The sequence below is a fragment of the Pygocentrus nattereri genome, chromosome 1, assembly GCF_015220715.1.
Source record: "Pygocentrus nattereri isolate fPygNat1 chromosome 1, fPygNat1.pri, whole genome shotgun sequence".
Classification (NCBI taxonomy): Eukaryota; Metazoa; Chordata; class Actinopteri; order Characiformes; family Serrasalmidae; genus Pygocentrus; species Pygocentrus nattereri.
The window spans coordinates 43,914,634-43,986,722 of record NC_051211.1 but is presented as its reverse complement, the minus strand read 5'-3'; the positions used below and the strand labels follow the sequence as shown (position 1 = coordinate 43,986,722).

General features: G+C 39.5%; 1 protein-coding gene across 1 annotated transcript; it reads right to left on the bottom strand.

Annotated features, from left to right (window-relative positions):
- Positions 1 to 11,907: 11,907 nt before the first annotated feature.
- Positions 11,908 to 63,934, bottom strand: arhgef39 (Rho guanine nucleotide exchange factor (GEF) 39). Its single transcript, XM_017695773.1, has 12 exons — positions 63,895 to 63,934; positions 58,534 to 58,726; positions 55,825 to 55,919; positions 51,765 to 51,885; positions 46,024 to 46,142; positions 32,651 to 32,721; positions 26,811 to 26,939; positions 22,508 to 22,737; positions 16,828 to 16,916; positions 14,280 to 14,409; positions 14,039 to 14,160; positions 11,908 to 13,435 (listed from the first exon to the last, which is right to left on the bottom strand). The coding sequence occupies exons 2-12, from the start codon at positions 58,681 to 58,683 to the stop codon at positions 13,396 to 13,398; spliced, it is 1,296 nt and encodes a 431-aa protein (XP_017551262.1). The 5' UTR covers positions 58,684 to 58,726; positions 63,895 to 63,934; the 3' UTR covers positions 11,908 to 13,395.
- Between the last annotated feature and the right edge of the window lie 8,155 nt (positions 63,935 to 72,089).

Here is a 72,089-nt window from a genome sequence, read left to right as displayed (position 1 = left end):
ATTGTAGGCACACGCTGTAATACGAAAACCTGGTGGTGACCTCCCCTTGAGTTCAATGCTTCGTGCTGATGTTTAAATCACTTCTCACAGTAGAATCATGGCCTCCCTTGTGTCTTTGCAGCGATGTCACAGTTTTGTATTTATCCACTTGTTTCATTGTTTGGAGTTTTCCCTAACACCCTTTAACCATGCAAAAATCACTGTAATACAGACTCTCAAGGTTTATTGCTTTAATATACTGAATGATCCTGCCTTAAATACAATCATGCCATCAAGAAACAGAGCAGCTTTTTAATATGTCACTGACCGGTATGCTGAGCAATCTGTCTTGTATAAATTCCAGTAGAAGAAATATAGCTCAGGTACACAGGACTTGTATATAACTGAAGTACAAATAGTCCATGTGCAGAATGTAGGTCAGTTAAAAGCATCTTCTTCATGTAAATATTGTGAAAGGTTTTTGACTCTTGTTCTCATTAGAAGCGAGGGATGCTACTCCTAACATATATAAAAGCTGTGCCAGCCAGTTTGCCAGTTTTTCTGTGTTGAAAAAAGAAAACCACCACAGACAGAAAAAAACATTGCAAAGCAATATGTCTCCATAGGCGACCACAAGCCATGCTTAAGTTGGCAGGGTTTTTTTGAATTAGGTCACACAAATGTCATGGAGGCTTAAAGCTGTGCTGTTACGAATTGAGTGCAGTCAGGCCTGCACGAGAGGGCAGATGAGTGCAGTACTCCTCTGGCACACTGCATTGTTAATGTGAACCTGAGTCCAGACTCCCCTGTTTGATCTGTTCCCTCATGCCTGGAGGCAGCAGGGGGTTGTGGCATCGGTCTTCTACTGACCCACGTCATCACAAGCTCTAGATAAAGGTCACTGTGTATGAGAGTCCACAGGGGGGGCAGCCACTGTTTTCAGGGGACACAAGGAAAAGGTAACCGAATGCAAGGTTCATACAGCAGATGCTACAACTCAACATGTTATCTTTGTGAAAATATAAAAGTGGTTTCAAAGTGTTTAAGTGAAATTGAGGAATGATTTGGCAGTGGCAAGTAACTCTTTATCTAGTGCTTTTGAAACCTACTTTGAGAGCTTAACAAAACGTTTCAGGATAAAAGGATGCAAAAGAAAGAGATTGCTAAGAATATCAACTGATAAATGCACTGCTGGAGTTGTGCCGTCCATGAAGCATTCAAACATCACATTTTCATTATGCTGATATACAGTGAGGGGAAAGAAGTGTTCAGATTCTTTTGTTTTTGTTATTTAATATATAATTAGTGCATATACCAACTTAACACCCTTAAAATACATGTCAAGGGTGCATAACTCTGGTCCTGGGGGTCTGGTGTCCAGCACAGTCTGATTCTACCATTTGGGCATGGAAACCAAGCTTCTACATGTTTATGATGCAAAAATAATAATAAAAATGTGCTCATGCAAATTGCACCTGGGTCATTATAAAAAATGCTGCCACTGGTTGGGAAGTTGGTTTCAGGTAATGAGTAGCAATCATGGTGGTCAAGGTGAGGGAGCTCCTAACGTATTCGGGGACAACACTAACAAATAACACTCAAACAAAAACTACAGAGCCACAGAAAAGACCAAAAACATCCAAGTCAGTGTAACTGGTTTTGGTAATATGCAAGTGGAAAGTTCGTGGAACCACAACTAATCATCCCCAGACAGGTGCTCCACACGTGATTCCTCTTAGACTAAGGATAAGGAAGGTAAGAGAGAAGCCAGCAGGCACTTGGAGGAACAACAGTTACCCAAGCTACAAATTGCAATCATCTCCGTTTTTATACCAGAAGGAAATCTCTTCTGCTAAAAAAGAAGCACAGAAGCATTCAGACAAATCAGAACCCCTTTGCAACTGTACTCTGGTCAGACAAAACAAAAATGGAACTCCTCTGCAATAGAGTGATTTTTGGACAAAGAAGGATTTCACATATGAGATCAAGAACACCATATCCACAGTGAAGCATGGAGGTGGGAGCATCATGATATAGGGCTGCTTCTCTGCAAACAGTACCAGAGCATTACATATGATTGAAGGAAACATGAACAGAGCAAGAGATATTAGAGGAGAATTTCATCTCATCAGCCAAGAAAGGGGAGAAGATGGACACTTCAGCAAGACAATGACCCCAAGCAGACAGCCAAAATAACTCGACATGTCTGATGGTAAAACTATTTGCATGGCCTAGCAAGTTCTCCTGACTTCAATCCCATTGAAAATTTATGGTGATTTTGGAATAGAGATTTGGCTTAAATTTGGGAAACTAAGATTGTTTGCCATGAGGAATGGACCAAAACTGAACCAAAATGTTGTCAAAATCTAAGTACACCTTACTATAGATATCTTTATAGATAAAGCAGCAATTTCCAACAATGACTTTGCAACAAACTTCTCATTTTATTCATTTGTTTGAAAACTTTTCCCCTATCAATTTATTTTTTTTTATACCTGTCTTTGTTTATGGTTGTGAATTCATGTTCATGTTTACAAGTACAAAGTCAAACGACATTGTGTGTACATTTGAAGTGGACACACAGCGGAATTATATTAAATAACAAAAACAAAGCGTCTGAAAACTTCCCCTCACTGCACTGTTTCTTCTGCAGGCTGTCTTACACTGGACCACAGTGAAGCTGAAGACCCTTGAGAGCAACAAAACATTTACTTAATGATATTTGAACAGCAGAGCTTTCATCCTAGCACAAAATCACAATCGCTTATGTAAGGTGCTCATAACTCCTACATGTCACAAAATGGAAAACGTTTATATTTCAGAAAAGCATTAATATGCTAGGGTACCTTCTCATGTGAGGAAGTGGGGCATAGCTTAGCCTGCAGAAGATGAGCACAGGTGCCAGGGGACACAGTTGCAGATCATCTCTGAGTGGCTGTTATTAGAGGACATGTTCTCATGTTCCTCACTATTGTAGGAACAAAATGTTCCTCCAACATGAGCAAATGTTACTGAGCAGAAAGAGCTAAAAAAAAAAAGACCTCTTCTGAAGATATTATGTAACTAACACGATTTACCCCAATGATATAGAGCCGAAAATATCCACCAGGAACAGCCACACATCTGGACAAACAGTGTTGGGGCTATAATTAACCACGAAACATGTTAGAGTGGCAGTAGCTCAGTAGGTAAAAACTCCAGGATCTAAATCCCGGGCAGCATGCCAAAGGATGCAAACTGTTGAATCTAATGGCCCTTGAGCGAGATACTTAACCCAAAGTCACACCAAAAATGCTACTACATGTCACCACACTTCCACCGTCCCTTAGGGAGTTCTTCTGAATGAGGATACAGTCTCAATGCACCTCTCATGAACAAATAAAAGAAAAAGGGGAGCAAACAAGAGTAAAAAACTGTGATAAACACATGATGAGTCAGGCACAGCACCTCAAAAAGACAGACATCCTCAAGCATGTCTTCAGGGTGTGGGAACAGAAACATGTAAACAAAATGCAATTAAATCTATTTCTATGAAGAAAACTGGACCAAAGTACCTAAAAGACCATTACTGATCATTGGCTTTTGCCTATTTGTAGCTGATCCAAAGCACGAAGCATCAGATCAGTGTACGCCAAAACCTTCACGCCTTAAAAAAGATTGCTGTGAAATTGTCAACAATCTCTTCAGCTGTGATTCAAAGGGAAAAAGAATTGCAAGTATGTTACCAGTTAATTCAAAAGTCCTTGTGCTTCATATGCTGCAAATGCAGATGGATTCTCTGAATCAACACACCATGTTGTCCTACCTGAGCCCCGTGTTTACACGCTGAAATACTTGGATTGAGTGAAGGTGGATCCATTTCAAAGGCATGACATGCAGGATGTGGACAAAGTTTTACTTTGAGCTCTGCCTTAGGGGTCTTTCGATTCATATATCCAATCTCTTGAGGTGAAGCGGAACACAGCAAGGTTGGAGGTGAGGATTTAGGAGCTTAACCTAAGGGGTGTGAGGTTCCAACCAAACAGCATCATGTACAGTCTATGGGGCACCACCTGCGCCACTGGACTGAGTATTTGGAAAGGAATTAATTGGAATGCAGAGCTAGAGGCTAAAGACTTCAAGATGTTTTGGAGAAGATTCCTGCTCAAGAAACTGTTTGACAGTTGCCTTTAGACCCTGCATTGACAATTTCCTCAAAAAGGGTCCGGGTAACAGTTGCGACATGAAGACTATGCGCTACACTCCCAGGATGTAAATATTTATTTCTTTAGCTGGCTAACTAGCCTAGTTATCTCTCCAGTGTTAGTCATCAGCAGTTCCTATCCACTGTCTGAATCAAACCTTTTGTGTGATGCCAACTAAATCTGGGCAAGTGAAGGCAAGCATGTGATTCCTCAAAGAAAACATACAGTCAATCAGAGCATCTTTTCAAGCTATCAGTACTGTGGTGAATGGACAGGAGAAAGGAACTAGGCCATTCTTTCACCCAGACAACAGAGGTAATTGTGGGTTCATGGACTTCCAACCATGGAGATAGCATGACTGGATGACTGGATGCAAGAGAGCCAGTTGCACCAATTCGGAGTTGCAAGTTTTAAAAAAACAAACATGATGTGCTATGACTTTTGCATTTGGAAATGATTAAAAAATGATTAACTCAATAATTAAACATCTAAGAATCAAACATTTTCACACTATAACCAATATAAATATTAATACAGAGACTTACAAAATAAAAACCTCACAGTACTGGGGTAATTAAACGTCATCAGTCTGAGTTAGTCGTGGGTTTGCGATGCAGACAGCGAGTCAGAGATGCAGAAGTTTGTCAGGGTGCTTTGCTTGGTGAGGACGTATCACACCTTTTTCTTTAGTTCTCTCCATTTTGATACGTGTGAACACTCCACCCGTATTTTGGTGGGCAGCAAACAGCTGAACCGGTCCGGCAGAAACCTGCAGGTCTTGGGCCGCTTCAAACCGAACTCATGTTCAGTTCATTACTATGGAAATGTGCTCTGTGATCAAATGAGGGAATTCATCAACAGAGCTGGCTTTCCTTTCTCTCAGAGGCACATGAGAGCTGTACAGTCAGAATAACGACTGACTCTTAACAGACTCTAAGCACAAGCTGCTGTTAAAAACAATGGATGAGTCATAAAACAACAGAAGAGATGCATTTGATTTCAACTCATGAATCACAAAGTGAATATTTGGTCGAGCATCAGTGACCGGAGTGGCGAAACTCAAACTGATAAACCAATGACAAAGAAGCAGATAGCAAGTAAGAATTATCATTATTGTTGATTGTGACAATGTGACGCATTATTGTCACAATGCTAATCCAAAAGCCCCATGAGTGGAGTGAGGTTTATTTCAAATGAATCACAAAAACCCTCAAAACTACAGAGAAATCACCCAGGTGGGCCTTGTGGTGGAAAAGGTTGAGAACTTCTGAGCTAGGCAATGGACAAAACGCTTCTTTAAACATCTTCTACATCTGATTTAGCTCCTAGTGTCAAGTTTTTACTAGCATACATTGGCTCGTTCACTTCTTGGAAACACTGAGAACTCTTGGGTGGGTTGAAAAATTAAACAAATCACACTTTGTACACGAATTGTACGGAACTGAAAGTACTGTAGGTCCAGACCAAGAGCCAAAAGAAGGCCTCCTTTAAAGAGATGTCCATTGCATTCATTTCACAATTTATATTTAAGTCACAATAAAGACTGAAATGTTCAAACCACTCAGTTTATGTTCCCAGTTTCACGGAGGCGAGAGCTCATGCCACTGCTGAAGGCAGGATCTGAAAAGAGCTCTGTTGCACTTGGCTTGATTCCAACTCAGCGCCCCCCTCACCTAACTGCTTCCATTTGGAAAATCTGTACAATAGTTATTTCTGCTAATTCCAGATAACGCATTTAACAACTGATATCTAGCTCTCCAGAAGTAAGTCTTTGGGGGAGAAAATGACATTAGCATTATACACTGACTCTAAAATAGAATGTTGTTTATCTATGTACTATCAATTTTCCAAGTTGAAGGGAGTAGGGGAAATGAATAAGATGTTAATTTCCTTTGGATCAAAATTGGGCCCTGGAGAAACAAAGCCGCAGCAGAGGTCAGGAAGTAAGAGCAAGGCAGCATTTAGCCCCACAGTCTTCAATACTCAATGACACAAGGTTGAATTATCAGGCAGCACCTGCTTATGCGTACGAACTACGTAGAAAGGACACAACTAGTGAGGTAAATCATGTTTTTCTGTAAAAATAGGCATTTTTCAAGCCCTTTTTTTGAGGAAAACACCGATCGGCACACTGATCTCTCGACACTCTGCTGAAAGCATCTCTTTTAAGTGCTAGCTATGTTTTGTATCTTGAAGTATGGTTGTTTTGGAGAGCAATGAGCCATGACGCCAGCTAATATTCGTGCAATAGTACAATCACTCATGGATTGCGGATATGTTAAATATGCTCCATGTGGTGGTGATTTTTGCATCGCATAAGAACAAGGGGCCAGCCCATACAGTAACAAGTTATTTGTCTCCATAATCACTCTCACTGAACTGTGACCGTTATGCAACTGACATATTTTTGACTCTTACATATTTAGAGATCAGCCTGAAGAATCTACAAAGGAGACACTACTTTTGATCACTGCACTGATAGATTACAGCTTTGCATCAACATGCTCCAATGCCAGGACCCAAGTACTGAGTCATCTGGCCAGTTTTTTTCCTCCCCAAGTTGAAGGGCTATTCCAAGACTATTCAGAGACTCAGTGCCATAGTTTCAGATAAGATGTGATTTACAGTGCAGGAGTAGGGGAGACGAAGGCTATAGGGTATGGAAAAATCAGCAACATCTGCTGTCGCTCTTGTTTTTCTACTGTGTCCTTGTTTTAAAAGCAGGCACTATTCATAACTGCTTGTGAAAGGACAGTCAATCAATCATCAAACATAGTCTGATCACTAGAGCACACAGCAGAACCTTAAACCCAAAAACATCAAGCTCAATTTCACATAAAGGTTATATGTATATGTCTGTGTTCATACTGTACTGGGCAATGATCAGAGACCACCCTTTTATTGATTGAACATTGTTGTCCACCCAGAAGCCATATTTTCAAACAGTACATACAAGATACTAAACAGGCGCTTCCTGGCCAAAATAACACTTTTTCTTTGCTAAATAGTCAAATCCATACAAAACACTAAACACTGAACACATGGCACAACTTTAGAATGTCCCAAAAAGCAAGCAGGGCTCTGGCCTTTTGGGGCCCCATTTTTTGAGAGCCATTATCTTGCTAGCTGATGTATTGTAAAATTATAGGCTAATAGACACACACATTTTCTAAGACGCTTATTCTTCTGGAACTTATCCCAGTGGTCATTGGCTGGTCAGGTTAAACAGGTTGCCAGTCCATTGCAGTGCAGTCAGACAGACATATTCTCTCTTTCTCTCTCTCTCTCTCACTCACACACAATGCAATACATAATTCACAAACATAAATAATACAATATAAATGTATATATTTATAGAAAATTATGTAAATCATAATTTAGAGGTGGGTGGCACGGTGGCGTGGTGGGTAGCGCTGTCGCCTCACAGCGAGGAGGGCCTGGGTTCGATTCCCCGGCCGGGCGACCAGGGTCCTCTATGTGTGGAGTTTGCATGTTCTCCCCGTGTCTGCGTGGGTTTCCTCCGGGTTCTCCGGTTTCCTCCCACAGTCCAAAGACATGCAGTCAGGCCAATTGGACGTGCTAAATTGCCCCTAGGTGTGAGTGTGTGAGTGACGGTCTGTGTCTGTCTGTCTGTCTGCCCTGCGATGGACTGGCGACCCATCCAGGGTGTATCCTGCCTTCTGCCCGAAGACTGCTGGGATAGGCTCCAGCACCCCCCCGCGACCCTGACGGAGAAGCGGCTTAGAAAATGGATGGATGGATGGATAATTTAGAGGTTATATATATATAATGTGAATATCTAACAAATACATTTATAATAGGCTTATTTGCACAATGTTGATGATTGGATTGTTTTGAGGTAGTTTCTGGTAGTTTTTGTGAAGCTGAACCACTATTTGTTGTTGTCCAACTACAAGCTACAACAAATGGCATAATGTTAACACTACAAAATAATACATCATCTTTTAGCCGTCATCTTCATTTTTTCCTTTTCTTTTTCAAGTCCTGGTTTGTACATTCTTTTTAAAGACATGATTAACCAGTTGGTTTTTCTCCTCACCCAAGCACCTTGGACAGCATAATGGTACAGTAATAACCCAGAATTTATTAGGGGGCCCTCTGGTGGCTGCAGGGGCCCTAAGCAGCTGCTTATGTTGCTTATTAAGTAGAGCCGGCACTGAGAGCAAGAACACTATAATGGTTGCCAATTCTTTTCTCCTAATCTTACCAAACATACATTTCATTGCAGTGTGCTTCATAACCTGCTTCTCTTGAAATAAAGGTGAAGGTGGTAGAGATCAACATTGTCATTCAATGAACTTTTGTGTAATTTGGTAAAATCTGTTTTGATCTGTAAAGGTATGTGAAAATGACTGAAAGCAATGAGAATGAGTTAACACTTTTGTGAAATGACACTCCTGCTTTGCTAAGAAACTGACAAAGATGTGAAAGCGAACCTGTTTTAATTAAATGCATTTTTTTTTTCCAAGAAAAACTGCAATTTCCAGTAAAAACAGCCACTGAGCAGAAGTATTTCTGAGATTAGATACAGGTACAATCCACTTGCATAAGAAAGAAGAAAGACAAGGGAAAATAGCTGAAAAAAGAGAGAAAATCAAGCTCTATTCTTACTTCAGATCTGAAAAAAATCCTTCCACTTTTAGAAGACAACTCACCACTATGAGTCTAAAGGGACGTGTAGCGGTCAAGAAGCTCTTACTGAGAAAAGGAAATGGATAAAAAACAAATCAAACAAAGAAGCAGTTGGTTAAGATGAATAATATCTCTTAACATGCATTACTAAACAAAAAGCCAAGTTTAAGGCATTTAAGCATCAGTGGGTAGCACTGCCACCTCACAGCAAGGAGGGCCTAGGCTCGATTGTGGAGTTTGCATGTTCTCCCTGTGTCTATATGGGTTTCCTCCCACAGCCCAAAGACATGCAGTCAGGCCAATTGGACATGCTAAACTGACCCTAGGGTGTGACTGTGTGTATAAATGTATCTGTCTGTCTGCCCTGCCGTGGACTGGCGACCTGTCCATGGAGTTTCGTGCCTTCTGCTCAATTACCACTGGGATAGGCTCCAGCTCCCCCCTGTGACCCATAAGGATGGAGCAGCTTAGGCCCCGCCAGAGATACTACACTGCACCCCCTCACAAATCTCTCCAGTACATCTAATACAGGTATAGAGATTAGACATATGAGTGCACATACAAAGTGAAAGGACAAACTAAACACATTATTACCTCTATTTAACCAGGACAAACCCCTACTTTCCTGGCCAATTTAGACAACACATAACATTGGCCTATTGTGACCATGAATGGTATTCTGTATAATATACTGACCTTCATATGATTACAAAGCTTTAGAAGGAGACAGAAAGACAAAGACAGATAGAAAGACAAAGAGTGAATGACAGACAGACAGCAAGACAGACAGACAATAATGGAGAAAAAGACAGAGAGCGAGCGAGAGACAGACACAAAGAGAGAGAAAGACAGAGAGAGACACGAACAGAGACAGTGAGGGTGCAATGACTGAATTATTCAGGAATAAAAAATAAATCACCTTTAAATTTATCTTTGCAAATGTTGTACAGAAAATAAACACCGTTCTCAGTTTTTCAGAACCCTTTTGAATGCAGTATTGCTGTTATGCTGGTCTTTTTACTTGATCCAATTTGTTCACAAGGCTCAGCAAAACTAAATATTATGATACTTTGTGAACTATGGAAATGTCTTTCTGTCATTTTGCCCAGCCTTACCAAACGAGACACTGAATCATTTAAAGCAAACCAGCAGTCTCTGCCAGTGGAGTCCAATCTTATGTGCAAAGGGCCAGTGTGGCTGTAGGTTTTCATTCCAACACAACAGGATCAACTGTCTAAAGACTGAGACCAACTGATTTAAGTAGAGGAATCAGGTGGCCACACTGACCCTTCACAGGTAAGACTGGACACCGCTGGTCTATGCCATAAACCTCAACATAAGGAGTATGCAGTGGTGCGTAGGATAAATACAGACGGAACAACAGTCTGTGCTCCTTCGGTAAAGGGCTGCTGCCCCCTCATGGCCAACCTTCAGCACCACAAAGTAACGCTTATGTAAATATACAGATGGCGTGTTTGTCTCGGTGGGAATTCAAAACAGCTCTTCAAATCACTAAACAACCAACACTCAACCATACGTGCCCTAAGGTGCTAACCGATATTTGCAGACGCAAACATCTTTTTCTTCTGTAGGCTTCATGTTTGTGGTAAACATCAGCACACAGAAGTGGAACCGTTTGAGGATATAGTACACTGAACATACAAGCATGTTTGGTGAGGAAGATAAAGCTAACAGTAGGATATTGCTGTCAGACACTAAACACCTTAAAGATAACGACAAACAATGCACGAAGGCTTTCTTAATCCTGCTTTATACTGACACTTTACCAAACTGACTGCAGGGGCCAACTTCAGAGGAAACTGCTTATGGCCATTTCAGGTGAAATGCTTTAATGAAGAACAGGACCCCAAACTTCTGACCTATTAATTTACACTCAAGTTCTCCTTTACTATCCGTTAGACCATCTTTCCATAACAAAACAAGATGAGTTCAGGTTTAACTCCATGTGCAGAAGTCTTAGGTGTCTGATATGTAAAGCTATTTATTTGGGCTGTGAATATTTTTAATAAACACAACTTCTTAAGAAAAGACAACTCATCGATGAATCTGAAAGAATGTGTAGCTGTCAAAAAGCAATTAATGTGAAAACACATGCACACAGACACCCCAACACATCTAGGGGCAATTTAGCATGTCCAGTTGGCCTGCATGTCTCTGGGCTGTGGGAGGAAACCCACAGACATGGGGAGAACATGCAAACTCCAAGAGGAAGGACCCTGGTTACCTGGCTGGGATTCAAACCCAGGCCCTTCTTGCTGTGAGGCAACAGTGCTACCCAAGGAAACAGACACAAAGAAAAAAATGTAAATGAAAGAATGAAAGAAAGAAGGTACTGGTGTTCTCAGAACCATGGACTGTCCACCCCAGATCCACCCTAATCGTAGGAGTGGTGAGGGCTGAAAACCCAGGGCTGACCAGATCTATCTTAACCCCCCACGCCATAAAACGAAGCTTCGGGCCTTATGTGCCTTTTGACATTCAAGGAATGTCTCACTGAAAAATCATATGTACACAATTTTCCACTTCCCTCACATGTGGCTGATTAGTCAAGATATGTTTGGTGCTCCAAGTCTTTTGCTTAAGTTTCACACAAAGCTTCAAAGTTAATGCACCTAACAGAAGTCCACACTATTTATATTTGAGGAGAGGCGAAAATGTGATTTTCCAGCAAACCATTCCTTTAAAGAGGATTCCACAGCTGAAGTACGTGGTTTGATCATTACATTGACCACAAGAGGGCACTCTTGTACATGTAATGCACCTCAAGACATGAATCAATTCTGTTAGGAAGCCTGCAGTTTGTGAATATGTTGAAGTAAAAACGGGTTGTTACATATAATTACATTGTATGTCCTAAAACATTAGTAATGATTAAGCATGTTCAGAGCAAGTTTAACAGCTTCAAAGTGATGTCAATATGAACAGCTTGGCGTTGGGCAAAATGTGAAAGTTTAATACAACCAACTGACCAATCAAAACTGTGTGGTAGAGTATTAGCCAATAAGCAATGATTTTTTCAGTAATTTGTAATACCACCAATTATAAACATGGTCATCACATAAAGGGCAGGTCTGTGGACTCTCACCATAGAGATTTTATTGATTCCTAAGGAATGTGGATCTAATATTGACCAGTGTAACAGCTTTCAATAGCAATAATTCTCCCATTATAGTGCGACAAATATATTAAAAACAGCAGCAATAGAGACAAACATTACAGATGTTATCATGATAAAACACATAGAATGCAAATCAGTTTGGTTAATCAAAGAATCAAAATGAGTGATCATAGAGCATAACTATAATCATTAAAAAAAAAAAAAACAGTAAAGCTTGTTTACAATCAATAGCAATATCAGAGACCACCTCCACCATTCCAGTAGTAAAATAAAGCAAATGCTGATCTTGCATGCAGCACCACAGATATTGCACTATATATCCAACACATACCCTTTAAATACATGATATACAGTTTGGTGTTATTAAAGTAATGTAGGAATGGAGTGTATGTTGCTAGTAATCATAAAAATGAGCAGTTGAAGGGAAATTCCACAGATGTTCTGGAATCTCTGCATAAATGTCATTTGGAAAGGTTTGATGTGAAATGCTCCATTCTAGACAAACTTATTGACTCAGAAATGTTCACCATGGTGGTGATAGGTACCAGACATGTGAAGAGATTAATGTTTCTAAAAGCTCCCTCACAGAGAGTTATTACATGAAATGGTTACAAATGCACTCACTGATGCCTGTTATACCATTCAATGCATATTTTGAGATATGGTTTAGGCCTAAATATATATTTTAAATACATTCGTAGTGAATGTTTACACGCAGGGCGTTTTTTTTTTTTTATCTAATATTATTTCACCATTATGCTAATTACAACTCAAATCTCAGAAAAATCTTATTCTCCCCCAAATCTCATTTTGGAGAGTAAATAAAATATTTGTGTTGGAGACATTTGTGTTGCGACCCCTGGTTTCCATCATCACTGTAAAGAACTCAGAGTTATTAAGTTTCTCCAGAACAAAGCATTTCAAATCAAACCACTCTGAATCACACTGTTTATACTGCTTTAACTGACTTATGCAGAAATGTTTAACAAATACTGAAATTCCCCTTTAAATGAACATGCGCAACAGGCCACAGATAAAAGTTATGTACAATTTTGCAGTACGTAATATGGTTAAATGTGTTTGGCACTTTTGACACATTTCAGTCAACATTATGTGTAACGCACCACACAACACAGACAAGAAAATAAAAGTGTTCTATATAAAAACTGAAGTGTACACACAGCTAGGAGTTAACAAACCCTTAGTTTTGCTCTTTGGTACTCAAACAGACTTAACTAAAACATTTCAGAGAAAATGTCTCTTAAAATGTTACAGATAACGAGCTACAGACAGCGTTCTTTGGGTAAAGTTAAAGGCAGCTCTAATGTTACACATGTGGTTAAATTGGCCCTCTTTGTCTTGCGTTAGCTGAACCACCAGCTTTTGCAATCTGAGTCTCAAGCCTCTTCTGGTAAATGATGAAGCAGCATCTGAATCTCTTCACAGAATGACACAGCTCGAGCCCGAGGACTCCTGGGACCTGTTTCAAAAGTGAAAGATTCATGACGGATTATGCTCCCTGAAACCTTACATCAGACACAGCGTGGAAGAGGAAGATGAAAGAAATGCTAAAATTTCATCACACTTGGAATGCTTTAAATAGCCTCAAAATCACAACACATGATCAACCAACTAAAATCCACTACTTAAGTAAAAAAACATTATAATAATATAATCAATAATGAGATTAACAATTACCTGCTCAATGAATCTGCAGGGATTAGTTGGCAATTTGTATGATGATGATGATGTGTACTTTACATTATCCTAATAGTCTCTTCTACGGTATGATGCAGAGCCTGACAGACCCATTTATATGCATTACTCGCCACCATAATGTTTTTAAAGACTTTTATGATTATTTTTTTGCCAATAATGCATAACAGTATTTTGAAAGGTCCTGCATGGTTTGTAATTGCTTAGCTGAGTCCAGTTTTATTATTTGGCCTTTTTCAATGATTGATTACTCAAATAATCATCAAAATAATCAGCAGCCTGTTTGATTACTAATATCATTGACAGTAATAGTCCTACATAAATGCGTAACAACACTACAACGTCTAAATGCAAAAGCCGACTTTACCTTGCATTAGGAGCCTCAGAGAGCTTTATCTTCTTGGAGGTGCTAACTGCACACTCTCCAGCTGGGGCTCTAGAGCTGCTGCTGCAGGGCCTCTGACTGCCCTCTGGCCCCTCTTCCCTTACCTGCACCGCCAACACAAACCAATAAAACAACAACAACAACAACAAAAAAAAAACAAAACTAACTTTTTATGCCTATAACCCATTGACTAAATGACCACATCAAAATGCGAAACACTGACCATAGCCCTTTTTCGCCCATGAGGTTGCGGGGAGGCTGCTGGACTCTGCTGGCCATCCATGGCTGAGCGGAGGGGTTGTCGGAGAAGCTCCTCTCTCCTGTGCACCACAGTGTTCTTTGACTTCAACTGACTGCCAGGAGGGGACACACGAAGACAGATATTATGAGTCTGAACTAGCACAGGCCTCCGAAATCATTTCATCACTTTGCTGTCAGTGTCATGCTGATATCGGAAACTCAAGCATAATTTGGTTTTCTCAATAGGAAAAAACAAATGGCTTTTAAACAAGTGTTGAAACAAGTGTCCAAAGCTGGAACATTTTGCTGTACTGATATATTTTATCAAATGTCAATGGATCCTCTGTATTACAAGGTGACTTAGTTTACATCTTAACCATTGAGTTGTACAGAATTTTTGGATGTTGGTGGAATTTCTTTTTAACTGATTCAGTAACAGTAAATGGCTTGCAGAATTCTGAATGCTCCTATTTAGAGAAACTCTAAGAACCATCATTTTCCACATAATTGGCGATACGAACCAGACGTATAAAGAGTTCAATGCCTCCTAAAGCTATTTCACAGATTCTTTAAGCAACATAATTACATAAAATAACTATCAACATTACACATAACAACTCAGAAGACATTGGTTCATTGGTCGATTTGAACAGTAAATATACTAGCAATATTTTTGTTGTAGACACTATTTGCCCTGGTTCTAATCACCACTAAAACCACTGTGTTTATTTTTAAATAAATAAATAAATAAATAAATAACTTCCTCAAGTACTGAATTATGCTGAAATTTTGATTGTGTGATTCTCCTTTGCAATTTAAGGCTTCAAATATATTAAATCTTTAACATTTTATTAATTATAATAATTCTCATCCTTGATCAACTAATAAACAGACAAAGATGGAACCAGGATCTACCCAGTCTGTGCAGCAGTGTTTGGGTGTACAGAAAGAGTTTGGGAAGTGGAGGAGTCTGGGGAAGGGTTTGACCTCAAGGTCTCTCTGGCTCCCTCTTTCTAAGCTGGATCAGTCTCCTGTGAGAAATGTTGAATTTTCTCCTAAGGCTCTGCTGCTTCAGCTACTTGCACCTTATGTCACCAACTGTCACCTTATGTCATCCATCTGCTAGCTGACTAAGGACTGGTGTGTGTGCATGTATGGTGGTGTCCTTACTGTCTGAGACCACCGAAATGCTTCTGTTTTGCATTCTTTCCTAATTTAATCCAGATCAAACCCAACTGAGAGTTGTCTAACAAGGTTTAAAACAAATCTGACCTTTCTGTACAAAGTAAAGACCTTAATATGGAGTCACAAATTTGCCTAAATTTGAACAGCAGCCAAGAAATAGTGCAGAATCTTGAAAAAATTTACTTAATTTTATATCATAGCATTTCGTGTGTTTTACTACTTATTATTATTTCCAGATGAGAAATGAGAAAAAAATGACTTTGTGTGGTCTCAGACTTTGGACTGTGTGTGTAAGAAACAGGCTTAAGTTGACCACATTAATCCAAGCAATATTCTGAAACACAAACACACACACAAAATATATATATATAGCTACATCTGCTACTGCTATCAAAATCTGCCAGGGTCACCGCTTCCCAACCTTGCTTAAAGTCAATAAGCAGTGAAATTACAATGACTGGTATGCAATAACTAAAATTAAGCAGAAGGATTGGATTTCTCAACCGCTAGCAATAACAACAACATTATCCTACATTAAGAGCAGAAATCTGATAGCTACAGATGAAAGGAAACGATTTTATTTGCATTACTGATAATCACTGAGCGTATGGATTTGGAAAGGCAATAGCCAGCAATGTGATATGGATCAGAGGCATAGCTCTCAAACAGAAAATTGAGTGAACGACAATAAGAAAACAGCAGCAGATTAGGCCATCATATTTCCCGGAGCAGATCTGTTGTATAAACATTGCAGATAAACTTTTAAGAACTACCATGTTCCTGAATCTGTAGTGAGTGCATAGCGCTTTTCTTGTGGTCTGATATCACAAAGTCATTCAGAAGACAAATCACAAAGTCATTCAGAAAAATGTCCACTTAACGTAACATACCTGAAATCTCACTTGACTACACTCTCAACAGGTCATTAACTATGTGTCTTTCTCTCCCTCAAATACACACACACACACCTCCTCCAGGTCGCCTCTGACCTCGGCCACCACAACCTGTCCGGCTCAGCGGCTAATTGCGCTCCCCTGGGCTTGCGGGTTGGGCCGAGGGCCAGGAGTGAGAAGGCTCCCCGCTGCGAGGGCTGCGTTACACTGACAGCCTCTCTTTCCCCGTCATTCTGACAGGCCTATAAACTAATTAGCCTAGCCATAAGAGCTGGGCCTTTTCCCCTGTGAGGAGCTGGCCCCGCTGCTAACCTCCCCGTGCCCTGCGTCCTTTGGAAGAAGACGACAGGGTTGGTGCTAAGCTAACCGTGACCCCGACTGCTGCTGCCACTGGAGAGGGAGGCAGCTCTGAGGCTCACAATTAAACTAGGAATGGACGAAGCAGGCACGTACCCAACGGCCAGGCAAAGGCTCCGGTACCAATCATTAATGTCCTCCTGATCGCTGGACATGAGGAGGAGCTTGGCTCTTGCGAAGGTCAACTGGAAGACATAAAAAAGTGAAGAAAGAAACATGAGAAACAGATGGTGGTGTGAGAGAGAGAGACAGAGAGAGAGAGAGAGAGAGAGAGAGAGAGAGAGAAATGGAGACAGTGTCATTTTAAGCTGCCTAAAGAGCAATCCTTCTATCCCCAAGGCATATGCTGGTCATTGACCTGCTCATCTTTCTACTCGTCCGCCAAAGTGAAAAGTGACTTTGTCAAAACCCCCCGTTTGTTCACTAGAGGGCAGCCCTGAACCACAAAGAAACACAAAGAAAGAATTTCCGCCACTTCTGCTAGTGGTAAAGATACGGCTGTTTACACCACGTCCATTAGCTGTGGACAGTAATTGAGGTGATAAAACCTAATTCATTAGAGAAAGCAGTAGTGGGTTGAACAGAAGCTTGGGACATGACACACAGAGGGGAGGGCAACATCTGCAGCCTTCTGTCCACCAATCTTTTTCATTTTCCTTATACTTAAATAGTTAGGATCTAAACAAAGTCAAAGTTGTTTTGTTGATGTTCTAGAGGAACTTACTTTAAATAAGTCCACAGAGTGTTATTTCATAAAATAATTACAAATACTCTGCCTGATGCCTGAAACATTGTTTTACGGTAGTTTTCAAAAATCTATTCACGGCAGATGTAAAGCAAAACAGTCCACAAAGAAAAGTTTTTTTTTCCAGAATTACCATTTTATCATTATCAGTATTACTTCAACTCCAGGCACATATAGACTAGCTGGTCATGTTAAATAAAATGGCTAAATTTGTACTGTAGAGTTTCAAGTTCCCCTACAGTGCCTTTTTTTAACATCAAACCAATGTAAGTGACTGAGTTCTGCAGAAATTTGTAAAAATCGATGGATCATTTTAAGCAGTACTAGACTATATGATATTGCTGTTAGAACAAAGCCTTTCTATCTCCAAGGAGACAGTAAATACATTCTTAACTTACAATGGAAGTTAATGTAAAGAGCTTATTGTCCAAGTAATTCTGGACCATTTTTATTTGTCTGTTCATGATTTTAAACAATGCAAAGCATAACCGGAATTTTCAAATAATGGACAAAATGGAGAAAGTTTTTGCACTGCAGCAACAGTAGGTGTCTGTGCATATCCGTTTATATACGTCAGGATTACCTGTCAGCTAACAAAACAGGTCATCAAATAGAGAGAGACAGAGAGAGAGAGAGAAACCTCTACACCAAAAAGTGCACATCTGTGCCATTTCTTACTCTCAGATGCTAATTTGGCAGCACCCTGCACTTGAGAAAGAAGTTCTCTAGTTCTGCCTCTCTCTCTTCCTCCTCCTCCTCCTGCTATCAGCTGGCTCATCCTTAGAGTCAACAGTAATTACCATCACTCATCCATGCTGAGGAGACTTTACCAAGAGATTACGCATGTCAAACAACACAATGGGCACCGTCCAAACCCAAACAAAAAGGCACGGGCTTTATCCCTGAATAATTACAACCGGAACCCATTAAAACGGATTATAATTGGGGGGCCTGGAAAATATTAAATGACCTTTCACATTTACCTGAGGCCATCGGAATGGAGGAAACAGCGGCGGTTACCGGCGGCATATCAATAATCAGCTCTAATCTTTATTACGGCCGGGAACAGAATCCTAACGACTAGAAGAGAGAACGAGAGAAAGAGAGGAGACTAGCAAGTGGAACGCTAATGGATACCTGGTTAAAATAATGGCGCCCTCGTTAGGATTTAGGGGGAGGCTGGGCTGTGTGAGTGCATGAGTGTGTGTGTGTGTGTGTGTGGGTGGGTTGTCCTATTATATATTAAATGGATTAAGATTTCAGATGCGCCATCATCAAAAGTATTATCTAATTACAGAGTTCAGTGAGTGAGGCCCAAGACGGTGTGGAGCACGATATTAGGGGGCCACCACTTGGGGGACGGCGGGATTGATTTATGCACAAATAGATCCCGCTTCTATTGCCATGCGGTAATTAGGGATTTGTCAGGAAATCTGACCCTCTTAGGTAGAAATTACTTTGTATAATATGAACGCTAGTGCATGGATCCTTCGCGCTGCACATAATTTCACTTTATTATTTATACATCAAAGGGAATCTGTCATGGATGCGGAATAATATTCAAGGGGAAATGGGAGGGGAGGGGGCAGAACTGAGAGAGGAAGGATGGAAAGAGAAAAGTGGGGCTAGGGGAAAGAGAAAAGGGGGGATGAAATCCACCAAATACAAACAAACATTCTCTCAACTAAACACATGGAGAAGGGCAAAAAATTGTGTGCAACGGAATTTTTTTATTTATTTTTTTGCTCCATAATGTCCAAGTGCCTCTTTCTCTTTCTCCTTCTACTTATTCTTTCAAACTTTGCATATAGATTGCCATGGCATTTCCAACTGTCAAATTTAATTTGGCTTTAATTCTTCATGGCATGGATGAGGAGGGGCCTGAGAGTGCTGACAGTCTTTTTCCTCTCTAGACCAGGTAGGAGGGGGTGAACCAAGGATCAATAACGTGTCCTTATGAGAAATTACGCCTAATGCTATTGAGTATGCATTTGAGCCCTCTGTGGGATAACAAGCTAATCAAATGCCATTTCTTGCCATTAGATAACGTGCAGCAGCAGCACTGCCAGAGACACAGGCAGTAGGAATAGAAGAGAGGAAAGAAGCGAGTGGTGACAGTGGATCAGGAAGATGTATTTGCTGGTGGGGAGGAAGAGATGCCTTTCTGGTCTAATCTGATTGAGTAGTGAAAGAGCATTTTCTGTCTCCTTCAGAAAGAGTACTTAAAATTTGACCATCAGCAAGCTTAAAAAATGCCCAATCCATACAGCACAAGGTTAAGCCTACCATATGGTCCTGGTGGATCTCCAAGACCACCTAACAGAGACACTACTCTAACAACAAAATATATTTAGTGGCCATATTCCATTTTTCTTGTATTGTATTTTTTTGAGGTTCACTTAGAACATGTATGATTTTGTGTACCAGAACAGTCATAATTCATATCCACATGACCATTTTTCAACCCCTTTTCATTCATTGTGTGTTGAAGAGGAGAGCTAACTCTGTTCTGATTGGCTGCCCTGCATTGTGCCTCAATCAAAAAGCAGTCCGAGTTGAAACACTCCTTATGACATTGCATAAATGGGTGGAGCTAAACTGCTGTACACAGAAGATTCAACACAGACTGTTTTTGCAGTTTGTTTACCATACAGTGACCATATGGACTCAAGACTGAATGTTGCACCTTAATGTTTACATACTATATAAAAGCCTTTATTTCAAGATAGTGTGGAAAATTTTAAATATGGTATATGACTTTTGTGTAGGCGAAAAATGCCAAAAGATTTGTCCTAGAATAAAGCAAGCCGTTTTCCCCTTTTGCTGGGCTCACACAGAAGCAACGTATTGAAATAGAGGAAAATAAAATTAACCTCTGTGTAAGTTTGTTAACTTGGAGCTTGCTAGTACCTAATGTTACCTATACTAGCTACTTGCTTTCAACCTCTACAACTCAAAGTAAGTTAAATGTTAACTCACTATGAAACTTTTAACTTAAGATGATCTGGATAAAATCACACTGCTTGGCAGCTACTTACAGGTTGCTGTTGGAGTTATGCTAATAAAGTTGGAACTGCTTCTTTCTTCAGAGTCAAGTGCTGAGTAAAGCCTGCTAGATATTGTCCTAGGTTTGAAAAACTGTCTGAAGTGAAACAACACAACTTTGACTAAAAGTTGTCTGGGATCCTGTTAAAGATGTAGGAACTGGAGTTGGCTTCCTATTCTCCAGCTTGTTTTGCAAATTTCCTATTTCACCTTAAATGGTGCTGCAGTTACATTCTGGCACGTGTACAAGCTATAACGTGAAGAGGAAAGGAACACTCTATTAAGAAGCTGGCAAACAGGAAGCCAACCACAGCTCCATGTAAAGTTGAACATCGACTATCGGTTCTTTGGGAAGGGTATGAAAAGTGCAGTGTTTCACAGCCTGAAATGTACATTTCTGCACACAGTCTACCATTTTCATTGCTACTACTCCGTTGTTTTGTTTATCACAATACCTGCTGGGCTAGAACATAGAAATTTTAGGGGCATGAATATTAATGAGTCATGACTGTTACATGATAGTTTAGGCCCATTTTACTGCCCTCTTTTGTAAATGTAGAATTAATATCTGAAGGACAAGAAAACAGTGTTCGAGGTTCACAACGTGTCAGTTCCACCTACCAAACTCTCCTTATTCAGCTATACCACTGTAAATACAGTTTTCCATTCTATGGCATGTTTAATACAAGGAACCCTACATGGATTCCATTAGTTCATTCATTTAACTGTTCTCAAAATGGAAAGGAAAGCTGTCATTTTCTAATATCATACAGCATAGTCTTTGTGAGTTTCTCTATAAACTCCTGACAATGAAAAATAAACTAATACAAAATGAACAAAATATCTACACAATATTACTAAGCTTTTCTTTGTCAGAGTCTAATGCTAACAGAGTAAGAAGGAGTGAAATGTGACGATATGGCAAGTTTACAAAAGGCATAATTCAAAGGAGTGGGAGTGGAGCACACATTAGAATTACCCATCCTTGTATGAATATTGATAGGCCCAAGTGTTGACTAAACACGGTCGCATAAGCTGTTTTGGTTGGGAGCGGAGTGGTGTGCAGCACACTCAGCTGAATGTTTCATGACAGTGTGATCGTTTAGATGTAATTTGTCACTCAGCGGCAACAGAGGCCTGGAAAGAGATCAAGCAGTGAGGAGACACATTAAAGCTTGAACCCTTATGTGGAACCAGAGCAATTAGCTAGAGAAGAAAAATGATACATGGTGCATTTTCCCTAACTTGGGGAGCAAATTAGATTTAAAAAAATGACTAAGCCTATTAAAATGTTTCATTTCATGAAGAATACAGAATGAACAGAAATTTGATCACATAAATTTCTGCATACTTGCTAATTTTAAATAAAAACTTGTCAAGAAATTACCAAAAACTTACTGATCAGAGCAATACTGTTTTATTCTAGGCTGCAAACATGGTAATTTCTGCAACGGATAAATCCATGAACTGTTACTTGATTAATTAAACAACCAATCAAGCCATGACTCCGCTGTCATTTTCCCTCATTTTGCCGAATCACAGCACCACTCATCATTAAAGTTGGATCAGTGCAACAAGCGATTTCATCTTTTAAGGAGTAACAAAAAACAAACAAGAAAATAGAAATCAAACCATCACCTGCACTTCCTGTAGTGTATCGAAATCTGAAACAGAATGGCCTTTTTGCATCATATGAACTCTATCAAACATTATTTTAATATGTTAATGTTATACTTTATTGCTCCGACAAGGGAAATTGATCATTTTGCTGCCTAACTATGGCTGGTCTGGGATGAGCCAGCTGATAGCACAATGTCGCAAGCAGAGCAACGTTGCCCTGGGGCAGTGAGGTTAAGTGCCTTGCCCAAGGGCATGACCAGAAACACCCTGTCAGTCTTGGGATTTGAACCTACAACCTTCTGGTTGCTGGCAACAACCTTCTGGTCATTGCTTAACAACTACAGACCTGCATGGTTTCACACTCACACTGATGAGGCCTCCCTGGCTTTTAGTGTGACCAAACACTTTGTCCACAGTGCACTCCTTGAGAGGATAGACTCGCTGGCAGGAAAACTTGTTGCCGTTGGTCGGGTGCATGGAGCTGCACGGCTTAGCCTGGATCAAGATATCGGAGAACAGGAAGAACATCTTGGGTTTGGTTTCCGTGCCTTTAGGGGGCACTGTCTTCAGCCAGCCTTCACGAACATACCACCGATCTAGGCAAGAGAGAGAGGAGATAGAATTCAGACTACACAAATCTGTAGAAGTTATTCCTCTAATACTACAGAAAGAGATGCTATGTAACAGTAATAAAGCTTTAAAATTTGCCTGCTCTATCGACTCTCATACTGCAAACCCCCAAATACAGTCCTTTGTACAGTCCTCTAAAACCCTAATGCTGTAACGCTTCTACTGATTAAATTGACATCCAAAACATGGTTAGAGATGAATGTAATGCCAGGTGTTTAAGTCAGTACTCTAGAATAGTAGGGGCATTTGTAGAATCTTCTTGGTGACTGACTGGGAGGTATATGATGGCTACTAAATTAGATGCTGACATTTGGAAAGATAAGATGAATTTTCAGTCTTGCCACTGATTCCTTCATTGCCCTAGTGCACCTTGTGATTGCTGCTCCAGCGACAGCCATAGCGCAGGGTTCAAAATGGACACTCGGAGCAAAAGACAAGCTTTCTATGATTAGCAGTGGGGCCACGCTGGGGTCAAATTGCTTTTAAAATGCCACAGGTTTAATATGTGACAACAACGAGGACACAGCATGCGATACTCCCAGGTGGCATGTGCAGATTGGGTTTGATGCCTTCTGTAAATTGGTGAAATCCATTTAAACTAGGCAAACTCTACTTGCTCCAATTTGGTTTAACCCTTTAAAGTCAGTTACAGACCACAATAAACAGGAAATTAAACAAATTTGATATAAAGTATTGCAAACAGCTCATTATACCAAGCAGAATTTTGTTGAAAATGTGGATTCTTAACTTTGTCAAATTTTTGTTTGCAAGTACAAGAAGAGGCATATGTGCAGACTTTAGCTCTCTACATGTGATTCGATGTGTATGTATAGAGCAGCAAAACAAAAGTAATAACTCTCAACCTCTAAGGGTTAAATCAAGATGCTATGCCTGAACTCAGCCTCAATGCTTACAACACCACGAAGGGAATTCCAACAGGAAAGGCCCAACAAAGTACAGAACACAGTGAACAATAAAAGCATACGGATCCAGGGGTCTCTTCTTTTCTCCATATACACTAAAGCAGGTTGCACTAAACAAAGCAAATACATTTCTCTGTCATTCATGCCCTATTCTGTCTCTCCCTCGTCCCTTTTGTCCACCCTTTGGACTGACACGTTCAAGGAGGCTCTGTCTGCTCCATCAAGAGTACATGGTTCAAAGAGTAGGAACTTGGAGCTCCCCTCTCCGTGTCATATGCTTTCAACTCCCCCTGTCAAAGAGCACCTCTACCTAGCTACAAAGGCCCAGCAGTTTTCTGGGTGCTAAAGGTTGCACTACAAAGGCGCTGGGGTGCTCCTGATGTGACCAGGCCAAAGACCAGGAGACACATGAAAGCCTGTCTCTGTATGAGGGGGACTGGATGACACCGAGCATGATCATTGTTAATTTGAAGAGGAAACTTTGTTTGATAGGTTATACTTTCATGTCAGGAATCTACAAAGCCTTCAGCGGAAAAGCTTTTCAAAGCCCTCAAGCTCGCTCTTAAGTTGCACTGAAATTTCTCCCACTAAAACATACACTCAAAATTACAAGGTGCATTGGGCTTATGGGGGTAAGAAAGACTGTCATGAGGTATCCTGATGTAGGAGAGGTAAGAGGGTATAGAGGGTAAAAGGTTAACCAACATCTCTTTTCTTCTCTCTAATGATAGTGTACGATATGACAAAGATGTGACATTCTATATAAAGAAGCTTTCACAATCCACCATAGTGAGGTTTCCATCCATGTATTGTAATGCATATGGTACCTGTGGCCTGACAAAGAAATTGAACCATACATTTTTTCATCAGTAAGAAACAAATAACAGGCTTATCGACAGACATCGTATGCTGAAATTGATTAATGGACATTTCCTGAGCTTTGTTGTTGCCAGTGTGAAATCTAGCCATTAAATTAAACAAAACACCAATGAGAAAGAAAGCTGCTCAACATTAAAGATTCTGCTGTCAACTTGCTCCATTATCTTAGAAGTTTTTACAGATCTGACCCATGAAACCTCAAATAACTATTTGCATGCTTAATGGGTTAACTGTATCATGAAATAGTTCTTCATACTTACGGGGGATGTGTAAAAAATAAACTACTTCATCAGAAGCAATGTCAAAATCCATTAACAGAATAAGAAGAATAGTAGAATAAGATAAATGTCAAAATGGGCTGACATCCAGTTGTCTACTATATAACTATAATACTATATAATCTACTGACTGCAGTTTATGTATTTATTCTAAATAAGTCAAAGAGCTGATAGAAACTGGCTGTTGTTGTTTTCCAACTCTCAGTAACTGATCATTTTTATGATGCATGCACATGTTAAGTATCCTAGACGTACAAGGATGCATATTGTGACATATCGTACCTTTCATAGGACGTGAAAACAATGATGGATCCACTTCAGTACGTGAAATCAATCACCAGCCTTCAAGAACTTCATTTACATATCATTTACAGGAAGCACACACTAATTCATTAAGATATTTTGTCTGGGAGTTAATAAAACAACATAAGACAGTGGCTTGTGAGTGTATAAGTCCGAAGTTAAGCAGTGGGTGGACTGCACCTCCTACTAAACAAACTTCAAAGTGTCAAAATTAAGATGACTGGAAAGATTAAAATGTGAAACAAATAAAACAGCTTTATTAGAACACTAAGATGACGTGATTATGTAGAGTGATTATTTTCCTAACATATAACTGTCGATAGCAATATGCTTGCAAAATAAGTGCATTTACAGTTGTATTTAAATAAATCTGTATTATTATCTACTATTATTCATTTTTCTGGTATTATGGATGATATAGTTTGGTTAGTTTGGTTATCACGCTCAAATTCACATACACTCCTGCCAGATGCAATTTTGTTCATATATGCCAAAAATTTGTGTGCAGTCATTTTATGTTTTAACTGTACGCAGCTTTGTTGAAGGAGGACCAATGTGTAGGACAGAATAATGAAGTGTAGCATCTCTCGCTCTCTTCTTTCAATGTGGAAAATGGGGAGGTGAGCTGGGGCCTGCGGACGGCAGTGGTGGCGGCAGAGGCCCCACTCAGGAGTCCCAGGAAACAGACAGACTGTCTGGCATATCGATGTCCCATTGATTCGGGCTTTGCGTCTAAGAATCACTCTCACCCTTATCTCCATGCTCGCCACTTAATATTGTTGAGGGGCTCCAATGCCTCTCACCAAGCATCAGTCTCCCATAGCCACTTCAGAGCTAATGTTGGAGAAGGTGCATACACTTGGGTAGGGTTCAGTTATCTGAAGAAGAAAGAAGAAAGAGCAGGCAGGAAAGCTGGAGAGAGAAGCCATATCAGACAAGAGCACGAGGTCCAGCAGAAATCCATGGGCCTGAAAATCCAGCATAAGAAGGAGGGCCTTTCTTTACACTTCCTACATTCGGCTCAGCGTGAAATGAGACTATTGCTCGTTGGGTATTCATCACCAGCCTCAAACCACCTTTGTGCACACACACACACACACACACACACACACACACACACACACACACACACACACACACACACACACACACTCCCTTTTTTTTTCACAGCTTGCTTTTCATCTGCCGGTCCACGAGATGAGGAGATGCGCTAATTGGTCCTGGGGGAGATTGGCAGGCCAAGGCATTCACGACAAGGCCCTCACTCTCTCTTTCTCTTTCTCCCTCTTTCTCTAGCTGTCTCTCTTTTGTTACACATGGGCATTCTCCCCCGGGACAAACAACAGAGAAGAAAGGACCTCCACTCCACAAGTAGCAAAAGAGAAGAGAAGATGGAGAGAACCAACGGAGGGCAGGCTCCGCCTTTCCAATTAGTGCCAAGAGTTGGCCGATACGTTCGTTTAATTCTTGTCTAACACTGAGATTATGCCACGCAAACTCATCTTGCGTCACTTTCATTGATTATGGAGAAATGGAGAGTGCTGTGTTTCAACTTACCTCATTCCATCCCTTATTTACTTCCCCCTCTCTCTCTATGAGAGAGAGAGACCAAGAGAGAGAGTTAGATGAAAGGAATAGAAGATCACAGACTCTAACCTGGAGCCAGCAGCCTGGTCTTTCGGCCCTTGAGCAGTTTCTGGACTCTGCGCAGCTGCAGGTGGTTCTCATGGCTGCGGGCGTTGTCCTGGATCCGCTGGGCGACCTCAGAGACAGCCTTCACAGCCCCTGCAGCAGCATGACACACAGCACAGCACAGATGAAACGCCTCTCCAAACCACCCAGTATACACTAGGAACTTTGAGATATACAGACAAATGTGAATTGTTTCCTCACAGCATCAGTGAGATTAGTGAAATATATACAACAAAGCCTTTAAATATTTAGACAGTTTGTGTTGTTTTAGCTCTGTGCTCTACCTCACTGGATTTGCAACAGATACAATGACAATGAAGATACAATTGCAGATATTTACAGCAAATACATATCAGCACAACCCAGCAGAAATACTAAACTATACTGAAGTCAGAGACCAATCTTCATGTATTCAATCTGGCCTTTAAGCACAAGTTGTTCGTTTATAGAAGGTATTTCTGAAAGATCGCTATTAAAAAAAAGTTTCCAAAACTGAAGTTTAAAAGGTTATTAAAAGATTTTGAGAAAAAAGGACTAATATCAACTGTGTAAGACTTTGTAGACCTTCAAAGAGTCCAGACTTCAACATCCCTGAATGTGTTTGAGGTTATGTGGACTGTGAGAAGAAGAAAATGACACTATTTCTTAAGACTGAAAATTAGACTCCTTTGAAAAACTAAAAGTAAGTCATGCTGGGGTTCTGTGGTGTTTTTTTCCCTAATGCTGAAAAATTTCAGCCATTTTGTGTGTAAATTAAATAAATGAAGAGTGGTCTCTTGCCTTTTGCACAGCACTGTAAAAGGCCTTCTTTCACAGAGTCCTACCAAAAGTAGTCAGACACCTGGTTGTTCGGTTGTTTATTCGCTGCATGAGTGTCACAGTATCACTATTTCATGGTCAAGAGACCAAACAAACTGTCTGCAGTTGAATCTGTTGCATTTCCTGCTCTTTCACAACATGATGACCAAAGAAGCACTGATGCTATTATCTATTGAAAAATTAGAATAAACTAAAGATGTCAGAGCACAACAAGAATAACCAGTATCCATATATTAGAGATTTACTCAAAGCCAAAAACAATTCATTGGTACATTGTTAAGAAGCAAGAACACACTGGTAAGTTTAACAACAGCAAACGACCTGGTCTACACTTGCAAATGAAACAACACTTTCAAACAGGAAATAAATCCCTTTTTTAAACTCTAAACTAGAAGAGAACAATTTTAAGAAATATAAAGATATGTCAAAGGAAACCATTAAAAAAAGAAATATACTAGTATAACCTGAGAGGGTTTGAAACAATGAAAAACAATGGTAAGCCTCAAGAACAGAAAGCATGTTATAGCTTGTTAAAATGTGCATAAAAAAAGCCTGTAGTTCTCAGCAGGAGAAGCTGAAGTTTAACATGAACCAAAGTGATGGAGCGAGAAAAAGCAGAGTGTGTCATGTCAGCTGGCTCACTTGTTAGCACTGCCAAGGGCAACCGCAAGATGAAATCTGGAGTGTAGAGAAGTATCTGCTCAGATTCAACCAAATTCTTCAAAATTCACTGGACTGCTCTTCACCTTACAGTTGCACAGTGACCTTGAATATATTACTGAATCAACTGCGAGGGGCTTTTCAGGGCCAAAACGTGGAATGTTCTTCAGTGGCTTCAAGTTAATCATCTCATCTGAGCACGCATGTCTCTTACTAAAGGGCAAAAACCCTCCAAACCAACAGATACTGAAAATGACTGCACAACAGATGTGGGGAAAAAAAAAAAAAAAGATCATGATCACTAGAGATAAAATCCAGCACTTATTGGTCAAAGAGCCAGATTATTAATTATTAATTTATTAATCATTAAGATTCACAACCAAAACCCAAACATGACATTTTTAAGAATATATTATTATATTTAAGATTATAATGTGTCTCCTTAACTTGGGAGCCCTTGTTTTTGAGTGTCACCTTGCCCCTTGGAACTGAGTTACGAGAGGTAGTGGTTGAAATCTTCCCCTTCGAAATGGAACACCGTCAAATAAAAAAAGAGCATTACTTCATTAGCTAGCTAACAGGCTACTAGTGGTGCTCTGTAGGCGGCCCTGCCAGTCTGCAGTGACTCAGCAACCTCACTGCTGTACTTTACCTAAAGTTAGAGCATCATATGCCTTAAAAGAGGCAAATGCATCAATTTTTTATTATTTCCCACCCTACGTCTTCAGTGGTATGAAGCTGAAGTCATCTAATCACCAGCTAGTCATTCAATTTTTCCTGTTCCACCTTAAAAGGGGAAGGAGTTACACTGAATGCATCAGTACAGCTGGACTATTTAAGGTGGAACAGGACATTTAGCTAGCAACCGAGATATCAGGACACTATTGGTGATTTTCATGCATGTTATGAAGGAAAGGAATCAATAATACATTGAGATAGCAAACTAAGATTACAATTGTCTGTCATTTTTAGCTGAGAAGATTCTCACATTTGTGGGTTCCTTGCTTGCGCAGCCATCTTGCCAGTTTTTCTTTTTTTTCAGAACACTCAGTTTGGACTGGGCTTCTGAAAAAAACTTCATTTGGAAGGCCATGTAGCCCCAACACTTCACCCTACCCCTCAATGGGACACCCTACCTCTAGACGTGAACACACAAAACAGAGGGCCAAGGGCTAAGAAATAGGAGTGAGGGGTGAAATGGGATTGGGCCTATGTGAACAAGGGTTGTGAATTCTTTGTTTACTTTTTTTAGGTAATCTGCTGGTGCATAGAGCCAAAACAACAGAGAATAATGGATATCCGGTTTCAAGGCACTTGCGTGTGTTTATCAGTGCACACATCATTCAGATCATGAGGTCTTACTTTAAAAAGAAGGATGTCAATGTAAAAGTGGATGGTCTTCTTGCTCCAGATTGCTAGCTAGCATGCGCTCCACTGCATTTATTTTCAAAAGTACTGGTTTTCAAAACTGTGCTGGTTAGTGAGCTGTTCATGAGGTGTAGAAAGAAACTTGACTTTTGTGGTGCTTAAAAATTGACATATATAATCTAAAACATGCACTCACTCGCTGACAAAATTTGACCAAAAAGCTGAGTTTACAATGACTTTTCTTCTACATTACTCATTTGTGATATGTCCAAACAGCCTCAGCAACCTGGTCTGGGTTGCCAGATTGGGCATGATTCTCCAGAACAGCATTTTAGGCTACCTGCTTTGACAAAAATTATTTATCAGCGCTGCTTTTCCATTACTTTATATTATTTAAAATTTAATTAATAAATAACTATTATTAACATAATGATAATAACACCTGTAATAATAATAAATAATGATGATAAAAAACTTTATTTAATCATTAAAATAAAACATCTCTGACTTTCCTAATTCTTATTGAATATGTAAATATTAAAGGAAGAAAAATGTGACTATTAATGTAGGTCATTGTAAAATGACTTTATTTAAAGCAATTTTGGAGCATTTCTACAGGTCTACTGATCATGGATTTTCACACAATGTAAAGAACAGCTGCTGAGCTCAAATGATGCAGTCAAAATCTGAAAAAAAAAAAAAAAAAATGGAGCCTCTGTCTGAACAGCAACAACATTCAAATCAATCAGACCAGTCCTACACAGATGCATAATGCCACCTGCCCGCATGTGATGTATGGACTGTATAACTGCACAAACCTTGAAGGTTTGTTTTAGGGACCCATCACCATGTTTGATTTTGCCATCAACCCCCTAGAGACAGATGACCCAGAGAGCGTGAATTAACACACTCAGACTCTACTGATTGAGCTGAACCTGCCGCAGTGCGGTGTGTGGATATGTCTGCATCTCCCTTAATTAGACAGAGTGCACACGCCCTGTTAAAGCCTGTTATTCCACCCTTAAAAAGCACAAGGTTGTAGACGAGACCAGGATTGCTCTGCTAATTGACAATAAGCCTTACTATAGACGAGCAAAATATCAGAATCAATGGAGTGTTCATTCGATCATCACTCAGTTACATTTGTGTACTTCACTACACCACCAGCTGCAGATGTTATCTGGTGTGAATGAAGTACTATTAAGCGATGAATTAGTTTGAGCGAACTGTGTATCACATGAACACCAAACTGTTGTACCACTGAACAATATACAGAGTGTTTTAATGATCTGAGTAAGTTTTCGGGTGAGCAGTGTATTATAACTAACTGAGCTTTAAACTCCACTCTCTGGTCTGCTTGCAGAGACAGTTGCAGCTCCGAATATGATGCTTGGGGCGGTTTCTCCATAATAAAATAATCGCAGCCTAATTGGGTCACTTATCTTCAGAGGAATTACACCAGAAACCAAAGACAGCGTATGTGTTTGCGGCCTTCGGAACATCTCCGCAGCCCCTTTTCGCTTTTACGAAAACCCGCTCTGTAATTGTGTTTCAACAGAGCCGTGCCTGACGCATTAATAATACAAACCATCTCATTTCACATTCTGCAGACACTTTCTCTCAATCTTTTTTTTTTTTTTTTTTAAATATTATCCATCGAGTTTGCTTAAATACAACTCAGTCGTAGGAGCTTGAGTGTTAACTTTTTTTTAATTAACCTTTGACAGCGCTGAAATGGTCAGGGGGAGGGTGACTAGGATGGTGGTTGGCTGAGAGGCATGCAGAAGTACGTAACGTGCTTTAAATATATGATGGACGGGGAGTGTGAAGTGTAGCAATTACCACAATTAAAGCTACGCCATTCCACACAGAACATTGAGAGGGAGGGGAGGAAAGAGGAAAAGAGTGAGCGTGAGGGAGGGAAAAAAATAATAAAAAATAAATCCTCCACAACAAGGGGAACTGGAAAACAACAAAGCCCTACTGTGATTCTCACTGCTAGTTTGCTTAATCAGATACAGCGTGATTTGTCTGGGGTTGTTTTTAAATAATTCCCTTTACAATATGCCCAGGCTGGGTGCGGAAACTTAAGAAAGGCGAGGGAGCTGGGAGAAAAAACAAAATAAAAAGTGGCTCTAATGAGAAGAGGAAGAGCTGGTGGAGGGGCAAATTTGGATATGTACCTTCATCTTAGAATCAGGGGCTGTTTTAATTTGTAAGCAAAAGCAGCATGCAACCAATGAGATTTTAATTGATACACATAAATAATTCCTTGTGTACACTGCCGCTTAAGTTGGATTTGCTGTTTATTTGACGATAGAAATTAGTCATTATCGAGGCTTCTGTTGACGTTGGAGATGTTATTTATTTATATTTCACACGCTTGATATCCTCTGATCTGGTCCCAATTAATTATGTCAAAATCCACACAGGGAATTTAGACTCACGTTAAGCTTTGCCGTACTTTCATCCTCGCCGAGCGTAGCAGCGCTGTGACAATAATCACAAATGAACGATGAAAGGAAAGCCCAAAGTTGCTCTGTTTGTCACCCTAACAAAGACAAGGGAAGCTCTTTTCCGTTGCCAGCTCAAAAAACTTCTTCAGAGGCAGATTTGTTTTGCCACCACACGTACCACTTTTGGCACCTTTTTTCTCCTCCAGCGGGCCAAGGTATCCTCGCTTACCTGGTGCAAAAGCACCCTGAGATCACACAAACACTGAGTGATCTTTTGAGGTTTCTATAAAGCTGACAAACTAGAATGGAAGGCAAATTTGACATGCATAACAAGTGTGGCTTTGGGTGAGTGTGAATCTACGGCTTGATACAGATCTTGACAATAAACAGATAATAATAAAAAAAAATCTAGGCTGGCTGAACCCATCAACGTTTTTTGTTACCGAACACTAACAGGATAAAGGAGCGTTTGTTGAGCTGCGAGACGGCGGAGGCTCTTACTTGAAAGCTGTTGAAACTCTGGGTTGTCTGGACTGGTGTTCTCTGTCAAGTCCCTCAAGAAATGCTTGTACCTGGGAGGAAAAAAAAAAAAATCCACAAATAAACAAGCTAAAATAACAATGTCTAAAAATACATCCTTTAAAAAAAAAAAAGCCAGTAAAGTTAGGGTGAAGAGGTCAGACAGGCGCCATCAGCACATGCTGAGATTATCCACGCTAAGAGATCGCTGGGTCACAACTGGTTTTCTTTTTTAGTGAAGAATAAAGAGATATTCAATTTACGCTTGCTACTCAATACGCAGCACAGAAGTGTTGCTTTACTCATCCGCATTGAACAGAGACCTGTTTCATGCCACTGTATGGCTACAGTTGACAGGGAGAAAAACAATAAGAAAGAAATACAGGAAAAGACAGACAGCAAGAGAAAGAGAATATATTTTCTGCCGTCCACTGCACATAAACAAGTGAATGAATTTGATGGGGTCAAGCTCCACATGTTCAGGAAAAATTAAATATTGATTATTGTGCTATCGCCGCCCTGTCCAGAGGCAGAAAAATGGTTATTAATGGCTGGCCAAATCAAGGGCTCCATTAAGGAAATGACCCCTATCACAAGATGAGGCCAAATTGAGAGGGAGAGAAATTTGGGGGCAATTCATTTCACTGTTTCAGAGGCACAGATAAAGACAGAGTGAGCCTTAATACCAGAGATTACAGCTCACTTAAATAGAACTCCAACATCAGAAGACATCAAAGGCCTCTCTCAATTGAGACAGCACTTAGAAAAGTTAGGCGCTGTGGCAATGTCAGCACTGACTGTTTGATTCTCCATAGACTTTGGCACTTTGATTTTCAAGAGATTTCAACTTAAGAGAAATGGGTCTTCAGCAATGCAGATGTGTGTTCTTCTATAGAAGCTTTGTAGATGCAGAAGTCAGCTGAAATAATAACTTTCAGGACAAGTAATTAACTTAATGACGTGTTTATGGAGCTCCATTAAATACCAAAAAAACAGTTGCGGGTAAAATGCACTCTCACCTCTCTCTTTAATTGGAGGGGGGTGATGAGAGAGAAATAACGGAGCCTGCCGCTCCCCGCGGCCATGTCGGAATAATGTAAACAACGGTGGCAGCCGCCACGACGCCATGTCACCCGTCAACCCGTGACGAGCACAGGGAGGGTGGGATGGAGGGGAGGGAGAGAGAAGCACACTTTAAACTCTGCTTCTGAAGAGCAGTTTTAGGAGGCTGAGACTTCAAGGCTCTAAAGAGTGAGAAGGAGTGAAGGAGAGAGAGCTTCTACAATAAGCCCTTCAAAATTCTCTCTCTCAAAGCACAAGGAGTTGAGCTGATATAGTCTGAGTGCCTACAGTTTCCTGCTGAAGTGAAGGGTGCATGTGTATTTATTCACAACAGTGACTGGAGGAAATGGATGTGCAAAGCTTTACACTTTTAAAGCCAGAGAGGCAAATTCCCACATTGTGCACACTCATTTATTGAGGTATTAATTCATGATTTTGCCGTCTGTATATTTGCTTTCCACAGACAGATTTGCCAAACCTCGCTTGAATTTCCAAACACCTTGACTAAAATCTAAGAAACAGATTTCCTTTACTTAAAAAAAAAAAAAAAAGAAGAAGAGATTGAGGGAAAAAATGATGCGAGTGGCATCTGTTAAGATGTAGTAAAACATCTCACAACTGAGATGAACCAGAGCAACTACCTGCAGAGTAAAACTAGGAGCATTATGTTCCAAGCCTAGACTGTGGTACTTTCTGGCTGTTGGGATGGGATATACCTGTCTATACCCAACACCCAAATAATCATTTAAATGTTTCTAGGGAATTAATGTATTAATTACTGTGTGCCAGGTTATGTACACTTATAAATGCATTCTGGCCTAAACAGCATACGTCTTATTTAGAGGAGGAAATCACTAGCATCACAGTATGATATGATTGAGCCACAATATGATTACATTGTGATTTACTGAGACAAATCAGAAAGAACTAAAGAGTAAACAAAGCAAAATCTTTTTTAAAAATATTTAATAGGTTTGTTGCAATTCACATGTTAATATTTTTTGATAGAGTTTTAAATATGAAATGTGAAACAAATAGTTAGATTTTAGGCTATAATGTGTGTGATAATGGGAATAGCATATTTTGCTTTATGTAAAGCAATCCATGATACTACTAAAAGTAATAACCATGAACCTTTAATAAAATAAAATAAAAAACCTCCACCAGGCAGCTCCTGGAAAAAACTGGTCTGGTTAGTCCAACATGGATGGTTTATTAGCCAAGCTGTTCAAAATGGCAAAAATTTGTAGCACATACTAATTAACATTGCCATAAAAAGGCACAAAGAATCTAAAATTACAGCCAACCTATACTAGCTTGTTTGCTAGTACAGCTACTTTCATTATTCTAAATTCGGCCAATGTTCAATACTTTAGCCGCATGTCTAAATTAATACTACACCTTACAGTATCATATAGTTACAAAGAGAATTTAAAGTTATTACCATGGTAAAAAAAAATTGCTAGGTACTCCATCTCCATGTAGGTGCATTTTTCCCTCTAACTTCATTTGACTTGCAATGTGTGCTTGGAAATACTGAAAATCTACAGTGAAATGCAGAAATATGAAAACTCTGTTTAAATTATATGGTGGAATAAACTGTAAAAAGTACTGAAACAGGTTAAATAAAAGTGTTTCACCAGACAGACAACTAGAAAACTTCAAAACTCTACTGTTATTAACCACTACACCATTCAACCATTCCCAACAATAACAACTGAAGAAGAAAAAAAGAACCCTTCAAATGGGGTGTAAAGTAGCACGTCGTTGGGCTTCCTCTGACAATGGCAGCAGTTATAATGGCTAGAAAGTGGTATAGTTCTCAAAAAGAATAACAAAATTTCCCAGAGTTTGCACAGAGACTCCTATGGCCTTGACTACTGGTATTAACAGTTACAGTCCTTGTTACTGTTCCCAGCATTACATTTCTTGGGAACAAAGTTGAACTACACCTCTATAGAAAGCTTTAGTGAGAAAACTTTATTTATTGCCTCCACCACCTCTGCATCATCTAACTTCTGTTCTTTGTCCTGAGCTTGTTGACAGCTCTGTTATTTCAGTGCACCTTTTAAACTCTTCATCTTACAAGCAATTTAACAAATTTAGAGATCAGTCAAGTAGGTAGGTCCTTGGCAACTGGAAGAACACCATGGTGGATTGGGCAAAATATAGATATTTGCCAGAATACAGTCACTACAGTTTTTGTAAATATACACATGATATTTTCTTCAGTGTGATTTCAGTTTTCAATCGTCTTTGTTATGGTTTCACTGTCTACTTTGTATTTTTTTTCCTCTTCTGTCTCAGTCCCCCCCCCCCCCCCGCTTCTTCTTAATGTTTTACTCGTGTTTGTATGAGTTGTATTGTTACCACACTATTTTTGTTATGTATGATATGTCTACTGGAACCCAGGAAGAATAGCGGCCATCACAAAAGCAGCTAATGGGCATCCTAAAAATAAACAAAATAAACAAAAAAAATGTACAAATAATGGGTGGTCCTATACGCAGTTCAGATAATTACCTACAGCCTTAGTAAACTGTATGGCAATTTCAGATCATTGTGAGCATCCACATCGAGAAACATCTTGTGCTGCTTCTCCTCATGCATGTACATCTGCCTTGGAGTATGAAAGGAAAGAGTGGAGCGTGAAGAATCCATGTATTTTCTAAGCAATGACATAAACGTTAATAGGGCTTGAAGTGTGACCTGAGGTACACCCAAACAAGAAGTGATGGGAATTTATGGCCTAGGCAAAGACCACCCTTTTCTCATATTACTGAAAAGTCAATATGGGACTTGACACACAGTGTCAGTGAGCTGTAGTCCACTGGAGAAGAGGACAGGAGGTCACCCACCAGGAGAAGACCTCTGCTGCCATCTAAAAAGTAGTTTTGCTAAGCGGTCACTCTCTTAATCTATCCATTCGGGTTGGGGGGGGTGACCTTGGAGCGCATTGACAACTGACATTGATTTCCGCTGCAAGTGTCTCTCTCTCTCTCTCTGTCTTTCTAGTCTCTCTCTCTCTCTCCATCAGATGGAGACAGGAACAGTCCTCCTCCATTTGCAGTCTGAGATGGCCTCAGCAGACACACAGGTGCCAAGGCAGCTTTTAAAGAGACATGCAAAAATGCCACAACCCACAGACTTCACTAACTATGGAAGTAGACACAGGATGGGAAGAGTGATGCTGTCTGGTAAGCTGACAAGTATAAGCTTGAGAAAAGTTGGTGCATGTCATCAGATGCCTTTTCTTAGCTCACTTTTGAGTCATGGAACATTCTTCATGCCATGATCCCTTTACAGTAGATTATTAAGTTGACAGAACATAGAACAAAGCCTTCTGCAGGCCTACAAACAGTCTAAATGAACCTTAACAGAACAGGCAAGTCTTTCTGAATGCGAGGGGGGCGAAGAGGGAGAAATGCTGTATTACTCATTAGGAATCAAAGGAAAACCAAACAAGACCCAATTAAGCCTCCGTCTATTAAGAGGCACTTAAAAAAGAGAAATAATCTTACTTCTTTTTCTTCTTGTCTCATGTTGTAGTAACAAACACATTACAGGCATTATCAGCCACGAATGCCCTTATTAGGGTTTGGTTGTGGGGGGGTGATGTGGAGGAAATCTAATTAAAGTAGCAGCGTAACAAAAAAGGGAACGGCCTAATGAGCATTATTAAAGCACATTCCAAATAATGTAGATGGAACTTGCTCGTTTAGCCACCCTGTCCCACTCATTAGCACCAAAGCAAAGAGAAGATAACGAGACAATAACATAATCTGAGCCATATTTATAACAGTTCAGATATTCTAATGAAGAGGCACGCTGTGTTAGAAAGCACGGCTGGCCTAGTTACCACCACAGACGCCCGCCACACTAATGCCTTTGTAATATGCAGATGAAATGAGCTTCATGTTTTTATTCCCCCTCATCTTTTCCCCCACCACCACCCCCCCCCGCTCGCCCGCCTGCCCCCAGCAGACATGGGTCATTCTGTACTTACACACACGTCAGTGCAGAAGAAGAGAGAGGAAATATCTGTCTAATTATTTTCCTTTAAATACGTGCATTAAGGATTAAAATTCCTAATTAAGAGACAACAGAAACTGTCAGGCTCCTGCATGGGTTATTGAGCACGGCATAGGCGGTTGCATAATTACTCCATTTTAATAGCTTCCCGAGTATGAGCAATACACTTTGAGGCAGTGAAAGACAGCGCATGCCTTGCGACTGCACTTGCCGAACTATAGCAATTAAACAGGAATCGGAAAGGAAAACAAAATGTGCATTGTCCGACTTAAAACGGACAGCTTGTACGTTCTCTGGGATGGGAAATGCGTGGCCTAGTTTGGCTCTTTCTTTTCAGTATGGATGGCCTCTCTGGAGTCTTTAAAAAGACAACAACAACAAAAAAAAGGAACTTTGTAAAGTACTCGAGGAATATAAGCTTTGCAAAACAGACTGTGTGGGTATGTATAGTCTAAGCCTGAGGTAAACCTTAGTATATCCTCAAGAATGTGTTATTTTCCCCCTTCAGCTACATCTTTCATCCAAAGGATTTTTAACGAAAAACGTTTTTTTTAACACTTTAAAATGTTTGGCTAAAACATTTTTATAGAAGCAAAAACTGTTAGTAACGTTTTATGAATGTCATGTATGAATACATGAAACTAAATTCCACTTGAGTTGCATAATGTAAAGAGTCCTGCAACTCATCTTAAATTCAGCCGCAACAGTTGCAAGCATCTCAACGTCGCAGAACAAGTTTCATGAAACAGCCATCAAAATACCAAGACCACATCATGTGATTACAAAGAAGTACCTATTTTCTAACCACTGTTCTCACCAGTTCAGTGGTCAAGAAGTCAAAACTGCTGTCTGGAGTTTCCAGCAAAAGCCTTAACAAGCTTCAATTAGTCCAGAATGTGCAGACAGAGTCCTCACAAGAACTAGAAAGTTTGACCACAACAGCCCAGTGTTATCAACACACTAGTTGCCAGTTAAATTAAGCATTAGGTAAAAAATTCTGCTACTGACAAAAAAAAAAAAAAAAAAAAAAAAAAAAATCTTTAAATAGCCTCGCTCCTCAGTACCTGAGTGACCTTCTCTCTTATTATGAACCGTTATGCCTACTTATGTCACTTAGGTGCTGGCTTACTATCAGTACCTAGAATTAATAAGGTAAGATCAGCCTTTTCAAACAAATCCCCAGCTTTGCAGTAACCTTCCAGTCAGTGTTCAGGACTCGGCCTCAGTTTTTAAGACTAGTTTAGTTCAAGCTTTAGGTAATTAGTTTTGATGTTAGATAAAAGGTGGAGAACTGGGGTTTATTGACACAGAGTATTACGGTAAACTGAGAATGTTGGTGCTGTCGTCCAGCTGTCTTTGCTACCTTCTGGCTCTCCCTTTAGTTAGGCTGTAATAGCTGGGTCTGCTGGAGTCAGATGCACTTTGTCAACACTATACACTGTTCTCTGGTCACCCCAAACAGATCACACTGTCTGTATGTGTATTTGTCAAGCTGAACAAACATTCATCCTGTGCAGACCGATACTGTTGCTTCATCTGCCTTGATCGGGAGCACCTTCCCGCTTTCCTTTGGGACCAGTTTGACCAGAATGAAGCTTCCTGCAGCACAAAGCTGTGGGGAAAGCTTCATCTGCCCCACCCATCCTCCTGATGATACTGCTGCTGTACAGACTCAAACTATTTAATCAATCATAGGCACTGTTTTTCCTGCCTCAGAAAACTTTGAGCACTTCTCATATCCATACTAATAGATCGCTGTTGTTGGAAGAAAACCTTGTATCTCTAAAATAGTAACTTTACAGGGGAAGAAAAAAAACTTACATTACTTTTAATGTAAGTCAATGGAACCAGACTCATGAAATTTACACATAATGTAAAGGGTAGCATGCATTTTTAAATCATACAAAATGTAAAATGACAAAAATGGAGATACAAGGTTTTCAAACAAAAGTTTGAGACACTCTTCATCAAAGTTGCTGTGCTTCTGAGAGAGAATAAGTGACATGATAACTGTAATCGCCACCTAAATGTTAAATTTCCAAGTGTTTAAACATAAAACAGATAAAAATTTCAAATATACAGCACAAACTCTGGATAGAAAGACAATAACAGATATAAGGAAATAGAGAAAAAGAACAGCAATGATAACTACAAAAAAAAAAAAAAAAAAAAAAAAACATATGAAGATGATTAAAATTACTCAACTAAATTACCCCTCATGGATGATTTTGTAGCGAGAACAATACAACACATAAAATATATGAGCTGCAGATGTGGCAGATGCTAAAATCTAGCAGAGTAACTGAATGTTTTGCAGGCAACTTTGTTTTTGAACTGCTTTGTGTAATTAGGTTGCAGGCCTATCACAACATGCAATTAGCTGCATGAAAGTTTTGAAAGTTATGAAAGCCGGCCAAATGCTGTCACTTTTCACTTTTAAAGAGTAAGATGTCCAGAAAAGCCTTTGTTAATAGAAAGTGATTAAACTGCTCCATAGGGCAGATGGAAAACAAGTCAAACAAAAAAAATACAAATGGAAACATGTCAAACAAACCATCTTAACTGATAAACCAATATTTACACAACAATATTTTTTTTGCTGGAAATTATGTGCTCACGTAAAGCATATTTATGAAGCCGGCTGTGGTTAAAAAAAAGAAAAAAAAAGTGTTCTCTGGCAAATGTTTGTGTTCCTTTGCAAATAAAATGCATGGAATTTTTACGTTGATCTTGGATTGAAATATAAAGACGGTGCCACTTCTCAAAATCAAACATGATCACGCTATTACTGACGCAAACTGAAACTGAGCTTGAGTGTCCTCCTAAGCCCTAATGTAGGCAATGTTCTTGGCCACCTCTGCTTGCTGTCTCTCCAGCACATATTTTTTCCAAGGAAATGCCATTTTTTGCAAGGAAATGCAAAACATTTGTGAGGGAACACAATGTCATTAACTTTTTTAACCACTGCCCCATAGGGGCTCCATACAGTCAGACAAACAAAATTCTGGGCAACAAAAATCACATTAACACATTTTTTTACTCATTGCATCACTTTCGCTTTGCACCGAAAGTCATTGGAAACATAGCTAATAACCCGATCTGCGGCAACAGACTCTTTAGAAACTACAATGCTACAATGACAACTTCACACATCTCTGCCTCTCCCCTATAAGTTCTCAAGGAAACAAGAAGAAAAAGCAAGCTGAACCGTTCGGTTGCTTGCAAGAATGTTAATAAATCCTCGCTCTCTCCAGAAGCAGCCATTATGAGAAGCAATCGCTACCTGAGTTCAACATATCAAGGTCGATGATATGAAGGTAATGTTATATTTAGGGAATCAATAGCAGTGGTGAGAGCGAATGTATGAAATATAAAGCTCTTTAATGAGCCTGAAGATTCCCCAACAGTTCATTGTAGCGCTGCTCCTCTATGTCTTAAGCTTAATCAGCATGGCAGAACTCCCCTATCTGCAGACATCAAAGGAAGAGGACAGTTGAGGTCGTTTTAGGTCTTGCCAGGTAACATATCTAAAGACATTTCAGGCTGTTATCAGTCAGCTTATGTACGACAGTGGCTGTTGCGCATTCAAAGTGTAAAAAAGCACTGCAGGGCCTAAACAGCATCACCTCAATGGCAATAAAAACGATTAAAAGAAGGGAAGTGAACAGATGCTTTCAAATGAGTTCAATCTGCATTTTTTTTTCAAATGAACTTTTAATGGAAATAAACTAGCAGAAAACCTCGTGACCTCCAGACATTGTATTCTATGAGAAGCACAGACTGCAACGAACTCAACAGTATTCCATGCACAGGCCCACATAACAGCTCCAACTCAACGTCTACATAATGGTGTTCGGCTCCATTAGCGTCCCCTGCTCTTTCCATTAAAGAAGAGAGAGAGAGAGAAAAAAAAAAGATGTAGCCATGACCCCATGACCTGCTCAGAGCTACACACCTAACTGCAAAATGGAGGGTCACGTTCCTCATGTCTACATTTAGTTTGGAGAAGTATAATTCTATAAGACAGTAACAACCATAATATAGTCACATCTGTTCTCAATGGTCCAAATACTACCCATTTGCAATAAACCTCACTTCTGCTCTGGGTCAAGGTCAGTAATGTCCTGGAGAGGCAAGGCCTTAAAGGCCTGGAGAAGGCAAGACAAAGACAGACAAAGAGAAACAGAAAGGGGGGGGGATAAATAAATAAACAATACACAACTGTATGAAGTTTGAACCTTGATCAAATTACATGTTTTGATCATTTCATAGGTGAAAATCTGTTAACATGTCTACAAAGAACACACTTAGATATGGCTTTTTCTTTTTGCAAAATTGTAGTACAGAATTCTCTCTTTTTACAATAATTTATGTGCCGAGTTAAAAAAATAAATAAAATAAATAAATAAATAAATAAATAAATAAAATGTGTACTTATTTTCACTTGGAAAAATCAACAAAATGCAATTTGTCCTTAGATGTTCAAACTACTACAAAAAGGGATGTAAGTATAGATTAAGGGTATCAATTACACAATTAAATCTGATTTTTTTAAAATATTAAAAAATATTTAAAACATTTTTTTTATAATAATATAACATATTTTTATGACTGTAATGCCTATTTTAAACACTCTTACTGGTCTCTTAGTAAGAAACAGTAAGAAACAAGGCTTAACATTTTTTGGCACATACATAACTGCAAATGTCAGAGATCACCCTTCATTTATGACATTTCCAGCTAAGAACACACTATTCATTTTTCAGTCTCAAGAAAGAAAAAAGTTGAAACCATCTAAATAATCCAAAACACATTCAGTGATGCTGAGGTGTGGAGGTGGTCAGTGCATTGTTCTGAGAATACCAACAGCTTCTTTGTTTTATTCTGAGAATACCAACAGCTTTGTTTTATTCTGAAAATACCAACAGCTTCTTTGTTTTATTCTGAGAATACCAACAGCTTCTTTGTTTTATTCTGAAAATACCAACAGCTTCTTTGTTTTATTCTGAGAATACCAACAGCTTCTTTGTTTTATTCTGAAAATACCAACAGCTTCTTTGTTTTATTCTGAGAATACCAACAGCTTCTTTGTTTTATTCTGAGAATACCAACAGCTTCTTTGTTTTATTCTGAAAATACCAACAGCTTCTTTGTTTTATTCTGAGAATACCAACAGCTTCTTTGTTTTATTCTGAGAATACCAACAGCTTCTTTGTTTTATTCTGAGAATACCAACAGCTTCTTTGTTTTATTCTGAGAATACCAACAGCTTCTTTGTTTTATTCTGAGAATACCAACAGCTTCTTTGTTTTATTCTGAGAATACCAACAGCTTCTTTGTTTTATTCTGAAAATACCAACAGCTTCTTTGTTTTATTCTGAGAATACCAACAGCTTCTTTGTTTTATTCTGAGAATACCAACAGCTTCTTTGTTTTATTCTGAAAATACCAACAGCTTCTTTGTTTTATTCTGAAAATACCAACAGCTTCTTTGTTTTATTTGCAAATTTTCATATTTTTTGTTTATTTCCTTTTCTCATTAAGAGCTTCATGACAGCTACACATCCTTTCAAACTCCTCACAGTGGAAGGATGGGCAGAAACACCAGTGGATTCTTCCAGATCTGAGACAATAGTGGAGCTTAATTTTCTCCTTTCTTAAATATTAAAGCTTTAAGTAAACTGTAAAAATGATCATATTTTAATTTAAAGTAAGTAACCTGGTTGCATTAAAATTCTGAGGTCAGTGATCTTCAAACAATAAGTTAATAGAAAGTAAAACATAGATTATTGTTCTGTTAACTTACTATTAGAAGTTCAATGAACTCAAAATGTTAAGGTAACCAGTTTACTTTAAGTTAAAATACTGACTTCACAGCGTACTGTTTATCTGATGGTGACAGTTCTACCAAGTTTCACATGCTTCTTAGGAATCCTGTTTTCTCTATATCTTTTAATCATTTCTTAAACTTCAGTGCCAGAAACTTGCTGGGTTTTTTTCTTATTTCTTTGACTTTCTCCTTATGTTTGCAAGTGCATTAGTTTCTATCAGTTCTCCTCAGAAAAAATGAAAACAAACTTGTTGGCCATTTTGACTGGAAATAAAATAAATATGGTGGTCTCTAAACTCTCTAAACAAAGTACAGTAACGTTTTGATATATTTGTGTTTTTTTAAAAGGTTTCCTAGTTTATACATCGTAAAAAATGGCTCATTAGATCTACCTAAAAAATGACTTCATGCGGTAGCAAGCAATTGAACTAGTTTTATTCAACTCAAAATAATTCTTTAATGAAAGAATCGTTCATTCAGAGTATTTATGTAGGTTGAACAAAACTAGTTTATTTACTTGGAACCACATGATGTAATTTTAGATAGATCTGACGAATCATTTTTACAGTGTAATTTTCCAATAAAGTAATTTGGAATATTATATAATGTAAGTTTGGATAGTTGTTGTCCATTTGAACTGTTTGGAATTTAGATATATAGATAAACAGATATAGACAGAGATACAGAGGGAGAAAAAGAGAGAAAAAGAGAGTGACGGGCAGCGTTCCCTTTTCCACCAACAGATTCCAATTAATATAAGTAATGATTTGACTTCCTCTCCAACATCCTGTGCCACGTCTTAAGCAGCCATGGTGCTCCAGATGCACCCGCAGTGGCTCTCCATCATTCTTCGAGCCGATAAGTGACAACAATTTCCTCCTGAGTCGCCGCTAGAGGTGAGCCCCCTGATTATCTGCACTCAACAAGAATGGAGCCCTTCTGCTGCACCACTTAAGATCATCATACAATTATGTGTCCTCCATGTGTTCTCAGCCTGACTGAGGAGCGAGGCAGAATCAATGGGGGACAATGGGAAACACAGTGATCTGGGTCTGAGAGGAGGTGACCAGATCAAGAAGTGCCTTTGAACACGCTGACTGAGGGGACGGGGCACTGCAATTGTGAAGGAAATTGGAGGATATTTGTGCATGGGGAAAAAAGCAAGTACCAAGGCACTGGATAATAATATGGACCCTACAAATGAAGATGGCCTACTTCAGCTGTAGTTGGCTGTAAAAGAAAACAAAACATTAAAAAAGAAAAATAAATAAATAAACAACATACTAGATATGTCAAAATTCCAAATTCTGTGACTTCCTTCTTGGAACAGAAGGATACTTCGCTACTTCGCAGAACTGAAGAATTTCACAATTATCTATATAAGGTGCACCTCAGCACAACAGATGGAAGTGCCAAGATAGGAAAAATGTGTCCATATAACACTTTATAAGACAGAATAGACAAACTGTTACACAAGTTGAAGAAATTTAAAGATAATTATCTCCATTGCAACACTGACATCATGTCTGCTTCTTTCATGTAGCAAAGTACATCTTACAAATTAGGAGTGACATGAAAGCCTAATTAAGATCGACTTGAGCAGCTTGATAAAGCAATGTCACATCATTTTCGCTGGTTCTTAAGCATGTTTCAGCCCATTTCGCACCCTGTTACACTAATTAACGGCTGAGACCATGACCGCATGAAATTACAGCCAACAAAATCGGCTGCTTAACAAAGAGGATTTTGACAGTTCTTGGACAGTCTACAGGCTGGCGTGAGCATGACATCAAACAATAATTACGTCCGTCATCAAAAAGCCTTCCTCCTTACGTGGTGCTGGGGTGACTTCGCCAAAGCAACCAAACAGAAAAGGAGAACTCAAGCATGGAAAGCGTAACCCGGTGGTGACAGCTTTCTGCTCGGCTACAAGTGAGTCCCAGCGATTCCCAAAATTTTCCTCCGAACACACAGTCAGATGAGGGAAAGAGAGCGTTGCAGAGTGATTTGACAGCAAACAAAAAGACTTTTGTCACATCAAAGGAAGCAGACTGGTCAGTGTCAGAAGACACTGATGCATAACCAAAATGCATTACGTTCGCTTCAGAAAATGACTACATATCAGTGGAGCCATCTTGTAGGAGCTGTCGAACGGCCGCAATCTCTCTGCAATAGCAGATGGTTTAAATGCACTAAAACTACGCTGGTGAACAATCCATTTCATTTGCACGTAATATGGAATTCAATGCCTGAGCTACTCTGACAACTGATGAGTCAAAACTTTCAGAGCCAGTCTTAATCAATAGTTGAAGAGCCTGTAAAATATGTTCTGCAGAGCCACAGCGTTTCTCACTAGTAGAATGTGTTTGTGAGTTACTGGGAAGCTTGGAAGTTAAAACATTTGCTCGTGTGTGTGGAGAGAGGAACTTACTGTTGAATGCGCTGTAAGGGAAGAGGAAGCAGATCTTCGAGTTTCATCTTATGGAACTCGGGTCTGGACTCCTGAAGCTTCTTAAATCTCCTGAATGCTTTGTTTTTCTTCAGCTGCACCTGAAACAAGTTGCATTTTTGTTTTATAAAACTGAAATATTAATTTGTTGGGAAAGAACATGGCACTATTCAGGAAGTGAGTTCACCAAAGGAAGTTCAGTAATGCAGTTCCTACCTCAGTGGTAACATGGGGTTAAAAGAATAGTCAGAAAAATTTTAATTTACCCAATTTTCCATTTAACCCAGACAGGTCTGGAACACAAACGCTGCTTCTTCAGTTTAGATCCGGAGCTGAGTATAAAGTTGCTAACACTCAAACTCAACAGTCACTCAAGCAGCCCAAATTAATTCTGTAAACATACAAAACTTCTCTAAAATTGCCTTTATTTCCTTCAAACAGTTTGTGTTGAAGCTGTTATTGAGTGACAAAGTAAACTACACTGAAGATAGGTACAATAAGCAAGCATGCTTCGATCCTTATATATGCATGTACATTCATCTGTCAAGACAACAATGTCTTTGCATCAGTAGGCCAGGAACCTTCTCCTAAAGTTTGCCAAAGTTCAATCCTGCATCTGTGGTCTTTGGAGTTTGATTTAGCCTCTAGTTTTTATTTGTTTATATCTCCCACTAAAATACATACGGCATACTAAACGAGGCATCATCTTCAAATGGCACAGGTCCTGTGCAGCATAAAAGGCACCGAGTTGACCATGCACACCTGCTCGGATGGCTTTTATGGACGAGGCAGCTGGGGTCTCCCTCTGCGAGGCCGACAGACACTAAATCACAGGCATGCTGGCCATGCTATGAGATGAATGCTTGATTTGGTCTGGAGGAGGTTAATACAAGTTTCTTGTCATGCTTTTACTTTTATAGTGCTCTGTAATTAGGCCAAATATGACTCCTGCAAATGTAATTATTTTTGTACAATATTTGCATAATGTTATATAATAGTACATAACAGGCTAATAGTCTGTCATTCAACAATATCCCCGTGACTCACTTGTTTGATGCATAATGCTGTCTGTAAAAGGAAAGGCTTTACTATGTTTCTAATTAATATGTTCTGACTAGCATTTTACGATTAAGCGACTGCAGTGATTGAAATCCTGATTTTGACTAATACAGAACAAGTTTAGGTGCTTAAATGCTGTCGCTGATTTTGTCCTTATCATTTGATACTGGACTAAACAAGAACTTGACAATATTCGGCACTAAAAGGAGTTTTCAAATCTTATTGACGGCAAGTATAAACAGGCCATTAGAAAGATAGGAATAGAATGCTATTTTAATCTTCAGCTGGGCAGCTGTCAGAAAGAGCTTACAAAGCCTACTCTCAGGCCTCTGAGTAAATAAATGAATAAGTAAGCAAATTCATATTGAGATCATTATCAAAACACTAATAGGCCCTTGATTCATCTCCAAATAACCACTGCTCCTTCTCTCTGCAAGAGATCCTTTATTTCCTCACCACATGCTTGCCAGGCAGGCGATGACACAGTGGAGATCCAGAGGGACAGATTGCCTGTGTCTGAGTCACGCGTCAGGGCAAACATGCCGCTCTGTGTTCCTGCAATTACTGCCATGTAGGCCTGGCGGGGGAATCAATGCTAACTTACACAGCTCAGTCCTGAATCAATGGGAATCAGTCAATTTGGCGCAGACGTATCCCTCCTCTTAATTAAGACATTAATATCTGCGAAGCTCGAGGCTTCCCACAGATAAATAAGAGCAGATGTTAGTGGCGCCTGGGCTCCACAGCAAGGTAGGCTGTGGAGAAGCTTATAGCTGAGGAGAACGCTCTGAACATCCCTCTTCCTAATATACATCCAGTCTAAAACATCCACCTACCCACAGTATAACAAGTTTAATTTGATTTCGTGCCTATTTGGAAAGGTGCTCATCCATTCGTGTTAAACGCTGAAGTTAGCATTAGCATAGCATGGTGATAATTCTTTAACCACTACCTGATTTGGTCTAACAAGAAATCAGTCATCCATACACGGGGGTACAGGTGCCTTGCTGAAGGAGGAGCAAATTAGCACAGAGAAAGAGAGAGACAGAGATTCCCTATTGCACTTTTTTTGGGCCAATTGACGGAGGCTGCCCACTTAAGTCAGGCCTAATGAGACGGGAGTGCTGGACTTAATGGTACCGCTGGGCTTTGCCTGTGAGAGATCTGTTTGCACAGGGTGTCATCCACCAGCCTTAATCAGGTAGGTGACTCCATTTTTTTAACGGCTCCAAACGTCAATCATTTTGAGTGGCGATCTTTGAGTTACTGACCCAACAATGACTCTTTTCTTCAACCCCTAAAGTTGAACACAACAATACTGTACAATTGTAGAATTAAAAAAAGAAAAAAAGGAGTCATACAACACAATGGCTTAATAGGTTTAGACTAATTAGAGCCAGAACATGATACACTGTCAATCCTGCACATTACCATAGATCTATAATGAATACATATTCATGAATTCTTACTGACAGCGTGGCCATGAGGAGATGACCCCTATCCAGATTTCTAATCAAAGACAAAAACGCAAGCTAACTCAGAGTGGGCACTGTTCATTTTTTAGTTTTAAGGGTGCGAGTGGGGAAACTCAGCTTAAAAGAACTAGCATGACGTAGGGTTACATTAAGTAATGATAAGTAATAACTAAGTAATGATGGATAGTAACTAAGTAATAGGCTTGATAGATCATGTGTGGCATACCCTCGTCTAACTGTGCCCCCTAGCCAAAGCTGATTGACAATACTACCATTGGGGTGCCCATGGGGTGGGGGGAGTGTTGCCTCTCATTGCTACACAACTGCATGTATACTATGTGACCAAAAGTATGAATACACCCCTCATAACTATTGAGTTCAAGTGTTGCAGCCATACTCATTGCTAACAAGTGTATAAAATCAAACACACAGCATGCAATTTCCATAGACAATCATTGGGTCATACTGAGCTCAGTGACTTTAAATGCGGCACTGAAACAGGATGCCACCATTGCCACAAGTCAGTCTGTGAAATATCTGCCAAGTTAGATCTACCCAGGTCAACTGTAAGTGGTGTTATTGTGAACATGAAGTATCTAGAAGCAATAGCTTCTAGATAGCAATAGCTAAGTCACATAGTGATAGACCACGTAAACTCACAGAGTGGGTGCTGAAGCACATAATGCGTACAAAAAAAAATAAAAATAAAAATAAAAATAAAAAATCACCAATCTTGCTGCATCACTCACTATAGAATTTCAAACTGACTCTGGAAGTAACATCAGTACAAGAAATGTGTGTCAGACGCTTCATAAAATGAGTTTCCATGGCCAAACAGCTGCATGCAAGCCTAAGATCACTATGCACAATATCACTGCAGTTTGGAGAGGTGGAAAAATGATTTCTGGATTGATGAATTATGCTTCACTATCTAGCAGCCTGATAAACAAATCTGTGTATGGTGGATGCCAGGAGAACATTACCTACCGAAAAGCAGAGTGTCAGTAAAGTTTGATGGAGTAGGGATAATGGTATGAGGCTGTTTTCCAAGGTTTGAGTTCAGCCCCTTAGTTTCAATGAAGACTAAAGACAAGCCCAAAAACTTCTCTCAACTTGCTCAAAGCCCTCCAGATCGTCATTTGTTTCATGCAGATACATCAATGTGGTTCAGGACACGTTATGACTTACTTTATTCTATACAAACAAAAATAAATCTTCTCCACATAGTGCAGCCATTGTGAGTCACCAGAATCGCTTTTACCTCAGCATATTTTGTGGTAACATTACATGCAAGACAACCAAAGGCAAAGCTACATGTATGTCTAAACACATGGACGGTGCGTAAGGGAGCTTGGCTCAGAAGCTAGGCTTTGGTACTTTGAAAATCAAAACAATGTTCGATGACTATTTTGAGGAGCATATTTTCAGTCATATATGTTCTAACTTGAATGCACAGATGAGGAAACATCAGCTGGCACTGAAGACAATAAAAAAAATGTTTATTTCTATAGTCAAACCATGTAAAGCAACGTTTATCAAGCATGCTAGCAGCATATGGCATGATAGTAGTTTAGCTACCATAAAATGCACAGCGAAGACAGAGAAAAAGTAAATAAAGCTTACCTCAAATTAATTTCTCGCTCATAGAAATTTACTTGAAATAGTTTTTAGAATGTACTGTTCGTAAACTTCCTTGTAATCATTAGCTGCAAATGAGTACTGCATACAGAGTTTTTGTTGAGGCTGAAGTTAGATTCTTATTCACCTGCTAAATTTGTTTCACTTCAAATGGAGCAACAGTTCCATTCCAGCATCTGTACAAGCACCAGGATGTAACTATTGCACCATTTAATGTGGAATAGAAAATATGAATAAGAAGCTGGCAAAGAACAAGCTAACTTCAGCTCTGAGATTTTGCATGATACTTTTACTGAAGGACACCTCTTTTACTGTTTACACAAAATGTCATGAAAAGCATCATTTTCATAGCTTTATTGTTATTCGAGATGTAACGTCTAGCTTACTGTCTTACAGTTATAAAGCCTTTGCTATGCTGAAAAACCAAACGTGATATCTGCGTAGCACCAGAGCAGTACTACAAAGAGCGGCATTATGCCAATTATAAGGTAGTGATCATTTTAGTTTAAATGTTTATATCTGTGCCATTTTACTAAAAACGTAACTTATTTAAGTGGATTTTACATAGATTTATACATATTTTTTAAACAAATTAATTAAGATTTTGGCATGTATTTACGAGGATGTGTCTGGTGAAAGTCCAATGTTAGCAACGTTAGCTTAGCATATCCCGTAAACTAAAAAGGCAGATGTCAGAAATTATACATGTCTCAGCTGATTGACTGCATCTGGGCTCAGTGATGCATCAATTTAATTTGTTTCTCCAAACTATTCCTTTAATGCTACAGCATACGAAGACGTTTCAGACAATTATATACTTTTAACTTTGTGGCAACAGTTTGAGGAAGGGCCTTTCCTGTTCCAGCATGACTGTGCCCCACTGCACAAAGCAAAATCCAAAGCAAAAAAAGACATGGCTTGACAAATTCAGTAGAACTCCAGAGGCCTGCAAAGTGCCCTAATCTCAACTCCAATGAACACCTTTGGGATGAATTAGAAACGTCAATGTCGAGCCACACCTTCTGGTTCAACATCACTGCTTGACCTAACAAATGCCCTTTTGATCAAATGGGCACGAATTCCCCACAAACACCATAAACCTGGTGGAAAGCCTTCCTGGTGGAGGAAGTGGAGGATGTTTGAGCTGCAACATGGGGGCCAACTCCATATTAATATCAAAGGTTTTGGAATGGCATATCCGTTCTCATGTATTTGTGATGGTCAGATACACATACTTGTGCGATTTAGAACATGGACATGGAGTCACAATTAGTTGAAAACTATCAGCTATTTACAATACACCGCCAGTCAGCTCAAGCCCACCTAGTAGTAGTAAGAACTTCAATTCATAGGAACTTAAATCTTATGTACAATATTGCATATTTCTTTTTATCTTTGTTTTTGAATTATTAAAGTGTTTATTCTTTTACATAAATAGTTGCAGCTGTAACAACTGCAGTTTCCCCTCTGGGATCAATAAAGGATTCTGATAAAACAACACTGCACGTTTCTCACATTTACCGAGCACATGCTCACTTAATGGTTACTTACCATCAGAACCCTTTTCGCAGTCTGGATGTTGTCGACATAGGCAGTGTAGAAATGAAGGTGAGGGCAGAACTGCTCAAAGCCATAACCAAACTTTCCTTCCTCCAGGTGAGTCAGTAGTGTCCTGGTTGGAGAACAAAGATCCCTTTTTTTAAGCACATAAAAAACTACAACTGGCACACAAACAAAGCACTAATTAACTCTGAAAACACACGCTGCACAGAAGTGAGAAATATACTCTACATTTAAACAGAGCTACATAAATGGTGTTGGTAAATATAGTTTCACCATGGCAGCTTCTCCTGCACGGCAGCCACAATGAAACAGTAACTGTGGCACTATTTTTGGGAACCTAGGCACTTTGTGAAAATAATGAGAGGGTAAAGTTCAGAAGCAGAAGTGTTCCACAAACGTAAGCGTTTGCCATTTGCTCTGTGTGGTGTCATCTAAGGCCTTTCCCTGTGGGGTGACAGTTGTTCGAGACCAAGGCAGTGGGGCTAGCGCCCAAGGGCAACAGCGTGGCACTTTTTACAGTGAACGTGCTCACTGCAAATCCAGGAACAAAAAGTGCTCAAGTGGAATGCAAGCACAGACGCCCTGGCTGTCACGCACATTACAGCAACACGGACGGAATTCAAGGGTGAGGGTGTTGACACTTGTGAGGTAGCTTATTATCCAAACTTGGAGCAAGGTAGCAGACACAACAGCACACACACACTCTAATGATGTTCCCTGAGACTTAACATTCTTACATGCTGGAAGAAGGAGCACTTTGCAGTTGAAGTTGATTTAAATAGATTTTAATGAAGTTGCAAGCCAAGGTAGCCTCTGTTCGTAATCAGGAGACGCTGGAGCAGCCGAGAGAGTTCTAACAAGGGCAAAGGGCGGGAAAAACAGTGTTTCCGATTCCACCCCCCCTTCACAGCCAGAGGCTATTATAATAAATATGAAATTACGAATTACATTTTTTATGCTCTTTTTTAGGGCAATTAAATTCTCTGGCCGTCAGGAAGACGACAAAGATAACATTAGCATTCCTCCTGCGTCACTTTAATCCACATTAATTCTTAGCAGTTGCGACATCTGGGGTGGGCACAGACTCTGCTAAACAATGGGGGCCTATGTGGCTTCATTTGTGGAGAGTTGGAACAGAGGAATACTAATTATTGTCGCTGGGTAGTTAGCACAATGCAAACACACGCAAAGAAAAAAAAAACACAGAGGAGAAAACAGCACATTTTAGAAGCCCAATCAGTGCAGAGAGCAGCACTCAGTCAGCACAGCATGTCTTTCCTCCCCTCCACTGGTGACAAGGACCGACTTCCTTCTTATGGGATATTATTTGATCTATTTCCACACCACATTTACTCTCATTAAAAGGGGGGGGAGGGAAACAGACGCACTCGTTCTGAATATTTATCTTTCAAATGTGTTTTTGATTTTGTGCTACTTACTCAACAAAGTGACAGCACTTTCAAGTTGGTTATCATGGTTTGTTAGAGTGCAGGCTGGGATAATTGGAATGCTCCTACCATCGCCTGATCCCCTCATTGGATAAACAGCTATAACAATGATGAATGGCACCAGTGGATCAGTACATCAGATTTTTTTTTCCCTTTTGTTTATTTTGTTCAGCAACGTTTAGTGAATCGAATTTATTCAATCTTCAGCCCAGGAGTATCAGAAGTGTACAAAGAAGAACAAACACAATTCACTAAAAATCACAATCCTGAATCCCATTATCTGAACCAAAGCACTTTTAACTTTACCGTAGTTGACAGACAGCACATTTTTGCATTTGCTGTATGTTAGGAGGCCAGTGGTTAGAAAGGTATTGCAGATATCATTTCCACTAAAAGAAAGACTTCTATACGCACATTAGCAAGACAATACATATGCACATAAATCTGCTGGAGTGTCAAAATCATACTGGCCAGTACTACCGTTTACTGGAATTTTTAGGTATTAGTTACAAACATTTCATATCAGTTGAACTGGATGGATGGATGGATGGATGGATGGATGGAGGAACAGACAGACAGACAAACAGATAGACTCTGTTGCAGTTATGCAAAAAATCGTGTTGACATTTTTTCATGATTTGAAAACTCCAGCTGCCTTTTAAAATGTGTTCAAATTTGAAAATGAAAAACCTAATAGAAATTAATTGAGGAAAATATCGTATTATATTGACTTTCATTACAAGTCAAGAAGTCAAGTTTTTTCATTGGCCTGTAAACTACCTATGATACATATACATATAATCACGTATGTGTGCAGGTACACTGCGATTCTTCAGTTAACTGTGGTTCACTGAATATGGCCAGTTCACTATCACCATCATTAAATATGAACACTAATCTTATGCAAACTGAACATGGCTGAATGTAACTTCAAATTAAACCAGATTTTTTTTGGCTATAATTCAACAAAAGACACATGATTTTCCTGAAAGATCAAGCCTCCAAATCAAAGTGTAAGCAAGCCCATCTAAAAAGGCGGCCTAATAACTGAGGGTTAGGAGTATGGGAGCGCTCTATTCATTTTAATCAGTCAACCACTACTGTCTGTTCAGGGATCTAAATTGAGAGGCTGCCATTATGGCTCACCCGGCGATTCAATAACCGATTCTAATGATGATATATGGTAACTGAGTACCAATTTATCCAATACATCAGGCTCTGAAATTCAGCCCTCCATCTTCATTCAGCCACTGCAGCCGGAGCGGCCCGTCAGTCTGGCACTGATGGGAGCCTTAGGGACCCCTAGTGATTCATTATTCAGACTGTAAATATAATTCTCAATCAACAAGGCCAGGATGAAGCCCTCGCAGGCTGTCACTCCCTCCTCTCTGCCCGTTGTTTGGACGGCTAGAAATGTACACAGTCAGTGTGCAGCCCCGCACCGTCCAATCACGTTAGATCTCGGGGCAATTTGGGCAGGGTGCTGATGAAATCCTGTTACTGGGCTGCGGCCGTTAAAAAACGCCTGTCCAAACATGTAAGGCAAATACACCGACATTGATCGTGTTGTTAAATATCAAATGCACTCAGGCATCCAGCAGTGGAGATCTCCACACAGTACAGCCCCGGAGGTCTTAATAAAGTATTTTTTTAAATAAATAAACAAATTAAAAAGAAAAAAGAAAGTAACAAACACAACCTGGAGGCTTGTTTGCTCTCCGGCTATTGGACATTAGGAGCGGGATTCGGTTGCTTGCTTGTTGCTTTCACATGTGCTAAACCCACAGTAAATCAAAAATGCATGACGTTCCAAGAGAGCTTCACACCACGAACAGCGTACACAGAGCACTTGGAGAAAATCTGCTGTTAACGCGAGTGGGCTTCTTGACACTTGTCGAGTTAATTTGTTGTTAGTTTGTTCTACTAACGCTAAAAGATCAATGTGAAAGTGGACTTCAAGCATCAAGCAGCTTTTTTTTCTTCCCCATTATGTTATTTTATCCTTGCCTGCTAATTTATCTATACCCTTGCCTTAGCTGCTGTCATGAACCCAGGCTTCCACAAACAGGGAATCCAGAAGGGCTGTACAAGTCACAAGTGGGCTTCATAAATTAGTAGTGAGAGCTCCCCATCCCGTTAAAAACAGCAACCAAACAAATTGTTTGTCTGAAGCCTACAAACCTGCAACAGAAGGGTTAAAAAGGACAGAAAAGGACCAGCACATCCAAGAAAAATGCATGTGCTTCTGTTCAAAAACATGGGCATTTATACAAACTTGTTCCAATCAGCATGCTGTGCTCAGAAGAATCAAGTGCCCCTCATTAAAAATAAAGATAGGTGGTGATAGCAGGAATGGTAGGTGCTCTTAGGAGAAAGTGCAGCCATAAGCCTAAATGCAGGACCCTCATTGATTCCTGATCCCACTTGAGAGAATAACAAGATAAGACCTACCAGGCAATCACCAAGTTCGCAAAGTTCATTCTTATGTCAGACCCCAATTAATACTCCCAACCCTCTCGTCCTCTTTAAGCGGTATCACATGCACCACCCTCCCCTCCCCAGAGCAGCAATATCCAGTTAATTATTGAAAGGATACTTACTGGTTTACTAAATGAATGGATTTAATTGAACTGAAGATGCTCTCTCTAATGTCCTGCCTCAGGGTTCCTTTGGCCTTCAGAATCTCCACAAAGTACTAGAGAAGGGGGGGTGGGGGGGGTATGGGGCGGAAGGAGGAGAAAATTAAATCTTTCACTGCCACTCGTACATAACTCTTCATCTTGGTGAGTGTCACCTTACACACAACACACCCTTGAGACACGGAGGAAGGCATTTTTACATCAGTGGCATCCCAATTACTTTTAACAGGTTAGTCACACAGCTAATTCAACACGACCCGAGGGCAGAAGAAAACACGAAGGAGAATATGCAGATTCTTATGAAAAGTGTGTGTGGGTTTTAATAATCAGCCACTTAACTAACGTAACACACTGCAAAACTATAAGAACAATGCACTGGTTTGCAGCATTAGCTCTCTGGGTTCAAGCACTAACCATAATGACTCATGCTGTTTCTTTGTGTGGGTGAGCCTCACCCAGAGAAAGTAAGCAGGCAGGGTTAGACCACACAATGACTCCAAATACAGACACAGCTGCAGTGCTCTTAGGTCATTTAGTAATAAAATGAGCTAAGCAAATTGAGCGCACTTAAGGCCTTCAGTGAGTTATAAAATGCAGAGTGGAGCTGTGTGATTGTTCTAAGAACTGCTCAAACTTCAGGAAGATCTTTTCATTTTCTTCCCGTCTATCAATCTGAGACAAATGTATCTTTCATATGGCCTGATTAGAATTTATAACCATGTCACTGTGTTTGCACACTGTGAAATTAGACCTCTGCATTTAACCCATCCGTGCAGTGAAACACTCACATACATGCACGCTAGTGAACACACACACTAGGGGGCAGTGAGCACACTTGCCCAGAGCAGTGGGCAGCCCTGGGGGTTAGGTGCCTTGCTCAAGGGCACTTCAGTCATGGACCGTCAGATGAGGGGATCGAACCAGCAACCTTCCGGTCACAGGGCTGGTTCTCTAACCTCCAGCCCACGACTGCCCCCTTACTTGTCATGATTAGAATGACAAGTAAGCACTACGCAAGATTTCAAATACATCTCATACAACATGTACACTTTATGGCTAGGGATGCATGACAATATTGGAATCATATTAGTATCAGCAGATATCTTCTTAAAAATATCTGCATGGGACAGATGTTTAGATTTGTCTAATATTACAAACTGTTAGTGATGATGCATTTATCGTACTCCAGAAAACTGGAACATGCTGGGCTACTGTACTTAAATTTGTGGGGGGGTTTTTGTGTGTGTGTGTATGTGTTTTTTTTTTAAATAAATTTTTCCTGCATTTGCAACCCTAATCCAGCATTTCTAAAAATAATCTATTTTATGGATCTAAAACAGTTCTAAAATTTGGGACATGTATCAACATCAGTGTAAGATTGTGAAAATGGAAAAATTGTCCGTTGTGGTATAAAAAAGGAGTCCAAAAGGAGTTTTGCCAGTTTACTGGATGAACCCGCTGGACAAAACAGTTTTATGATAATGAAGGAAATATGAAAAATGGAAATCAAGACAGAAAATCTTAAGAAAAATTAAAAATTTAAGAAAAGTGAATAAAAAATGAAAAAATAGGCTTGAGAGCCTTTAGGGCACCCATCACCCCAGTAAACCCGAGTGTGGACTCTCGTTCACTTTTTTTTTTACCAAAAGAATTTATAACAACCCTGTTTATCTGAAGTGACCTCCTTCACCCAATCAGCATTAGCCAGAGAGACAAGCACTCATTGTCAGGGCCTACAGAGATGAACGACCCAACTGCGCACTCAGGGAACATACATTGTTATACACACAAGAACATTGTAATACCTGATCTTTATACTACCTAAAACTAAAGATGAAGTGTAATCAATTGAGGTGAAAGGTGTGTGTCTGTATGTTTGTATGTATGTGTGTGTGTGTATGATGCACAGACTTATTGGATGTGTGTGTGTGTGTATGATGTCCAGACTTAATGGAGCCTAAAGTTGTACGTGACATCTTCCCGTTCCCTTGATAGAAACAGCCTTGAACATCGTAAAGATGGCCTCCAGGCACATAAAGCTCTAATCTAACTAACAAGTAAGTTTAAATAACTGGCACCCTAATATTCTGTGTGTGTGTAATATATATATATTTAGGAACACTTAAATGACACTCCTGTTAATGATTATATTTCTAATTCTTTAATACCATTGAAAAATATATAGTTAAGTGGTCGAGATCCCCAGATCGCTTACATCAGCATTGGCAGAAGAAAAATATTGGATGCTGGCATTGGCTCACAATTCCCATTGTTTCATCACTATTTAGGGCCCAACTGATACAAAAATCAGTCCAAATTTTGATATCCCATATAATTTTACACAGTCAAAACTAGATATGTGCAACATGATGATATTTAACATCATCATGACAAAACCATTACAATGTGCTTCTCTGAGCATATTATGGATATTGTCAGTACTTGTTTTAGTAAAAAGATTAGTCCTGTTTAATCGGATTTAGTGTAGCACAATTCTTACAACATGTAAGAAGCTAAATACATTTTTTGTGGCCAACATTCTCTGTAATAAACATAACCTTACACATCGGCTGATTTTATCAGTCAAGAGATAAATCGATCAGTTTCGTGGTCTCACAGCGTGACCTATATTGCTGTATGTATGTGCTAAAGAACCATGCTGAAACTCACTGTAGTGATTAGGTCTAACTGTTCACAGTACTTCTGTTCACTCTGGACCAGTTCACGACCTGTGCACTTCCTCTTCCTATCCCAGCGCTCTCGCTGCTCTTGGATGCTGCGTGCACCTGCTGGGACACACGGGCTTGGGGCAAAACTCATGACTGACCTTGTCAGGGTGTCGTCTCTAGAGCAGGTGGTGACCCTTAAGATATAGAGATAAAAATAATAATTAATAGGTAGCAGTATTGGGTTGATATCAGCAGAAAACACTAGATCAGCTTTCAAAAGGAAAAAAGAATGTATCTGATCCAACTGATGATGAGGTAGGAAACAAAAAAATGACAAAATACTGTACTGTCAAATACTGTACTGTACTGTGATCACAATTTATTTAATGAACAATCAAAACATTAGGACAAATTATTAATTTTCAGGACACATTTCTGAGGAGATTAACTAAAAGATGATCCGCTTGGATAAGAAAAGGGAAAGTCAAAGGAAAATAAGAGAAAAAAAATGAGTTTCAAAAAATGATTAAGGACATACAGATAATGAGACTCTTATCTGATAGACCACCAAACTGTCACCTATCACATAAAAATAATAAAAAAATATTTCTGTCCTTCCACTCTGAGAAGACATCTCAAATCTTTGGGTCTGACCACCAGAACAATGAACTGACCACTACAGCAGTCAAGACCTTAACATCACTGGATGTGTTTGGGATTACTGTCATGATGAGAAGCAGAAAATGCACCAACTTCTAAGACTGAACTTTGGTGGTGTGGAAAAATATCCCTGCAGATGTCTTTTAAAAAAGGACCGCTGAAAAGAATGAGATTTCGTTCTTGAAGCTTCTGTGTAATTTTCTGTTAAATGTTTCAGATTTTTTTCCTGACACTGAAAAATGAATAACTTGCACTTGATGGCCATTTTGACTGGAAATTTAATAAATGAAACGACGGCCTTTGACTTTTGAACGTTGCTGCATAGCAAATCGATGCTGTGAGAGAATATACAAGAACAGCACAACTGAGCACATCGAAACAAGCCAGTTTGCCCCACTGAATTTACGATAATAAACAAACCATATGTAGGCCATAAGCTCAGCCTGAGCCTCCAATTAAGGCAAAACAACTACACACACATCCAACACACACTCACCAACACTACAGCACTCTCTTGATCTATGACCCAGTGTTCACTTGCTCTCTCTCTCTCTAAGCACAGTTCTTCCCTCAGTTTCTCCCTCTCTCTCTCTCTCCCCTGCCTGCAGTGTGGTCCCCCAGCTCTAGGGTGTCCTCCCTGCACTGCCTCATTAGTGTCAGCTCTAATGGAGCATCAGGGCCGGAGAGAGGGACGAGACCACCACTTTAACAGCAATTAACCCTTGTGCTGTCCCCGGGGAGGCTGGCGTCAGCTGCTCTCTAACACACTGTAAACAAGCCACCTCGATCAGTGCCACCAAAGCAGGGGGAGGCTTACTCTCTTCTTAAGAGCCACACAAGATGACTGCCAGCAAAGCACCCATTAACAGTTTATGCCGGCAGCTTGACTGATAGAAAAAGTGGATTAACGGCATGCCAAAACAATCTGTTGTTTGTCCGCATTAAGTGGGCACTAACTTGCGTGAGCAGTGTCAGTCACCCCACTGTCTGGACGAACGCATGGCAGTAAAACAGCACAAATAACGGAGCTAAAAGCCCCGAAGTGATAAGTACACCATGTAGCCCAGGCTATATGTACGTTAAGTAACACCAAGCTACTGTTTTACGAGCAACTTACTGTAAATTGCATCATTCCCTCTTGCACACATAATCATCCAATTTTGAGAGCTATAGCAGCATTTTTGGCCCAGTGAAGCCAATTAAAAGCCAAGTGAAGAGGGCTGGGATCAAGGGTGCACAGTAGGCAAATCGACAGTATTCAAATGGTAAGGAGGGGTAAACTCATCTCGCTTGGGTTAAAAATGATGACTTTCTGATACCGTAATTAGGATTATAGAAAGCATTTCATTACCACTTGACCTCTCTACTTTTTGTGGGGACAAAAGTTTTTCAAAAAATGAATTCCATTATGAACATGGCTGAGCGATCTTAAAGAAACTGGAGTGCAAAACAGAGTAAGCACTACAACGCAAGACCTTTAACTAAGTGATAATACAGCACAATATGGTGAAATATATCACAATACATATTTATAATACACACGATGGTACATTCTGATAGACAGCAACAATGCACTAGTAGTGCCACATTTAAAAACTTCAATGGGCACCGATTTGTATGTCATATTTTGCACTGTACTGAATCCATTCAAACAAATCAAATCAAATCAAATTTATTTATATAGCGCTTTTTACAACTGATGTTGTCACAAAGCAGCTTTGTGTCACAAACACAACTAATCATGTTCTGTTTATAATGAATCACATGGTGAGTGTTCGTCGAGTACTGACAAAATCCACAACACAATCAGAGAAGCACATTCGTTGCAGTCACGCACAAACCTTAGGATATATCAATAGAAACAGTCCAAAATAACTTGAAAATAAATCTTTTTATATTAACTTCCTTTGTAAGCTAATGATGTTTTTCCTTCTCCTGTAAAGTTACCATTTTGGAGATACAAGGTTTTGTTCCAACAGCGATCATGATTACAAAAATTATCACGATAATGATAACACCATCATATTGCCCACCTCTACAGTATAGGCCCAAAAGAGAGCAAGACTGCTGTGCCTCCATCGGCAGAACTGGAGTTGTGGATGCAATACACAGTCCATGTCATGAGCAGAAGGACCACATTTGAGCTCCATAGCTACTACAAATGAGGCGGCTTCTGATGCACTTGAAATGCAGCCCAATTTCTGAAAACATTAAACTGCATTTTTTGGTTTCACTCTTCGTGTAACACTGATTAAAATATTCACAGACTAGCTGTAATCAAGAGTAAATGAATATGAATCATTTAAACGGTAACTTCAGTTTAAAAGGCCTAACTGTGAAACAAAATGAAATATGATTCTACAAACGGACATGAGGAGAAGAGGAGAGAGAGAGAAAAAAGACAGATTCATTCCTGCAATGCCTGGCATGTAAGTCAACACTGCATCATAACCTGTTTTTATTAGGTTTTAGCAGGAACTTTTGACACCAGGGGCCAGAATCACAAAAGCTTTCTTAATAAAAAATTTGCGAAACACAAACATTACTAAGTTCATAAGAATGTTCTTAAATGCAATTCTCAAAAAAAACTTTTTTTAAGATAATCTCAATTAGGATTTTTTTGTGAAAATCTTCATTGTTTTCTTATGAAGACTATGTTGCATTTTATCACGTACCATATACGATGTAAGACACACATTCCACATTTGATTTAACTGTTATTATTGTTATTTAGTTTAATCCTCTTAGAGGACAGCAAAATTTAAGAAAACCATCAAGCCAAGCATTTCAAACTTTTTAGCAAACAAGAACTAGAGGTGATGGTGGAAGAAACAGCCAACAGGAACAAACTCCTCTTTGGAAAATGTGATAATTGTGGGGTTGCAGGCAGGAGTAGCAGAGGCAGCATGAGGGTGTTGTAAAGTTAAGAAAACCTTTAAGAAGGTAATATTGTCAAGAAAACCACATGTTCTTAGAATTATTCTTAAGGAAACTGTTAGAAAGAATTAAGAGAATTCTTAAAAAGTTGTGTGGAGAGTAGCTTTTTATTCTAAAGTGTGAAGAAGATTTTCTTTCGTAAAACACTTTCATAAATCTGGCCCCTGACACACTGGTGCATACCTTAGGCTTTAGCTTATGGGTATGGCTTGAGCATTTATATTAAACTACAGGGTTTACCAGTATCTGATGCAATGGTCATGGATTTAAGGTTAAAGTTTTATGGTCTAGGTAATGGATGGACAAACAAACACCCAAAAAAAACCATCAGAAGTAAAAGGGACTTCAGCATCTGGATATTTGGAACCAGTTTGCGTAACAACTAGGAAAACTTGCAGCAGTGTTGCTCCATCCATATATCAAACTGATGTTCAGGAATGAAAATGGGGCCATAATGTGACACAGTGGAAACACTATGTAATGGATTGTGGAAGATCATCTACATACAAGCTTACAGGCATGAATAGCTTTTCAGGTCAGAGTCAAGCAAGTCAAATGTTTGTTGAATGTGGTGAAGCAGGCTTTCACAATCATCCAGTGACAGCAGTGTTTTACTGTAATGATGGGAGGCTTCAATCATTAAAAAACTGATTCTCTTAAACTGTTTATTCACAAAATTAGTAGGTGATTAAATGGTTAACATGTAAACAGAGTTATTTAAAGTGAAATCCTCCATTATATAGAAACTTAATGAGCCCGAATTGTTCTCTTTTAGACGTAGGCATTGTTAGGTAAAACACTACCCAAAGAAACTGTTCATCACTGGTTTATAGATAGATAGATAGATAGATAGATAGATAGATAGATAGATAGATAGATACTTTATTGATCCAAAAGGAAATTTAGCAATTTCATTATCAGCATTACACATCGCTGTTGTTGGAACAAAACTTCAGAAGAAGCAAAAAACCTACTTTACTTTTAATGGAAGTCAATGGAACCAACCACCACCGCCAACCCCCACGTGTAGGCTCACATGGTCATTTTGGATAGTAAACAAAAGCGTATCTTGGCGTTACAGACAGCGTTTGCCTACAAATCAAGGACTGAACTGTGTAGCTATTTTGAAATAGTTTATAACACGTTAGCGTAAACATGAAGATGCTGCCGAAAATTCAGCTGGACTTCTGAATCGATTCGATCGACTTCCTGAAAAATCGGTGACCTACCAGATTTGCTCTGTATAGCACATTAACTTCTTGTTTCAGGTTTATACTTTGTTTTAATGATAATTAGTACAGACTCAGGTTGGCATTACTACTTAACCGCATGACATGGTGGTGTGGGCTGTGAAAATATCAATTATTCGTTTAAAGCCGGTGGCATTTCTGATACGGAGATGTAGGCAAAACATCAGTCTACCTACAAACGTAGCTACAGGGCGATTTGTAGACGAGAGGGAGCTTTCTGGCACACTAGTGTTACCCGTGGTGCCGAAGTTCATTTTTATTCTGAGCTCTTTTTTCTCCTGAGGCGGAAAGTAAAATGGCCAGCACTATCTGGATGTAGACCGATTCGCCCATTTTAACCCACCTTGCTAACCCAGCTACCGCCGTTTGGCTGTTCGCTTCCGCTCGTCACGGCAAGTAAACAAAACATTCGTCTTATTAGGAAATGACAGGGCTGACCTGCTCACGTATACACCGCGTTAATTAAAGCGGCAGCTGTGTAGTCGTGTGTGGTTTTATGAGATAAACAGACTGACCTGTCAACGTGCGTCCTTTTCAAATTGAATACAGGCGGTCTTTTTCTCGGTCTCGGCGGTTCCGGGTTGACGTCCGCTGCTATTGGCTAGCAGAGGAAAACGTCCTGACGTCACTGGAGGCGTCTTGGGATTTGATAGGATTCGTTTAGTTCTTTTGTTGAAATGGCAGCCATAGGTAAGCTAAGCACTGTGGGGCCTGTGTGGCCACTGCTTTCCCCTCCAAGATCATGCACTGTGTAATTTGCTCCTGCCTGTATCGTGTTTTTAAGGGGCTGCAGACAGTGTGGACCAAGATAGAACAGGTCAAAAGCAGAGCCCAGCTTATATACAAAGGAAATATATGTCTATGTATTTTTCAAAATATATGTCAGGCTTATGATACATTTTCATGTGTTTGACATGTATGTAAGCATTAAAAATGACATTTTATCTGCATATGTACGTATATTTTAATATGTTGATAAAAGGCATATACTTAAATGCACAAAAAGGCACAATATTAAGTATGTTTAGCATGTATGTTTTAAGACATTGCATACATCGTATTGTAATATGAGCAAATATGTGTACATATATATGTCTTCCACATGGAACCCATTCCCACTGTTGGGAGAGTGTAAAACATCAATTAAAAAAGAAAGCTGTTATTTTTAAACTCTGAGCTGGATAGCTGCCCATCTTGTGCGTCTGATGCTGTTGCCTCTTCTGCCTTGATCGGGTGCTGCTGCTCACCAGCCTTCTGGACCGGCTTGACCACCACTGAGCTTCTTGCTTTACAATGCTGTGCAGTCCTCACCCTCAGATCTTTTCTTTGTCCCACTTTGTACTATAATACTTCATACTAATAAGGTTTGCTATCCGGTGTTGACCGTAGGAGGATGGGTTCCCCTTCTGAGTCTCGGTTCCTCTCAAGGTTCTTCTTTTACGGAGTTTTGCTTTGCCACCGTCGCCGCTGGCTTGCTCATGGGGGCTCGGACCCGGATTTTCTTTTCTTTTCTTTCTGTAATACTGATTGTTCTGTAAAGCTGCTTTGTGACAACATCTGTTTTAAAAAGCGCTATATAAATAAATTTTGCTTTGCTTTGCTTTGCTGTTTGACCTGTATTAAATTGAAAACGGTACAAAAACACAATCTTTGATGTTTTACCTTCTTTTTTTTTTTTGTAAATATTTATTTATTCCAATTATGATGCCTGCAATATGTTCCAAAAAGTTGATGCAGGAGTATGTTAACCATCATGGTACACCTTTCTTTTAACCAAAACTTAATAATCGTTGCGACTGAAGGCACAAACGGATCCTTTTCTGTTTTTTGCTGCTCTTTAGCTACACAAGTCTTTAGCTGCGCAACCAGAGAGAGGCTACAGTGTGATATGTTGTACTTAATAGTGTTACATGTGTAATAGAAGACAGGCAGGCCAGTTTAACATCTGCACTCTCTGATTATGCAGCCTTGCTGTTGTAGCACGTACAGAATATGGCTCTGCATAGTCATGTTGAGATAAGCATGAATGTCCCTGAAAAAGACGGTGTCTAAAAGGCAGCATATGTCACAGATGTACAAGTTACACACTAATAACCCCCACACTATGACAGACCTTGGCTTTCAAACTTTAAACTGGTAACAATCTAAATTGTCCTTTTCTTCTTTGGCTCAGAGGACACAACGTCCACTTTTCCCACAAACAATCTGAAAGGTTGACTCATCAGACAACAATGCACATTTCCACTGTGCGTCAGTCCATTTCAGATGAGTATGAGCTTAGTGAAGTTTGCAGAGTCTCTGGACATTGTTTTTTAACATCTGGTTTACACTGTGGATAGCAGAGTCTTGTATTTGTTAATTCAGCAATGAACAGTGTTTACTGATAACGTTTTGTCAAAGCATTCTCAAGCCATGCAGTGATATCCATCACAGAAGCATACCAGTTTTTAATGCAGTGCTGTCTGGAGGGTCAGAGGTCACAGGCAGTCCATTGTGTATTTTGGCCTTGCTGTAATTCATTTGGATTCATTGTATCTAGTAATATTATGTACTGAAATACCTAAAATCCTTGCAAAAGCTTGTTAAAGATTGTTGTTCTTATGTTGTTGTTAAACTGTTGGATTTATTTCCTGATGCATTTTTTGGGAGCCTTGATCGATCCTCATTCATAAGAACTAGGACTTTCCTGGCTACCGAAGCATGATTAAATTACCTTTTTAAACATTTACAATGTTATTTGTCTTAAACTGCCCCATCCCAGCTTTTTAGAACATGGTGTAAGCATCAATTACATTAATTTTGAGAATGAGCATATATTTAAAAAGCATTGTTGATAAAACATTAAACATCATGTCTTTGTACTGTTTTCATTTAAATACAAGTCAAAGTAGAGTTTTTTATTTGTTAAAGCATTTCACATGCTGTCTCAACTTTTTGGGAACAGGTTTTTGTGAAAACAATAATTAACAATACAACATGGTTGTGACCCCATTGGCATCTACTAGCTTTCCAGCGATGACCAACTTGAAATGACCAACTTCTGCTTGTGAACCTTGTTATCAACATTTATGTAACCAGCCTGATGATCTTAAAAAAAAATCACATGGTTTAAGATAGCAAATTTTCTGTTTTTCCTAGAACGACCCAAAAGCAAACAAACACAAAAAAACCTCACTGTTAAAAGCACCGCATTCCTGCATTTACTTTTAGGCTCTGCGGGAGACTGAAAATGGAAATTATACTCTAGATGATACATCTTAGGAAATGAAGGGAGGGGGAATCATATCTCAGCAAATTTTGGCTAATTATTACTAGTATGTGGGCAAGATGAAAGTGATGCCCTGTGATCAGGCTTGGCACAGTAACAGTCCAAGCTCCTCAAAGACAGCCTCTTGTAGATGAGGAAAATCAGCAGGGAAACCTGGAATACTAAAGTGCATGTATTAACTTTTCTCCTCATCATGTACAATTACAAAAAAATACAAAAAAAAGGAATACAACCTCTCCAAAGTGTGCAGGAATAAAGCCTGCAGTCCACATTAGCGAGAACACTGACATCTAGTGTTGGCTGTGTGGCACTCTAGAGGTGATCAGCCTGTCTGGCATTCTTGGGAGCAGAAACCTCATTTTTGATCGAAGGACATTTCCTTTGTGTTCCTCTTATAAAGCACGCAATAGAGTTTAGGGATTTCGCATATTGATGTCTCTTACAGCTTCAGTTGGGCTTCATGCATTGTTCCCGGAATCTAATGTGTAAGTCTATAGACAGCGCTTGCTATATAGTACGTTCTATGAAGCAAGCAAGAGTAATGGTAAAGGCACAGGATCTGAAGTGCCAGATGAGACTGTGTCCTTGAGCAAGGGTTGTGCTGAAAAACCGCAAGCGCTGAACGCTTCCCAAACCATATCCGTGATGTGTCAGGAGCAATAACATCATTATCCATAGATATGAGCTACACATCTCTTTACTATCCTTATAATTTGCAACGTAAAACATTCAAAAGATAAATTTTATCGACTGCTACTTTCGAGCACTTTAAAGAAATGCAGGCCTTTAGAAGGTCAGATAAACTGGGGTCGATGGGAGGTAGAATTGCATTGAGAATATGCTTGTAAGGATGGTGAACAACATAAAACTAACCTAATCGGAGTTAGGGCCTAATGCTAAGCATCGCAAAGAGCGCGGAGTATAAAGGCAAGAATTGGCAGACTGATAAAATACATCTTTAATGAGAGGTTCATTAAAATGTATGATGATATTGGTAAGACCACTATTTATTTATTTATTTATTTAATTGTGTTTCCAGAACATTTGGTATTATAATAATTGGCCCCCAAACAGACCTGTGCAAATTAGGCCCGTTTTGCCTTGGGGCTATTGAGGCATGAGCAGTCGGAGACACCACAGACAAAGGGTCCTTTTTCACCTGAGGAGAGAGGAGGGGGGTGAGAAATGGTATGAGTGTCAATACTCGACACAAGTAAAGCAACTCTCCCAAGGTTTTCCAGCCCCGTGGTGCATTATTCATCCTCACCGTTGCCAGAGGACTCTTAATTGACCCTTGCTCCGCACAAAAACTTCATGAGATGAAAGAATGCAATGTTTTGTAATTCAACTTTTTTTTTTTTTGAGTCCCCTCACTCCAGTCCGATAGTATTGAATTTCAGCTTATGAATCATTCAAAAGAGAACAGGAAGGTAACCCTAAGCTTGAAGATGTCATAAGCAACCACGCTGTAGCTCCAGAACACATCGAATCACTTGGCCGAAAAACAAATGCTGGTTTTTAGCACCGTGCTTTCACGGCCTTGCCGTGTAGGGGCTTTTTGAAGTGTCAATATTTTTCTTTAGCCAAGTAAAATGTTAAATCATTTTCAATAACTAATGGCATGATCCATTATTAAACGGCTGATTGCTGCCACTTTCTCTGTAATCAGCCCTACTCCCACCAAAGTATGTAATTGTCCTTGTTAGTCTTAATTACAGGGAATTATAACACATTGTGAGTTATTTCAGTCTTCTGGGTCTGCGGGTGTGCGCCGAAACGGCTCCCAGTCTTCTCAACTTTGATTTTTATTCCTCATGCTTGTAGTACTGTATGTCTTAATGCAGAAACTGAAATGCAAATGGAAGATTAGTACCTGAAATGGAAAGTTATGGATGGACAAATAAACAGAAAAGATTACTGGGGGGGGGGCTCACAATGCAAATGGACGGAAAAAAGTCTGCAGAGGATTTTCAAAAGCAATTTGCTGGAATTGCCTATTGTCTACCTTTGGTGGCCTTGATTAAAGCTCTCAATCAGCCTCTGCAACCTGCCTCTCCATACTTGTCGCTGTTTCGGCACATTTGAAAACAGTGTGCTCATTAAAGTAAAATGACTGTTTGGCCCTGGGAAAAAAATAATCACATGGAAACAAATAGACATGCACAAAAAAAAAAAAAGAAAAAAACGGAGTGACTCTTCAGTTGAGGAGGGCCATTGAAAAAAGCGTGGTGCTTGCAAAACCCAGCGGTTTTCATGGATAATGATAAACTGTCATGGCTGCAATTACCACAACCGCAGGATGGCTGGGTTTTATGCGTGTCAATGAGGTTTGCTCCTAATTGACGATGGGGGACACTAACTCTCTTGAAAGCTGTCATTCAGCCATCAAGCGTTAGAATGAGAGGGTATTGAATTGGTGTGCATGTGAGTGTGTGGTTGTATGTGTGTATGCGTGCGTGTATGTGAGAGTGTGTGCACAGCATTTGGGAATTGTCTGGTTCTGTGCTTGTGATATGTAGACGTCCATCACCGTTGCATTTGTCAGAGACGTCCACTTTTGGGAATGGAAATCAGAGCGTAAAACTTTTTAAACAAAAAAACAAAACAAAACAAAACAAAAAAAATCTGCATTCCATGTAGGGAGGGCCGCCTGTCACCTTCTCGCTGGAGACGCATTCTAAAGTTAAACTCTTATTGTGACATTAAATGTCCGTGCTCCTTGTGGGAGGGAGAGCAAATGTGAATTTTTGAAAGTTCTGCTTGGTTTGCCCTTGCATGTGTGTTAACTACAGACGTCCACCTCTGGGACACCACTTAAAGGGTCCTGCTTTTTTCTTGTCCAGTTGTGACATTCCTGCAGGCCTATGCATATCACATCAGAGTTCCCTACTTAAACAAGCCTGAGTGGAGCACTGTGGGGCCGTTTGGAGGGAGTCCTTTTAATACAGGGACATCCAAACTCATCAAAGCAGCTGTTTACTTATGTGAGTATTCAAATAAGTGAATTTATCACTTAAATTCAAATTAAATTCAAATAAATGAAATTAAATCACTTTCTTGAAATAAAAGGGCTTGAGAATTAATATGTAAACATTGTTAGTGTTTCAAAACAGATCGTTCATTCCCTTCCTCATAAAATTTGTATATGCAAACTAAGTGGCAGAAACAGCCTGTGTTGAATTTATATTTGCATACATCTGCCTTCAGCGGTTGAGCCCCGCCCTCTCATGCTTAAGTTATAAAGAGTTTATAAAGTTTATAAAGAGTTTCAGCTTAGACTGCTTTTTGAATAAGCATATAATTGCTCATATATATCACTCTTAGGTAACACTGTATTTGGGGTGGTTCTTTGTAGATTAACCCGCAACAGATTATCAGTAACACATCAACAACATATCAGTGAAGTAGCGGTAGTGAAGCATCTGAACACACTGAGGTAAACATCTTCTAGATGTTCTGTTGGTACATTACTGACATTAAGTAGATGTACTGTTACTATGTTAATTCCATTACACAAAACCTAACTTTACCCCAAATTTAACCCTAATCCTGGCCCTAATCCTAATCCTAACCTTCACCTCAACCCAAAACCTAATCCTAACCCTCATATGTGTTTGGCATGTTACTGAGAGTCTGTTGAGTGTTTGTTTCATCTAAAAGCACCACTCAAAATAAATTGTCACCCATTCTTAAAGGCACACTAATAAAAACAGCCTGTTTAATTCTAAAAGATAAAGCGAGGTTGGAAGATGGGATGTGCTGTGCTGGAGTACTTGGTTAACTATTGAAAGTGCCCATATTGGAAGACTGGAATCTCTATTCAGATATTCATTACGTTTCATCAAAGGAAAATTGAGAAAATATACTGATTAACAATTCAGTGAAACTCCACTTCTATGTTTTCACAAGACTGTAAACAGTTACAGTAATGCTCATATTTGTAAGTATATTACCCTCTGAATGTGGCGCAGCTTTAATGCTTACTAGACCAAGTACTCTAGCTGATGTTAGCTAGGACCAGAACATTTATTAACAGTGAACAAGACTTTGTGTAAGACAATAGGTCTTCATCAACGTCCAGCGTTGAACCAGTTATCTGTAGCTTTAGTTCACATCTGAAGAGGCAGCCTCTGTTGCTCATTCAACAAGCCTTTTCTGAGTAATAAAACCTTGTCAAATGTATTTCTCTGTGTGCTGCTAATTTCTTTTATCCCCTTAACACCAAAGTGATCACCTGATTTTCCTCACAGTTAACCAGATGTGTTAATTAACTCTTATAGATACTCAAATATCAAAATTAGTCAGGCTGCACATCCCTAGCTTTTTCAACCGTGTTTATTTTTTGTTTTTAGATGTGAAGCACCTGGACTTGGCTAAAACAAAGATTTGTGGAAATGGCCGCAGGGATAGAGTAATGCTTTGCATCAATAACGCTGTGTGCCATTGTTTATTCATAACAGTTTGAAATATTTTCTCTTTGGAATTTGTTAAATTGGAAATAGGATAGACAATAGAGATAGATAGAGATATAAATGTGGCAAAATATACTTTGGTGGCTAGAAGTATACTTTTGTTACTATGCGTTTAAGACTGATAAATGTAAATGATCTTGTTTCAAGTTTCATTTGATATTTGCACAACATGTCAGGACATTTATGCATTGAAATGCTTGTAGTGAGGCTCTACAGAAAGTAAATAAGTAAAAGTAAAATATATAAAAAAAAATAAACTGAAATATATTAAATATGCACAAAATATAGAGAAAATATACACAAAATATAGAGAAAATATACAGAAAATATAGAGAAAATATACAGAAAATATAGAGACAATATACATTTTAAATTGGCTTAAGTGGCTCAGTGTTATTATTCTTTAATGTGACTTAGTGTTAAGGTGTTATTGTCCATAGCAGAGATGATATGATATAATAATAATACTGACAGAGTGACTGAGTGAAATTGTAGTTGGGAAAGGACCCACAGCTTCACAGCTTGTTCAGAAGCCTGACAGCCTGTGGGTAGAAACTGTTCATTAACCACTCTGATTGGTTGCCCTGTATTGTATTTCATTCAAAAAACAGTCCAAGGCGACTCCTTATAACTTGAAGGTGAATAGACAGTAGGCTGACTAGACAGACACTGTACATATAATGAGATATGTGTATTTTTGTGACCTCGCAAAAACAATGACTTGAAAACAGGCAACTTTTTATGATCATTTTTATATGTTACTATTTGGTGTAAAATATTACAGATGTTTACACAGTACATCATGCTCATAATCTCAAAAAGGTGATGAAAAATTAGTTTTTCCGTGATACAGGCTCTTTAAATCGAAGCCAGGCCGTTTCAACACTGCTAGTCCAAGCGAACAGAAAACAAGCAGGAAATTCATTTCACTGCAACCTTATTTTTAGCTTTCTTTTATCTCATTCTAATG

Excerpts from the sequence above, each read along its gene's own strand:
- arhgef39 (XM_017695773.1), bottom strand. The coding sequence starts at position 58,683 with ATGAGTTTTGCCCCAAGCCCGTGTGTCCCAGCAGGTGCACGCAGCATC. Across the intron at positions 51,886-55,824 it reads TCCATTCATTTAGTAAACCA|GACACTACTGACTCACCTGG; the intron begins GTAAGTATCCTT and ends TTCTCCAACCAG. Across the intron at positions 14,410-16,827 it reads AGCCTTTGCCTGGCCGTTGG|TCAGTTGAAGTCAAAGAACA; the intron begins GTACGTGCCTGC and ends CCCTCCTGGCAG.